Here is a 60,948-nt window from a genome sequence, read left to right as displayed (position 1 = left end):
AATACCCAAGCGCTAATGGCCCGTCCTCGCGCCAGGCATCTTGGGCTCGCGTCTGCGCACTCCGCCCCTCGGCCGGCGTGAGAAAGGGCTCGCGCCGCTCCTGAGTACCTAGGACCCAGGACGGAGAAACGCGAAAAAGCTCCCCGAGCAGCAGTGCGCAGGCGCGCCCGAGATCCTCGCTGTCCGCGGCCTGGTCCCTGGTGGTGCTGGTGACCTGCTGGGCGATTCGCTGTCCAGTGGGGGGCGCTGCTGGAGGGCGCAGGAGGCGGGTTGGGGGGGTGGGCTTCTCCAAGAGGGGTGTGGGGTCTGGGTCGCCGCCCAAGGGGTGGGTCGCGGGCTGGCCCGGGAGTGCCGCGAAGTGCGATGGGGATGGGGCGGGAGCGGCTCGGGGCGCCACCCGGGGGCGCGGACCCGATAAGGCGGGTGACAGCGGGCGGGGAGGGGCGGGCAGCGCCGCGTCCACGCCTCACGCTCCGGGCCGGGCCAGAGAGGGTCCCGGGCTTGGTGTGCGCCGGGCCGGCCGGCTGAGGTGCACGGGTCGCTAGCGGCGCCATGCGCGGCCCCGCGGCCTGGCCGCTTCTGCTGCTCGTGCGGCGGAGCCCGGCGGGGCCGGGGCGGCTCCTGCCGGCTGCCGGCATGTGGACCGCGGCCACCCGTGCCCCAGGGTCTCTGCCGCGGCCCTGGGGCGCAGGGCCGGGGCTTGTCGCCGGGGCCGCGCGCCGCTGCAGGAGCGGCTGCCCGGGTTGGGGTCCCAGGGGTCCGGGCGGCGGCGCGGCAGCCGTGCGGCTCCTGGGGCTGTGGGCTCGGCCCCTCGGCGCCTGCAGGTGCGGAGCGCTTATCCGGCCGGGTGCTCCCCGGCTCCTGCGCACTGGGCTCCCCGGCGGCCCCGCGGCCGCTGCCCGGGCGGGAGGCGAGGCCTGGCGGCGCGGGTCGGCGGCGACGGCAGAAGAGGACTCGCGGCTGCGCCCCGCGGCGGCGGCCGGGCGCTCGGAGGCCCGGAAGCTCCTGGGGCTGGCGTATCCCGAGCGCCGGAGACTGGCAGGTAGGGTCCCCCGCCCGCCGCGCTGCTGGGACGGCTCCACCTGCAGGTCCCCAGGCAGCAGAGAGCGCGGTCCCCGGCCTGTACTGGGCCTCCCGCAGCCCGGGAGGAGACTGGATGGGTGCTGGAACCTTGAGGTCTGTTCCGCCACAGCTTAGTAGGAAAATCCGTTCTGGCTTTGACAAGCATTCTCGGGATGAGCTGGGACCGTGTTTTCCTCTTTTTACAAACAGGAATTCTGGCCCGAGGTATGCCTTTATGCTGGGTTTTCAAAATTATTTTCATTATGCAAGTGTATCAAGCAGTCCACGTTCCTGTAGGGTGTGAACGAAAACGGTCTAAACGCTCAAGAGTTTTGTGCTGTTGTCTCCCTGAGTGACCAGGAGAACGTTACTGCGCTCTGTTCAGGGCAATCCACATTGGCCACGGGATTGTAGATCATATCCCAGCTAAATCGCAATTCATTCTTTACATTTTTTAAACTAATTTATCTTTCAAAGATTTATTTGTTAAAAAGGCAGAGTTTTTTTTGGGGGGGGGGGGAGGATCTTCCAGGTTCACTCCCCAGAAGGCTGCAATGCCCACAGGAGCCAGGAGTTTCATTCAAGTCTCCCACGTGAGTACAAGGGTGCAAGCATTGGGCCATCTTGCACTGCTTTTCCCAGGCCAGCAGCAGGGAGTTGGATCCCAAGTGGAGCACTGGGATCTGAACTGCAGCCCGTTATGGGATGCTGGCATTGCAGCCTGCAACTTAACCTGCTATGCCAAATACTAGCCCAAATTAATTTTTTAAACTTTTTTTTTTTTTTTTTTTTTTACTAATCTGATAGAGTTACACAGAGAGGAAGAGACAGAGACAAAGAGATCTCCCGTCTTCTGGTTCATTCCCCAAAGAGCCACAATGACTGGGGCTGGGCCAGGCCAAAGCCAGGAGCCCAGAACTACTTCTGGGTCTCCTGTGAAGGTGGCAGGGACCCAAGTACTTGAGCCATCTTCTGCTGCTTTCCCAGGCATGTTAGCAGGGAGCTGGATCAGAGCGGGAGTAGCCAGGACTTGAACCTGTGCTCTTTGGGGACACTGGTGCCGCAGGCCACAGCTCATGCTCAAGTCGCTGTGCCATAACACCGGCCCCTGAAATTCATTGTTTTAAGAAATCAAAATAAGGGAGGGGCTGGTGCTATGGCATAGCGGGTAAAGCTGCCGCCTGCAGTGCCAGCATCCCATTTGGGCCTTGGTTCGAGTCCCAGCTGCTCCACTGCCACTCCCAGTTCTCTGTTATAAGGTGGGAAAGCAGCAGCAGATGGCTCAAGTGCTTGGGCCACTGCATCCATGTGGGAGACCCTGAAGAAGGTCCTGGCTCCTGGCTTCAGATCGGCACAGCCATGTGGAAAGTGAACCAGCGGACGGAAGACCTGCACCCATCCACCCCACCCCACCCCACCCCACCCCACTGCTGCCTCTGTCTCTCTGCAACTCTGTCTTTCAAATAAATAATTGTTTTTTTGTTTGGTTTGGTTTTTTGTTTTTGTTTTTTAAGAGGGGCCCAAATTGTGGTGCAGTGAGCTAAGCTGCCATCTGGAGTCTCAGCTTCTCCACTTCCTATCCAGCTCTCTGATAATTTGCCTGGAAAAGCAGTGGAAGATGGCCCAGTGCCTGGGTCCCCGCCAGCCTCATGGGAGACTTGAATGCAGTTCCTGACTCCTGGCTTCAGCCTGGCCCAGCCCCAGCCTTTGTGGCCATTTGGGGAGTGAACCAGTGAACCAGTGATGGAAGATCTCATTCTCTCTGTGTAACTCTGCCTTTCAAACAAATCTTTTTTTAAAAAATTGAATGCTTTCAAGTGAAACTAACCAGTAATTCTTTTAGCCATGATTGAAAGAATATTTAAATGCAAGAGCCTCCTAGTATTAAAACTTTTTAAAAAATCTTCACTTCTGTAGAAATGTGTTGAGCCTTTATTACAAGCTTGCTGCTGGGTTTACACTTAGAACTGAAAAGAAACGTGGTCCCTGATCTGCCTGGGGCTTCCAGCATAACAGAAAGAAACACTAAGAAAATATTTGTATGACCAGATAGAGATAGATAGATAGATATCTATAGATTGTCTGGATAGATAAAGTCTGTCTGGATGTTGGCATTTGTAGCAATAAGAGGAAGTGGGAGGTCTTTGTTAATTTGTAACTTGTCCTCAGAGCATCCTCAGAAGCTGATACATATCTTTGAAATGCCCATGATAAAAAGTGGTATTGTGTGCACATTTAAAGTCAAAAGACCAAAAAATAAAATTAAAGCAATGCTGAGTTGAAGAGAAGTCATCCCAATGTTAATCTTTAGGAAAACAAATAAAAATCAGTTTCTAAAAATGTGCTTTATATTCAAATACTGATACTTTCATCCGTCTTCAGCAGTGTGCTGACTTTGCCCCCTGATCTGTAAGAGGGTAAGAGACCCTTAATGTGAAGTGGTTTGTATCAGAACTTTGAAGGCAGGGTGTTCCCATGGAAAGTTTCCCTGTGCCTCATAAGCATGACTTCCATTCCGCTTCCAAACAAGCTGCTGTTCTCTAATCTGCCCCTTAACCCCTGCTGCCCCATTCTCACTTCGTGTAGGAACCTGCAGCTGTTTTCCCAGCCTTGCGTCCACAGAACAGCCCCGGAGTCCTTTTGGACCTAGTAATTCTTCATCTTAGCACTTTGGAGTCCTGAAAGCTGCAGGAGGAGCAGAGCGTGGGCCGGTGAGATAAGAGGCATTTCATCAGAGCCTTCTTACTGTGCCTGGCAGATAGAGGCCCTGCAGTGTGCTGGGGGCAGGGTCTTAGGAGTGAGCAGCAGGAGGGCCCCCAGAGAGGGTTCCCATAGGAGAACGCCGCCAGCATGGAGGCCTCGGTCAGCAGGGTCAGCTTCCCAGATGGACTGGGGACAGCAGACTTCGACCCTGCCTGCCCAAATTACTGACAAGGGGTTGTGTGGCTGGAGATTGGGTCCCTTCCTGGAACCTGTCGCCTGCTTGTAGCTTTGTGAGTTTGTAGTTATCGTTTGTGAAGTGCCCACAGTGAACAGTACAGGGGGCACAGTGAGCAAGGTGGAGGTGAGGAATGCTCAGAGGTGCTGCCTCCTGAAGCCAGTCAGGACAGTGGCCTGCCAAGAACAGGGCACTGTGGATCAGGAGGACGAGCCTGTGAAACTGGGGCCATTCCAAAGAGCCAGGGGTGCTGGGGTGCCCCTGAAATATCTTACTTCAGGGATTGCGTTAGCATGCTCCACCTAGGCTGTGACAAGTGGCTGATCAGAATTGACTGAGGCATAAAATAGATGTGGGGTTCTAAAAGGACTGTAGGAAAAAATGTAAAGTGTCTTTTTTTTTTTTTTTTTTTTTTGACAGGCAGAGTGGATAGTGAGAGAGAGAAACAGAGAGAAAGGTCTTCCTTTTTGCCGTTGGTTCACCCTCCAATGGCCGCTGCGGCCGGCGCACCACGCTGATCCAAAGCCAGGAGCCAGGTGCTTCTCCTGGTCTCCCATGCGGGTGCAGGGCCCAAGCACTTGGGCCATCCTCCACTGCCTTCCCGGGCCATAGCAGAGAGCTGGCCTGGAAGAGGGGCAACCGGGATAGAATCTGGGGCCCCAACCGGGACTAGAACCCGGTGTGCCGGAGCCGCAAGGCGGAGGATTAGCCTGTTAAGCCACGGCGCCAGCCAAGTGTCTTTTTTTATGTTATATGCAAATAATATTTTGGACATATTGGATCAGATAAAATGTTAGCCAAATTAATTTTGCCCATTCCTTTTTTTAATGTGGCAACTAGAAACATTGAAGCTACCTAGGTGGCTCCCGCCATGTTTCTGTTGAGGGTACCAGGCCAAGATGAGCCCCCTGTGTTAGTGGGCAGGTGCCCCCAGCTCTAGAGGGTGCACTGACAGTGCAGATGGAGGCATTAGAGATGCTGGGGCTCAGATCTTGGTGTGAGGCTTCACCCCATGAAATGATCTGAGAGTCTCCCAAACCCCATTTCCTCCCTATCTGTCAGCCCTCATGGCTTTGCTTCCTTCCCTTTACTTCAGCCAGGTCCCTTTATTCAGCCTGCACCTGCCACAGATCCACCCCTGGGGTTCCTATAGAACAACAGAACAAGTTAATAAGATACTTTACATTTTTTTTCACTGTCCTCTTAGAACCTGACATGTTTTGTACAGTGCAGTCTCCCATCAGCCACATGTCACAGCACAGCTTGGGCGAGTGGATGTTTTCGCTATAGTATCCATGGAATGTGTCTCTAGACTCCCCAAACCCAGCATGTCTAAAAACCAGAGTTGCCTTCTCCCTCCAAAGCTGCCTTTCCCCCTCCACCCCTTGTCTATGGCGGAGGACTCCTCTGTGAACCCCTTGGCCCCAGCCAGAGACTTGGGGTTTTGTAATGACAGTAGTAGTAATAGGCAATAGCTTTTATTTACTTCCTAGTCCCTGGCCCTGTGCCAGATGATTTACATATGTGTCTGATTTATCTCTCCCAACAACTCCATGGAGAGGGTGATACTCTTATTGCCATTTTACAGATAAAGAGACTGAGGCATAGAGAAGCTGAGTGACTCACACAAAGGCAGTTGCGTGGCAGAGCTACGGTTCTGAACCTGTCTGTCCCGTCTTCAGAACTGACCCTTTAAACAACAACAAAAGATTTAAATAATTATTCATTGGAAAGACAGAAGTTAGAAAGAGGGAGAGACAAAGAGGGAGATCTTCCATTCATTTCCCCAAATGGCTGCAATGGCCAGCCCTGAGACAGGTTGAAGCCAAGAGCCAGGAGCTTCATCCAGGTCTCTGACATGTGTGGCAGGGGCCCAAGCACTTGGACCATCTTCTGCCTTCCCAAGTGCATTAGCAGAGAGAGCTGGATCGGAAACAAAGCAGCCAGAGCTTGAACCAGGACCCATATGGGATGCTGGCATCGCAGGCTGCTGTGCCACAACACCAGCCCCCCAGAACTGGCTTTTCTGACCTGCTGCCCAAATCCCTCCGGTCATTACATTGTGTAGCATCCAGTTCTGACCCATCTTTGCCCAACATAAAGCCCCTTTCAGCCTACATTGCTACAGTAGATAAATGGTAATAAAACATGCTGATAATCTTTTTAAGTAAAAAGCAAAACTAAGAAGGCATATCCTGAAGTGAGCTTGAATTCAGCTAAGTTCTTTGATCTTTGTAATCAGCATTATTGCTATGAAAGAACCAAGCTCAGAGTCAGAACCTCAGGGTATTATTGCATTCATAAAATAATCGTAACTATAGTTCAGAAAACTTGAAGAGGAAGGGAAAGATGGACCTTTTGTTTTTTTGTTTGTTTGTTTTTTGTGTTTTTTTTTTTTCTTTTTCTTTTTCTAAGATGGACCTTTACTTCATTCACCTACATTGTACTTTGGGGAGTATTTGCAAACCAGAAAGATAAACTGCTTCTGTAAGATGAAACAAGGAGTTTTGTGCTGAACCCTCCACTCACCAGGACGGCTGCTTCCCGAGCTGCCAGTTCTTCTAGGCTGAGCTGTGTGGAACCCGAGTTAGAGGCTCTCCCTGCCCTATGCACTTTCAGTCTCACTTGGGCACTGTACCCAGGAGTGTGGTGCTTTGAAACAAGACCCTGGGAAAGGGTCTGGCGCTGTGGCAGAGTAGGTTAAGCATCCGCCTGTGGTGCCTGCATCCCATGTGGCCACCGGATCCAGCTCTGGCTGCTCCACTTCTGATCCAGCTCCCTGCTGATACACCTGGGAAAGCAGCAGAGGATGGCCCAGGTCCTTGGGCCCCTTTACCCACATGGGAAACCTGGAAGAAGCTCCTGGTTCCTGGTTTCTGATCGGCTTAGCTCTGGCCTTTGCAGCCATTTGGGGAGTGAACAAGTGGATGCAAGACCTCTCTCTCTTTCTCTGTAACTCTGCCTCTCAGGTAGATAAATAAATCTTAAAAAAAAAAAGACTCTGAACCAACAAAATGAAGGGCCTTTGCCCAGGTTCATATTACACAGGTGGATTGTGATTATGGGTTTTTAAGGCAGCCGCATGGACATTGTGAACTACGAGATTTTACAATCCTACTTAGGCTATTAAAGACTTTGGTCTGACAGTCTGTTACCCTCATTGCCAAAGTTTCATTCATTCATTCAACAAATATTGAGCTTTTCCTGTGTGCCTGTCACCATAGGCAGAGGGGATATAGCAATGAACAAAACATCAAATCTTTTTTTAAAGATCTGTTTTATGGGACTGGCACTGTGGTGTAGCAAGTAAAGCCACTGCCTGTGGCCCCGGCATCCCATATGGGCATCAGTTTAATTCCCAGCTGCTCCACTTCCGATCCAGCTCTCTGCTATGGCCTGGGAAACAGCAGAAGATGGCCCAAGTGCTTAGGCCCCTGCACCTGCATGGGAGACCCAGAAGAAGCTCCTGGCTCCTGGCTCCTGGCTTCAGATTGGCTCAGCTCTGGCCTTTGGGGCTATCTGAGGATAAAAAATAAAAGCGGATAAAAGAACTCTCTCTCTCTCTTTCTCTCTCTCACTCTGTCTCTCTCTGCCTCTACCTCTCTGTAATTCTGCCTTTCAAATAAATAAATCTCTTTTTTAAGATCTATTTTACTTATTGAAAGAGTTACAGAGGGAGAAGGAGAGGGAGAGGTCTTTATCCGCTGTTCACTCCCCAGCTGACCGCTACAGCTGGCGCTGAACCAAGCAGAAGCTAGGAGCCAGAAATTTTTCTGGATTTCCCATGTAGGTGCAGGGTCCCAAGGACTTGGACCACCCTCTACTGCTTTCCCAGGTGCATTAGGAGGGAGCTGGATCGCAAGTGGAGCAGCTGGGACTCAAGCCAACACTCATATGGGACACCAGCACAGCAGGCCAGGGCTTTAACCCAGTGCACCACAGAATCAGCCCCTGAGCAAAATCTTTTATGTCCTAGTGAAGAGATAGATTACAACAAATGAAGCGTTTAGAATGCCAGAAGGTGGGAAGTGCGAGGAGAAAAGTGAACAGGGAGAGAGGCAAGCTGTGTCCTGCATCTTTAAGTGAGGCTGTCCGAGCAGCCGTCTTGGAGAGAGGATGTTGGAACAGTGACCTCAGGGAAGGGTGAGAACCTCATACAGAATGTTCACTACTTAAGAGGCTCACGTTTCTCCTAGAGTTGTGTTTGCCAACTACATAACCAGTTGGCACTGAGTATGTGCTACAGTCTTCATTAAGGTTATATAAAAGTAATACTAGCAACTGAAGCAGTAGCAGTAGCCATAGCACAGAGAGTGAAGTGATTGCTGGTTTGTAGAGTGTTGAGAGAGTGTTTCCCAGGGCTCAGTCCACGTCATGTCCCTCTCAGAGCCTCACCATGGACTGTGCTGTGGGAACAGGTTTCCTCTGGGTAAGGTGTCCACATAGTACCAGACTCAAATGTGACCCAGGGAAGAGGAAGCCTCCCTCCCATCCTGCCCTGACTCACCCAATGGCATTCTTAGAAGGATCTGTTTCACCTGCTTGAGATTTCTCTTTTAGAATGTGTGTAAATAAACTTGAAAAACCCACAAGCAGATAAGGCCCACAATAGCAGGGTATATTTATTTTTTTTTAAAGGTTTATTTATTTATTTGAAAGTCAGAGTTACACAGAGAAGGAGAGGCAGAGAGAGAGAGTCTTCCATCCACTGCTTCGCTCTCCAGTTGGCCACAACCGCTGGAGCTGCGCCAGTCCGAAGCCAGGAGCTAGGAACTTCTTTCAGGTCTGCCTCACGGGTCCAGGGCCCCAAGGATGTGGGCCATCTGCTACTGCTTTCCCAGGCCATAGCAGAGAGCTGGATCAGAAGTGGAGCAACCAGGACTTGAACTGGCACCCATATGGGATGCTAGCACTGCAGGCGGCAGCTTTATCCACTATGCCACAGCATACCACCACCACCCCCTCCTTTTTGAGCTCTTTACCAACACAGTGGCCAAATTGTTTGATCTCTGTTCATCCAATACATAAAAAATAGTATGTGTTTGTAATTTAAATGTGCATTCCTCTTATTGTGAATGTGGTCATTTGTGATATGTGTAGTTTTTAATTGAATTTCTGGATATTTTCTGATGAGGCTCTATCCCCTTTGTTTCTTCAGGTAATGTATAATTTTGTTTTTCTTTATTTTCCTATCATACTTATATCCTAGTGCTTTATTCCCCAAAGCTGTAATTTTAAGAAGGAATATATCGCGTGTGTAATGGATCCCTGTAAAGGATATTTTGCCCCTTCCCACCCCCTTCCCCCACCCCATTTCTCCCTTTAGCTGAGACCCTTGGTGCTAAATCAGACCCTTCCAGACTCCTTGCAAAGCACCTGGCAAACAGATAAGCTGCACAGGGCAGCTTGTGAAACAGATAAGAGGAAAGTTCCCAGAGGCTTCAAAGAGCGCCCAACTCTCCTGCCATCTGCTTTCTACCTCCCCCTCCTGCAACCCCATAATAGCAAACCCCCTCCTTAACTGGATAAAAACCCAGTTCTAAATGTGCCCTGGGCACAGTGTTGGTAAGAACGGATTGCTGCCCCTCTTTGCTCTTAATAAAGTAACCTGTCTCTGTTGAGATTGGTTCCATCTCCCTTCTGTCTCATCCCTACGATACAAAAGACCAAAACTGAGCCATTCCAACCTAACACCCTGAAGCTAGCTTGTGAAGATTATTTAGTGAGAGGCAGAGACTGTGTGTGTGTGTTTAGTTTTCATTTGAGAGAGTGTTCATGCACAGTTCACTCCCCCAAATACCCACAGCAGTGGGACAGGGCTGGGGCTCAAACCAGGAGCCAGGACTTCAATCAGGGTCTCCCACATGGGTAGTGGGGACTCAAGACCCTGCCAGGGTCTGCATTAGCAGGAAACTGGAGTCCAGAGCCAGAGATGAGACTGGAAACCAAGCCCTCAGATACGGAATGTGGTATCTTCGCCAGCATCTTAACCACCAGGACAAGGCCTGCCCTGTGGGATGTGTTTTTGAAATAGCAGACATAGTCAAGAGTTTTACATGAATAGTTGGGTCTTCAAGCTAAGGTAAGGTTAGACCAAGGAATAACAGTAAATATAGGAAAACCATGATCTGAGATGAACTCGAAGATCAGGAGGCAGGGAAGGAGGCCAGAATGGGTTGACTCTCAGCTCTTCCTGCTGCGGAAGCGATGACGGAGTCAGCAAGATGTGTTTGTCCTGGCTTAGGGATGATCCCGCACTTCCTCACAGTCGCACTGCTCCTTCTCTGGAACCCTCTGGCTCTTCCCGTTAACCAGGGCTCCAGGGAAGAAACTCCAAGGACCGATGTTAACACAACACCTGCTCTGGACACAGTTTATCTGGGAGGAGAGCCTCTTGGACTCAGCACCGCAGCCCTTGCTGAAGCATACAAACTCATGTTTTCCAGCTGCCGTGGGGTTTCTGGCCGTGTCCAGTGTCATCACCATGTCCGCCCCTTTCTTCCTGGGGAAGATCATTGACATCATCTATACCAATCCCACGGTGGACTACGGTGACAAGCTGACTCGCCTCTGCCTTGGCCTCACCTGTGTGTTTCTGTGTGGTGCTGCTGCCAATGCTGTCCGTGTCTACCTCATGCAAACCTCAGGTAGGAGTCGCTCTTCTGCACGCCATCCTAAGGAAGACGCATTGCGTTCTGTGGTCCACTTGAGCCTCGAGTTGTGTGTGTGCAGGCCACGGTCTCCCTCTGGTTTCACGTTCAGTGAGGACAGACCCCAATGTCAGGGCAGGTGTAGAAGTGTGGATGACTTGAGACAGAGTACCCTCTTCTGAACTCTTCTGCTTGTTGGAGTTGAGCAGTGTGGGAAATCGCCTCCCTCGTCTCATGGGAGCTTTGAGAACGAGGCCCTCAGCTGTGAAGTGGGAATTCTGGGCCGCCTTTGTGGAGCTATGAAACCTGTGTATCTGTCCCATGCCTGCATTTCCTGTCGAGTAGCTCACTGGATGATAACATTTTTGGTATTTCTGCCTGGAGAACTCATTGTTAACAGGCAGGTAACAGCCACAATACCAATAGAGCCCAGGACAGGGAGTCAAAGTCTATAGCTCCCCATTTAGCTAATAAGATGCTCTGTAGATAATTAACCTGTTCTTGCCATTTGAAGGCTCAGTGCAGAAGAGGGTTTCCAGGAAGGAATACAATTAGCTTTTGGGTGTCGATATAGTCAAACTCCTTTGTAAATAATACTTTAAAAAAACCATGTGTGTCATGTAATATGTATCTTATCTCTGTATCCTCTCATGAGTGCCCTAGCTGTTGTGCACAGAGAAAATTAGTGTTCACTGCTAATCACGGCTGTTGCTACTCCAGGGCCTGGGTGAGTTTGCTCTCACCAACGCGACGTAATGCAGCAGCTCAGCGGCTCAGCGCTCACAGGGCTTGCACCAGGCCCAGCTGCTGGCTGTTGGGAGGCTGCACCTGCAAGGGAACGGGTGGCTGTGCCTAATGCTTGCTTTTGCAGGTCAGCGCATTGTGAATAGGCTGAGAACTTCGTTGTTCTCCTCCATTCTGAGGCAGGAGGTCGCTTTCTTCGACAAGACTCGCACAGGAGAACTGATTAACCGCCTGTCCTCAGACACCGCACTCCTGGGACACTCTGTGACTGAAAACCTTTCCGACGGGCTCAGGGCTGGAGCCCAGGCTTCTGTCGGCATCGGCATGATGGTACGTTGGCCCGGTTCCTCTTGGCACCTTCTAGTCAGGGCTGGGTCTATGGCAGGCCTATGAAGTGTGAGATGAGCTTAAGGTGAGCTTGCCAATAACTCATTGGAGTGTGGGTTGTTTTTTAATTTAAATTTAAATTCCAATTAATTAAAACTAAATAAACTTCCCAGTAGCCATGCGAGGCTGTTGTTGTGGATAGCGCAGTTCCAGACCAGTGGACTGAGGACTGTAACCATTCTTTTCTCCCAAATAGAAAAGCTTGGGTTTTGTCCTTCCAGTGCCCCAGGTAGCATTAAGTCCAGAATGAAAAGGGTGTTCCCAGAGTCCCCCAGTTAGCTGTGACTGTGGAATGGAAAACAGCTTTGACATCTCACGTCTTCCCAGCTAAGAGAGAAGCAGATCCCTGGAAGAAGACCCTACCTGTCAGCATTCACATGCCATTTCCAAATATAAATAGTTCTGCAGTTCAGGAAGAGTTCAAGCCAGGAAAAAATGCACACACACTTGGGGAACCTTTTCTTCTACCAGTGAAAGAGAATCCAGTGCAGGCCAAATGGCCAATTCAGAGAGAGCCACTTTAGTCTGTTTGGGCTGCCGTGTGTCACCAAATACCACAGACTGGGGGACGTAAGCAGTAGAAACGCATTTGTCACAGTTCTGGAGGCCGGAAGTCTAAGGTCTCAGTGGCAGGAAGTACGTTCATTCTGCAGCCTCTTCTGTTGACTTGTAGGCAGTGACTCTCCTATGTGTGCACATGGAGAGAGGATGAGCTCTCTGGTGTCTCTTCTTATAAGGACATTTATCCTGTCAGATCAGGCCCCCACCCTTACGACCTCATTTCATCCTGGTTACGTCCCTAGAGGCACCATATATACCTCCAAATACAGTCATTCTAGGGGTTAGGGCTTCAACACATGAATTCGAGGGAGACACAAACATTCAGTCCATCACAGGCCTTCCACTACCCAGGCTCTGGTCTTTAGCTCTACAGGAATAGAAATGTGACTGTGTTTCTCCTGCACAAACTCCTTGGACCTGACAAGGTGAGCCAAATAGGGAAAACCTAACATTGTCTATATCATGCTGCCGACTTGTTAGTTAGTTTACGCTGTGGATCTTCCGTCCTAAGCTGCATGGTTCCGCTATTCAAAGCCTCCTTTCCCTAAGTTTGTATATATAAAATATTTGAAATTTGTGTATCCTGAATAAAATCTAAAAAAAAAAAAAACAAACCACAAAGTCTCCTCTCAGGTTCCAGATTGCCCATTAAGCATGGAACCACAGCAAAGCGAGGGGAAAGGGAATGGGACAGGTACCCTTAGTCATGGAGCAGCCTGACAGATTGTGCCTGTCCCACCACAGAGGGTTGATAAGCATTTGGACATTCACTCAAGATCAGTTGTGTTCAGACCCCAGAATTGTGGTCATGTCCACCCGGGTAGCCTCACAAGTCCTGACATCAGAGACATGGCCATGTTCCCTGAGGCTTAGTCCAAGTATCCTAATGGACTTCCCTGTTCTGAGTGTCTCATTCCTGTTAGCCCTTGAACTTATGTTCTGTCTGCCTCTCTTACTTGATTATTATCTAGCTCCCACCTTGCTCTGTCCCCTTGCCTGAAGACCCTGTGAGGGACAGTCATCTACCAGGTGCCTGGAATAGTGAGTGCTTGTCACATGGAGAAAGCAGTGATATGTTGAATGAGTAGGTGAATGGTTGGTGGATCTGACCATTGCTTTATGTTTCAGTCTGCGTCATTTCCTTGGCATTTTAAGAGATGTTTGTACTGATTATCCGTGCAAATGAGATGAAATAGATTTCAGTGATTTGTTAAAGAGATGCTAGTGCCATTTAAAAGAATCACCGTATTACGAGGCCGACAGGAAAGCTGACTACCTGTAGAAGTTGGTTGTTCTTTAGGTTCCTCCAGTTGTTGGAAGCTCTTCCGTCTGTTGAGTCCTCATCTGTCCTGTTGACATCAAGTCACTGAACTGCAAAAACAGCTCTAACCCTTCTTCCACTTTTTAGTTGTGTCTGCCAAGTCATCATCTTTTGATTCTTTGTCCTATGACATAAAGTCTTTTTTTTTTTTTTATGTGTTTGCCATCTTGGTCATTTCAGTGGCACATGTTATTGTAATTGTTTAGTGCCTGGAGGTGATCCAGACTTGAGTGCCAAATTCCTGTATGGTCTGGCCAGTGTGAAGCTGAATGAGTCTCCCCGCTGGACTCCCATTCACTCCTTTCTCCCCGTCGTTGCAAGACTTGGTCTGATGTAGTTATCAGCCTGAGGACAAAATATTCCCATCCTTCCCTGAGTAGCTTTCTGTCACATTACTTCTGTGTGCTATGCGGAATACTCATGGGTTTTATGAAGATTAAAAAGAGCTGGTAAACTCCACTAAAGCAAGATACACAATTTGGAGACAGCACCTTCAATCCCACCTGTTCATTAAACACACTCACGCCTTCAGTAGGAAATGTGAATGTCTTGCCATCTTGTGTAACAAGCACCTCTTGACTTTTGTTTTTGACAGTTTTTTGTCTCGCCTAGCCTGGCCACCTTTGTTTTGAGTGTGGTGCCTCCAATCTCTATTCTTGCAGTGATTTATGGACGATATCTACGGAGACTGACCAAAGCCAGGCAGGACTCGCTGGCACAAGCCACTCAGGTACAGGCCCCTTCCGATGCTCACCATTTCCTGTAGAATGGGCGCAGAGTCACGGTTCTTGAGGGCAGACCCTGTGGGATGTGCTTAGGTTTCTGAACAATGTACCTTCCTTTCATTAGTTTTGAGCCCAAGACCCTGGAAATCCAAAGTACTCTGGCTTCTGGAGTAGATCTCTACCCATGTCTCACACTGTATCTAATGTGACTGAACCTTGTATGAGCATCTAATTTCTTAACATCAATATTTCTTGTGAACAAGCAAAAAAAAAAAAAAAGCTAATCATGTTATAAAATTTGTTTCTGAGGGCTACTGTTGTGGCACAGTAACTTAAGTCACCGTTGTGACACTGGCAATCCATATTGAAGTGCCACTTCGATTCCTGGCTGCTCCAGCTCCCTAGTAATTCACCTGGCCAGGCAGCTCCCTGCTAACGTGCCTGGGAAGGCAACAGAAGAGGGCTCAAGTACTTGGTCCCCTACCAGAGGGAGAGCTGGCTCATGGTTTTAGTCTGCTGCAGACCTGGCTGTTGTAACCATTTAGAGAATGAAAGAGTATGGGGTCGCTACTGTGGTGCACGGGTTAAAGCCCTGGCCTGCAGCACCGATATCTCATAGAGGTGCCAGTTTGAGTCCTGACTGCTCCACTTCCAGTCCAGCTCTCTGCTATGGCCTGGGAAAGCAGTAGAAGAGGACCAAGTCCCTGGGCCCCTGCACCCACGTGGGAGACCCAGAGGAGGCTCCTGGCTCCTGGCCTTGGATCAGTTCAGCTCTGGCCGTTGTGGTCATCTGGGGAGTGAACAGTGGATGGAAGGTCTCTTTCTCTCTGGCTCAATCTCTCTCTCTAACTGTGTCTTTCAAATAAATAAAATAAATCTTAAAAAAGAGAGAGGATGAAAGAGTAGATGGAAGAATTCTCATTCTTACTCTCCCTCTCCCTCATACATCACTGTCATTCTGCTTTACAAACAAATTAATAAATCTTAATAAGAAAATAGTTTCTGGGTGATACTGTATCCTTTGTTAATTTAATAAAACTAGCTTTTCAGGCTGGCGCCGCGGCTCACTAGGCTATTCCTCTGCCTTGCCGTGCCGGCACACCGGGTTCTAGTCCCGGTCGGGGCGCCGGATTCTGTCCCGGTTGCCCCTCTTCCAGGCCAGCTCTCTGCTGTGGCCAGGGAGTGCAGTGGAGGATGGCCCAAGTGCTTGGGCCCTGCACCCCATGGGAGACCAGGAGAAGCACCTGGCTCCTGGCTTTGGATCAGCGCGGTGCGCCGGCCGCAGCGCGCCAGCCGCGGCGGCCATTAGAGGGTGAACCAACGGCAAAAAGGAAGACCTTTCTCTCTGTTTCTCTCTCTCACTATCCACTCTGCCTGTCAAAAAAAATAAAAATAAAAAATAAAACTAGCTTTTCAGTGCTGTGCAATGTTACTTTCTTTTTAAAGATTTTTTATTTATTTGAGAGTCAGCGATACACAGAGAGAGAAGAGGCAGAGAGAGAGAGAGAAAGATTGAGAGAGAGAGAGAGAGGTCTTCCTTCCGATGGTTCACTCCCCAATTGGCCACAACAACCAGAGCTGTGACGATCCGAAGCCAGGAACCAGGAGCTTCTGGGTCTCCCACGTGGGTGCAGGGACCCAAGGACCTGGGCCATCCTCCACTGCTTTCCCAGGCCATAGCAGAGAGCCACATAGGAAATGAAGCAGCCAGGTCTCAAACTGGCGCCCACATGGGATGCCAGTGCTTCAGGCCAGGGCATTAACCCGCCACACCACAGCCCAACATTACTTGTTTTTTTTTTTTTTTTGACAGGCAGAGTGGACTGTGAGAGAGAGACAGAGAGAAAGGTCTTCCTTTGCTGTTGGTTCGCCCTCCAATGGCCGCCTTGGCCGGCGCGCTGCAGCCGGCGCACTGCGCCAATCCGAAGGCAGGAGCCAGGTGCTTCTCCTGGTCTCCCATGCGGGTGCAGGGCCCAAGCACTTGGGCCATCCTCCACTGCACTCCCTGGCCACAGCAGAGAGCTGGACTGGAAGAGGGGCAACCGGGACAGATCCGGCTCCCCAACCAGGACTAGAACCCAGTGTGCCAGCGCTGCAAGGTGGAGGATTAGCCTATTGAGCCGCAGCGCCGGCCCCAACATTACTTTTTAAAAGCAATAAAAACAATTTATATTTTCATGTTACAGAAAACATGCATGTTTATCATTGAAAAATTTGAAAACATAAACAAAAGTTAAAAGCTGATTTCAGAATTAATGTCATGAGCATTTTGGAGTCTAGCCTTTCTAGTCATCTTTTTGTCTGCAAACATATATTTCTGTATCTTCTACCTTGCTGTTTTCCTTCCTATCTACCTATCTGTCTAATGTGTATAGATACAGATTTGTTTTTCCAAAAATAGGATTGTTCTGTGTCCTAATTCGTTTCCCACTGATAGGGGCTTAAATGAGAATTGCATTTTAATTTTTATTCTAGAAATTCTTAAAAGTATGACCCACCTCCCCCTAAAATGTGCTTATTATTTTCCCAGCTAGCTGAGGAACGCATTGGAAATATAAGAACTGTCCGAGCTTTTGGGAAAGAGATGACTGAAATGGAGAAATACACCAGCAAAGTCGACCACGTGATGCAGTTGTCAAGGAAAGAGGCTTTTGCTCGGGCTGGCTTCTTCGGCGCAGTAAGCAGATCATTTCACAGGGGTGAAAAGGGCAGATGTTACGATTGGGAGAGATTTTTGTTCTGTGGCTCTTGACAGAAGCAGAAAATTATTTTATGTCAAGACTGAGTTCATCCTTGAGATACATTTGTGAGAAAAGAGGAAACAAGTGAATGTAGGTATAGAAAAGCATGGTCCAGGTGAGCTTTACCTAGGAGCTGCCTGGCACTGCAATTCTGAACCCCACCCCGGACCTACCAAATCCGACTCTCTGGGGACGGGGCCGTCAGTCTTAACAGGGTCATCCAGGTCATTCTGAGCAAGTGAAGGTGAGACTTCCCAAGGATTGATCAAAATGAGCTCAATGGATTGCAAAAAGGAAGGATCAAAAATTGATCCCCATGGTGTCACGATGTGAAATACACATTGGACCTGGAAGCAAATTCATGCTCTGTTCAAACTGGCAGGAACTCCTGAGGTCACTCAGTCACTGCCATGATTAACAGCAAGAGAAAAGAAACAGCAAGAAGGCTGCCCTGCCCAAGACCACATTCCTTGCAGACCTCCAAGCAGGTCACAGATACGGAGTGCCAGCCTCTAAGTGCTGTGTCCCAGCCCAGAAACCTCATTAGAATATTCAGACACACACAGTGGCTATCTAGTCCTTTCCTAAGAAATTTAATGTCATTGTTTCCTTTGCAAAACAAGTAAATTGAGTAAAATAGGAATGTAATGGGTGACTTAATATCTAGGTTTGCATGGTGAGGGAATTATTTCTTTCAATACTGAAAATATCCAAAAAGTGTGTTTTATTTGATACTTTACATTTTGGAGAACTCTCTTGTGGTGATAGTTCAGTGCCACAGGAAACCTAGGCCTTGCGAATGTTTGTTGGATTGTGGGTCTTTTGTTCCCACCTGACTCTGTCTCCTTCATCCTACAGACCGGGCTCTCTGGGAACCTGATTGTGCTTTCCGTCCTGTACAAAGGGGGGCTGCTGATGGGCAGTGCCCACATGACAGTCGGTGAACTCTCTTCCTTCCTAATGTATGCTTTCTGGGTTGGACTAAGCATTGGAGGTATATAATTTAAAAAGGCTTGGGAGGTTTCAAATTACAAATCAGAGTCTACTTTTTTTTTTTTTTGAGATAATTTTTTTAGGTTTTATTTATTTATTTGAAAGGCAGAATGACAGAGGCAGATAAAGCGATTTCCATTCTCTGATTCATTCCCCAAAGGCCACCATGGCCCAGGCTGTCCCAGGAGCCCGAAAGTCCATCTGGGTCTCCCATGTTGGTTGCAGGGGCCCATCTTCCACTACTTTCCCAGGCATGCTAGCAGAGAGCTGGATCAGAAGTGGAGCAGCTGGGACTCAAACCAGTGCCCTGATGTGGGATGCCAGCACTGTAAGCGGCAGCTTAGCCTTGTGTGCCGTAATGCTAGCCTCTAGATTCTAGTTTCTGTAACAAAAACTGAACTTCTACATTATTCTACCTCTTGCTAATTAACTTCCTCTGAAAAAAATTTCCTAGAATATCATTCCAACTAGACTTTTATTTTTAAACTTTATTTGAGAGAGAGAGAGAGATCTATCACCCACTGGTTCACTCTCCAAATGCCTGCCAACAACTAGGCTGGGCCAGGCCAAAGCCAGGAGCTGGGAAATCCATCCAGGTCTCCCACATGGGTGGCAGGAATCAAGCTACTCAGGCATCATCTGCTGCCTCCCAGGGTCTGTTTTGTATGTGGCCTATTCTGGTTGGCTTACTTAATCTAGTAATATACACTTAAGGTCCTCCATATATTTTCATGGCTGGGTAGGTCATTTCTTCTTAGTACCTAATAATTTTCCATTATCTGTTATTCAGTTTTCCATTCACCTACTAAGGACATCTGGAGTGCTTCCAAATTTTGGCAAGTGTGAATAAAGCTGCTATAAATAATTTTGTGCTGGTTTTTGCCTGGATGTACATGTGCAGTTCATTTCGGTAAATATGAACAAGCACAACTGCTGGGTCAGATAACAAGAGTAAGTTTAATTTTGTAAGAAACTGCTACACTGTCTTCCAAGTGACTGCACCGTCATGCGTTCCACCAGCAGCAAATGACAGTTTTTGTTGTTCCACAGCCTTGCCAGCTGTGGTGCTGTCAGTGTTCTGAATCTTAGCCTGATTGTTGTATGTGTGGTAGCATCTCATTGTTGTATTAATTTGCATTTCTCTGATGACATGATGTTGAGCATCTTTTCAGAGTTATTTGCCATCTTTTTATCTTCTTTTTGTGTGTGTGTGTGTTTTTTTTTTTAAATAAAAGATGTATTTATTTGAAATCTAGAGTTAGAGAGAAGAGACGAGAGAGAGATTGATCGATCTTCCGTCTGATGATACGCTCCCCTGGCCCATGACTGGACCAGGCCCATGCCAGGAGCTTCTTCCGAGTCTCCCGTGTGGGTGACAGAGGTCCAACACTTGGGTCATCCTTCCACTACTTTCCCAGGCCATTAGCAGGGAGCTGGATTGGAAGTGGAGCAGCAAGGCCACAAACCAGCACTCACATGGGACACCAGCATCACAGATGGCAGCTTCACCTGCTATGCCACAACACTGGCCCCCATCTTTCTATCTTCTTTGGTGAGGTTTCTATTGTGTTTTGTTGTTAAGTTTTTTTTTTTTTTTTTTTTTTTTTTTTTTGACAGGCAGAGTGGACAATGAGAGAGAGACAGAGAGAAAGGTCTTCCTTTTGCCGTTGGTTCACCCTCCAATGGCCACCGTGGCCTGCGCGCTATGGCCGGTGCACCACACTGATCCGAAGCCAGGAGCCAGGTGCTTCTCCTGGTCTCCCATGTGGGTGCAGAGCCCAAGCACTTGGGCCATCCTCCACTGCACTCCCGGGCCACAGCAGAGAGCTGGCCTGGAAGAGGGGCAACCAGGACAGAATCCGGCGCCCGGACCAGGACTAGAACCCGGTGTGCTGGCGCCACAAGGCAGAGGATTAGCCTATTGAGCCGCAGCGCCAGCCCTGTTGTTAAGTTTTAAGAATTCTTTGTTCAAAGGTTCTCCTTGATGTGTGATGGTGTTATGTCCTGATGAATCATTAGTAAGTGGAAAATGTCATCAGGTGAAATGCATTTAATACACTTAACCTACCAAATGTCATAGCTCAGCAATGCAGCACATTGTAGATGTTGGTTATTTCTCCTGCTGATCATATGACTAACTGTGAATTGAGGCTCCTGCCGTTGCCCAGTGAGAGGGTAACATAGTGCAAATCACTAGTCCAGGAAGAGGCCAACACTCAAAATTCAATATATGGTTTCTAATGAAAGGATATTGTTTTCATACCATCACAAAGTAAAAAAAAAAAAAAAAAATCTAGCTCAAACCATGTGACAGAATGTGTATTTTGGATAATGGTTGTTTACCAGATGTGTCTTATGAATATTGTTTCTCAATGTGTATCTTGTCATTCTCTTGAAAATTTCTTTTGCAGAGCAGAAATGTTTAATTTTAATGAAGTCTAGCTTATCACTTCTCTCTTTCATTGACTATGCCTTTGGTGTTGCATCTAAGAAGTCATTGCCAAATTCCAGGTCAACTACATTTTCTCCTGTATTATCTTCTAGGAGTCCATAGTTATGCATTTTACATTTAGGTCTAACTCTTTGTAATTTAATTTTTGGAAAGTTGTAAAGTCTGTCTAGATTTACTTTTTTGCATGTGGATATTGATTGTTAACAGAAACATTTGTTGGAAAGACAACAAATGTATTGTCATTGTATCTGTATTGCCTTGTCTTTGCTTCTTTGTCAAAGATCGTTAACTGTATTTGTGTAGGTCTGATTTTCACTAATACATTTTTTAATTCAAAGCTGAGGTTTTAGTTGTATATCTTGCATAAATATCCATAGGCCATAGAAAGGACATTTGAATTGCAGTTTTTCAGCATCCTTAACTGAGGAAATGTTACGAATATTTATCCTCATATTTGACATAGATCATTGTACTTGGACTGTCAATCATTAATTAAGTCATAGTTCAAAAGTGACTCACAGGGCAGGCATTTGCCCTGGTGGTTAAGATGCTGGTTCAGATGTCTTCATCCCATATTGGAGTGCTGGGTTCAGAGCCTTTCTCTACTCCTGTCTCCAGCTTACTGATAATGCAGACCCTGAGAGGAAGAGATAAAGACTCAAGGAACTGAGTTCCTATCACCCATATAGGAGGCCTGGATTAAGTTCCTGGCTCCTGGCTTTGGCCTGTCCCAGCCTTAGTTGTTGTAGGCATTTGGTGAGTGAACTACCAGATGGGAGTTTCTCTCTCTCTCTCTCTCTCTCTCTCTCTCTCAAATAAATATTTTTGATTTTTCTCAGAAAAGAGATTGGTAGAGTAATTACCAATGCAAATTCCTTTTTGGTTTTTAGCCTATGTGAAAGTTATATTCAGGGGATGGCACTATGGCGCAGCGGGTAAAGCCGCAGCATGCAGTGCTGGTATCCCATATGGGCGCTGGTTAGAGTCCAGCTGCTCCACTTCTGATCCAGCTCTCTACTATGGCCTGGGAAAGCAGTAGAAGATGGCGCAAGTTCTTGAGCCCTTGCATCCATGTGAGGGACCTGGAAGAAGCTCCTGGCTTCAGATAGGTGCAGTCTGGCCGTTGTGGCCATCTAGAGTGAACCAGCAGATAAAAGACCTCGCTCCCTCCCTCCCTCCCTCTCTCTCTCCCTCTCTCTCTCTCTCTGCCTCTGCCTCTGCCTCTACCTCTCTTTAACTCTGCCTTTCAAATAAATAAATCTGAAGAGAAAAAGTTATTTTCATTAAGTACCTAAAAATATTTGATTTTGTGGATTTACCTTTAAAGTAAATACTGAAGTATTTTATGTTCCCTTTAATTATGGGATAAGTATTATATTTCATTAATATTGCCTTTTTTTAACTAGGAAGACTTCCTCTATAGCATTATAATTTTCATTCAGTGATTAAGTAGTGTGACTCTATGTATTTCCAAATTCCCTGATCAAGCATTCAATCCTTATTAGAAACCAATAAACTTGAAAGAGGAGATGTGAAAAGGAAACTAGAGAATGAGACAGAAGACATTGTGAAAATGAATTCCCAGGCAACTTCCTAAACTACTTTTTTGAAAATAGCAGATTTTCTATTGAGTTCACATTTTTGTCACTATTCCCAGGGAACTGAGAGGGGCCAACAGCTGCTCCTTGGAGCAGGTGATGGGCCTGTGTGTAGATGCTGCTTCTCTTCCTCAGGCCTGAGCTCTTTCTACTCGGAGCTGATGAAAGGACTGGGCGCAGGGGGGCGCCTCTGGGAGCTCATGGAGAGAGAGCCCAAGCTGCCTTTCAATGGTAAGTCTGAGATGCGATGATTCTTCTCTGTGCGGACTAAATAAATCTGGCTTTGCACAATGAGACCAGTTCCTTGCCCTGCCTTAAAGGATGAGCCACAGGTACATGGTCCCTGTGCAGGGCAAGGAAGGGTCTGCTTTCCTATGGGAAAGTGGTGAGGGGGTAGGACAGCTTCCAGGGTGCTAGCACAGGCCTGAGATGTCCCTGGAAACATGGTGGCTGACCACATTGTATCTGCCTGCTGTTCACTTCCCTGCCCGTTGACTGTCACCAATAGTAGGATAAAAGCAAGGGTACAAATAAGAAGGGCTTTGGCCAGTCCACCAGACTAACATTCCATAGAGATTCTGATAGTCCTATGGAGTACCAGGTGAGAGGAAGGAGGGATCATACGTATAAAAGTAAAGTCCCTAATTTTCTTGGCATTTGGGGATAAGGTGGAGGATGCTGATACTAAATGTCTAGAACCTTCTCCTTTCTTATCAGTGACTCCCCTGGCATGGTGGGCCCAGGGCCAGCCAGCTGAGGTTCATGAGAAGTGGCTGTGAGGAGTAAACCGCTCCCAATTACTCACTGACTCCCAGGACATTGCTGGTTAGCTCCAGGTCAGTAAGTGAAAGCCTGATAGACCGTAGGAAATAAGCCCAGCTGAGAGAGGCCCAGCAGCATCCCCCGCGTCCGCAGCAGGTTAACACCAGGCCAGAGCAGACCTCTGACGCCCATCTGCTCCCATGGCTAGTGAGCAACACTCCGCTACTCATCACATTCTTTCTTTCGTTTTTCCTTTTTTTTTTTTTTGCCAAGAGGCTTTCTCCATTTTATTTCTTTGGGAAAGGAACACGAAGTCTTTCTGTCACATATGGTAGAGATATATATTTATACATATATTTACATAATGTCTTTTGTGGACTTCTCAAAGCTGAGACTGTCATATTTTCTGTTTTGTTGTTCTACTAATGCCTTCTCTACTCCCAGGCCCTGTGGCCCAGGCCCAGGTTCTGGGGCAAATGCAGTGAAGGGTGAAGGGAACAGGCAGTAGTCGCCAGGGCGGCCTCCTCCCCAGCCCAGAGACGTGGTGAGGACCACCCAGCAGGGGCTGTGCATGACTAAGAAGCCACACTCGAGGCGGGATGGGGTCCAGGCTTTCTTCTCATCACCTTGTTGCGGGGTGGGAGAGCTGGCACCCACTGTGGCCTTGCGCTCGTGCAGCGGCCGCTCCAGCTATTGGTTGCACTGCTACGTCCCCACGTAGGTCAGCTGCAGCTGCTTCTGGTGCTCACTGACCTCTTCCTTCTCCTCCAGCCACACATGGTGCTCCTTGGCGAAGCTGGCACCTGGTGCTCCCGGGCACAACAGGCTTCAAGGCGGATGGCCGTACTGGTGGCTCTGAGCACTGGTCTAGCTTGCCAGAGGTGGCCAGGAGCTTGGGTGGGTGGCTGGGCTCATGGTACTGTGACGGGGCCTTGTCGCTGCCACCGCTGCTGCCCACCACATTGCCCCAGACATCAGTGTGGTCACTGCCCTTCAGTCGCCATTGAGGTAGAGGGAGGTGGCAAGAGCCTTGTCTTCTGAGGGGAAGCGGCCTGGCCTGTCCCTGCCGGCCCCGCTAATGCAGGGAAACCACCCTGGCTGCTGCCACCCCCGTGCGGGTGCCCATGCTCTGCAGGGCGAACTCCTGGGCATGGGCCACCCCACTGCCCACACTACTCATGCCAGGTAGGGGTCTGGGGGCCCAAGCTCAGAGGTCCGTGGGGCAAAGACCAGGAGGGGATCCTGGCCATGGTCGGCACGCACAGGCAGTGTCTCGAGCTTCACCATGGCTAAGCCAGGGTGCGCTTTCCAGGGGGGTAGAGGGCCGACGGGTCCTCAAGCCTGGGTCCCTCTGAGGCTTGGTCTGCAGGGGCCATGTGCGTCCCTCTCGCAGTCGGGACTCAGCCCAAACCAACTGCGCGACTTTGCAGGAGCCAACTGAGCCATCCCGGCCTGTGGTGTTCTTTGCAAAATGGGAGGAACGAAGGACCTACCTCATGGAGCTGCCACGTGCCAGGCGCCCCAAGACGGCGGGCCACATTCTTTCAAAACATTTGTTTAGTGTAGAAAACTTAAACTCTGGACGAAGAGAACTATGTGGAAACAGTAGAATGGGGAGGAGACCTTTGGGTTTGAAACTGGACCAGTGTGCTTCAAGGGAGGATCTTAACTAAGTGTGAGCTGGGGGCAAGTTGTCTGTGGTCTTTATTATAAAATGGGAGTCTTACTGTCTGCTTCTCAGGGCTGTAAGGCTCAAGCGCCCCAGGTGTGTGTGGTACCTTGTACATGGCAGGCAGAGTAGGCACACTGCGAGTATTCAGGCCTGTGCTCGCTTCCTGGCATGCCACTTAGAGCTCCCACCCCCGGACTCTGCTGGATTCCTCCATCCATGGACGGAGGAGTAGGAGAACCGAGTTCAGCTGTGAGTTTGATAGTTTGCTTTAAGTAATTCGTATTCCATCTTGTGTTTCAGAGGGCGTCGTTTTAAAAGAGAAAAGCTTCCAGGGTGCTTTGGAGTTTAAGAATGTGCATTTTGCCTACCCGGCTCGCCCAGAGGTGCCCGTATTTCAGGATTTCAGCCTGTCCATCCCAGCAGGATCTGTCACAGCCCTGGTTGGCTCAAGTGGCTCTGGCAAATCAACAGTGGTTTCCCTCCTACTGAGGCTGTACGACCCCATTTCTGGTAAGTGGTTCACCCAGGGGTGGGGCAGAGGCACTTTCCTCCACCTGTGCAAATCCAGACGCATGGAGTCATCACCTGTCTTAAAATGGAATTTATTGGAGTGTTTCCCTCTGGAATCACTGTCTCGATTCACTGTTTATTTGTCAGGAAATCTGAGGTAAAAGAAAATTTAGTCAGGTGGATGCGAATGAAATCAAAATATTGAGTCTGGAATTCCTTCGTCACATTGCCTACATCAAGAATGGAGCTTATACTTGTATTTCTGCTGTGTGTACTGTGTGGAGCACTTGTGCTTTTAATAAAGAGCTCAAGTTTTTGCTGGTTTACGGAAGTGCCCAGCTGGCTTGTATGATTCCACAGCACCAGGAAGGCAAGACATTTCTTATGCTGTCACTGTTGTCCTCACTAAGCACTGTTGAACACCTTCATTGTATGGAACCAAACCTGCTAGTGACGTCAGAGAGTTAGCATATGATTCTTTAAAAGCAGGTGGGACCAATCTTTAAAAGCCAAGTCTGGAGTTTTCCCACTGGATTCTTTCTGTGTTTACCCTGATCACCGGCCCTGTGACACACCGTGCCTCTTTCCTTTCCTCTCTACAAGGAGCTATCAGTCTCGATGGCCATGACATCCGTCAGCTAAATCCAGGCTGGCTGAGGTCCAAGATTGGGACAGTGAGTCAGGTAAGAAAAGAAGTCTTTATTTTTCTTTCACTTTTTTAAAAAAATTAGCTTTTGTCATTTGCTATTTCCTTGGCTTTGAATCTCTTGAGAGAGAAGAAATGGAAGCTTTCCAGATATATTTAACTAATTTCACATGGCAGGTTGTTTAGGTTTGTAATGGGCTGTGAGTTCCTGAAGACTTTAAGCACTTAACCAGTTGAAGCACTGACTTTGTATCCAAACCCTGGGGCTGACATTACCTTGTAATGCAGAGAAAATGCTAGAAGCTTCTGTTGACTCATCCTCAGTTCCCATCTTCATTACCAACCCCAGTCTACTGTTTCAGGGGTAAACAAGCAGACTATGGCACGAACCAGAGTCCCCTTGCGAAGAAACTGCAGATTTCAAAGTGGAATACGAATATAATGTGGTCTCATTAATGAGCTGTTTTCATAAGGCCATTTGGAGCAGGAACATGTGCCATGCCTGTTTTTACTGCTATTCCCAAGCTATGTGCACAGCAGACAAACCTGAACCCCACCTCCCTGTGAGCCTCTCCCTGTAATGAGCTCCTCCCCCCATACCCTCCTCCTGACCTCACTCCCTTGGGTCAGGCTCAGACGGGGCTGTGGTGGGAGTACTCAGCCATGTAAGATCAGGTCATATGATTATGGATGGGGAAAAGAAGTGGGAAGTTTGCCTCCTTTTGAGGGCTACTCTACAGAGCTCTGTAAAAATGTGCTCCCATCTGGTTTGTGTGTGTTTCAAAAAGTAATGGATGAAGATGCATTCCTCCTTTGTCCTTACTGGAAGGCAGCTCTCACATTTACTGTGATGGTCCTCCCTGAAGGGTGCCACGTGGGCATTTGCCATTTGCCACAAGGTATCATTTCTCCTGTTTATGATAAAATTTGAGCCTTACTACTATTATTATTTGAAAGGCAGAGTTACAGAAGGAGAAAGGGAGAGACAGAGAGAAAGAGGTCTTTCATCTGCTGGTTCACTCACCACATGGCAGCAACATCCAGGGTTGGGCCAGGCCAAAGCCAGGAGCTTCTTCCAGATCTCCCACGTGGGTGCAGGGGCCCAAGCACTTGGGCTGTCCTTCACTGCTTTCCCAGGTGCATTAGCAGGAAGTTGGATCAGAAGTGGAGCAACCAGGACAGGAACCAGCACCCATATGGGATGCCAGCATCGCAGGCAGTGACTTTACTTGCTTTGCCACAGCACTGGCCCCGCCTTTTTTTTTTTTTTTTTTTTTTAAGATTATTTATTTGAAAGGCAGAGTTAGAGAAAGAGAGATCTTCCATCCAGTGGTTCAGTCCCCAGATGGTCACATGGCCAGTGCTGGGCTAGGCTGAAGCCAGCAGCTCAGTTGTCCCACTTGGGTGGCAGGAACTCAAGCACTTAGGCCATCTGCTGCTTTCCCAGGTGCATTAGCAGTGAGCTGGATCAGAAGTGGAGCAGCTAGACCAATGCCCATAGGGGATGCCTGTATCACAGGTGTTGCCTTAACCTGCAGCACCACAATACTGGCCTCAAAATTGGAGCTTTTAAAAAGTATACTGGGTTGGGGCAGGCGCTGTGGGGCAGCGCGTTAATGCCCTGGCCTGAAGCATCAGCATCCCACATGGGTGCCGGTTTGAGTCCTGGCTGCTCCTCTTCCAATCCAGCTCTCTGTTATGGCCTGGGAAAGCAGTAGAAGATGGCCCGGGTGCTTAGGCCCCTGTACCCATGTGGGAGACCCGGAAGAAGCTCCTCGCTCCTGGTTTTGGATTGGCGCAGCTCCGGCCATTGCGGCTATCTCAGGAGTGAACCATCAGATGGAAGACCTCTCTCTTTCTCTCTGCCTCTCCTCTCTCTGTATAACTCTGACGTTCAATCTCTCTCTTTTTTTTTTTTTTTTTTGACAGGCAGAGTGGACAGTGAGAGACAAAGAGAAAGGTCTTCCTTTGCCGTGGGTTCACCCTCCAACGGCCACTGCTGCTGGCGCGCTGCTGCCGGCGCACCATGCTGATCCGAAGCCAGGAGCCAGGTGCTTCTCCTGGTCTCCCATGGGGTGCAGGGCCCAAGCACTTGGGCCATCCTCCACTGCACTCCCTGGCCACAGCAGAGAGCTGGCCTGGAAGAGGGGCAACCGGGACAGAATCTGGCACCCCGACTGGGACTAGAACCCGGTATACTTTTTTTTTTTTTAAGATTTATTTATGGCCGATGCCGCGGCTCGCTAGGCTAATTGTCCGCCTGCGGCGCCAGCCCACCGGGTTCTAGTCCCGGTTGGGGTGCCGGATTCTGTCCCGGTTGCTCCTCTTCCAGTCCAGCTCTCTGCTGTGGCCCAGGAGTGCAGTGGAGGATGGCCCAAGTGCTTGGGCCCTGCACCCACATGGGAGACCAGGATAAGCACCTGGCTCCTGGCTTCGGATCAGTGCAGTGCGCCGGCCGCAGCGCTCCAGCCGCGGTGGCCATTGGAGGGTGAACCCACGGCAAAAGGAAGACCTTCTCTCTCTCTCACTGTCCACTCTGCCTGTCCAAAAAAAAAAGTATACTGGATGAATTTATAGAGAGTGAGGAAATAGAACCAAGAAAATCTCTTTTCTTTGGGAGCTCCTGAGTAATTTTGTAGATGTAAGTATTATGCTAAGCCCCATTGCACTTATTAGGTGTGTTTGGTTTTTTAATTTGAAAGGCAGAGCAACAGAGTGACAGGGAGAGACAGAGATCTTCTATCCACTGGTTTACTTCCCAAATGCCCACAGCAGCCAGGTTTACACTAGGCAAAGCTAGCAGCCAGAATCTCCATCTGGGTCTCCACGTGGATTAGAAGGACCCAAGCACTTGGGCAGTCATCCTCTGCCTTCCCAGGCACATTAGCAGGAGCTGGTCTGAAAGTGGAGCAGCCGGGACTCAAACCAGCACTCGCACGTGGGGTGTTGCAGGTGACATGTTGGTGTTGTATGTGGCAGCTCAGTCTGCTGTTCCCCAACGCTGGACCCGATGAGGCCTGTCTGAAGTCTGTTTCTTTTTCCTTCAATTTTCATTCTTATTTATTTGAAAGACAGAAAGATATCATCTGCTATTTCACTCTCCAAATGCCCACAACAGCTAGGACTGGGCCAGGCCAAAGCCAGGACCTGGGAACGCAATCTGTGTGTGTGCTGGGATCCAGGTACTTGGGTGATCACCTGTTGCTTTCCATGGTATGCATCAGCAGGAAGCTTGAATTGGGAGCAGAGCCAGAACTCGAACCCAGGGCACTCTGATATGGAATGTAGGTCTAATGTGGGTATTCACGTACCTGGGAAAGTGGTGATACCGCTGGGCCGAACACTCACCCCTGAAATCTCTTTTGAATTTCATGGTAATTGATTTTCTCCAATTTGTAGGAGCCAATTTTGTTTTCTTGCTCCATCGCTGAGAACATTGCTTATGGTGCCGACAACCCATCCTCAGTGACTGCTGCACAGGTGGAGAGAGTGGCTGCACTGGCCAACGCAGCCTCGTTCATTCAGAATTTCCCCCAGGGGTTCGACACTGTGGTCGGAGAAAAGGGTGTTCTCCTTTCAGGTGGGTTCTCCTACTGTTCTGTAGCAAATTTCTGGGCTCCAGGAAACTCTCCAAGGATTTCCAGACTGCATTAATATTTTCTAAGTAGGATTTGCCATTACAGTTTATGAAAAGAGCCTCACCACTTTCTGAAATGTCTGACATGTAGATAATTTCAGTTTTATTTCCTTCTTCTAAGATGTTCCCAGAAATTCCACTAAGTAGTACTTAAGCTTGTTTTCCTTTTTAAAAATGATTTATTTATTTGTTTGTTTGAAAGGCAGAGTGAGAGAAAAAACATTTAGGTTGCTTCTGTTAACCAAGATGAAGAGAGCAGAGGTTCTTGTCTTCGTGCAAGAAAGAATTCAGGCATGAGACAGAGGAGTAGCTGTAAGCAAGGAAGCAGCTGTAGTGGGGAAGGGCATCCGTCAGAATGGATGGGCACTCTGCAGAAGGAATCAGAGAGGGTGACTAGCCATGCACACTGGGGTAAGCAAGGTTACATCTTTTATCTTTTTTTTTTTTTAAGATTTATTTATTTGAAAGGCAGAGTTGTAGAGAGGCAGAGGCAGAGGCAGAGAGAGAGATCTTCCATCCACTGGTTCACTCCCTAGATGGCCACAATGGCTGGAGCTGCAACAGTCTGAAGCCAGGTGCCAGAAGCTTCCTCTAGGTCTCCCACGTCGGTGCAGGGGCCCAAGCACCCGGGCCATCTTCCACTGCTTTTCCAGGCCATAGCAGAGCTGGATTGGAAGTGCAGCAGCCAAGACTCAAATCGGTGCCCACATGGGATGCCGGCACTGCAGGCGGTGGCTTTACCCACTACGCCTCAGCGCTGGCCCGTGAAGGTTACATATTTTAATGGAGAGAATACACCTGCCAGGCCAGGCAGGCAGGCGGGCATCTGAGGAGATACTGAGAGTCAGTCTGTGTTCAGTCTGGGGCTTATAAGGAAATGAGGTCCAGGTCCAGTTCTTCCTGCCTTTCTCCTTCTCCCTCTCCTTCTCCTGGACAGAGTTTGCTGGGTGTGAAATAGGTAAAATTCCTCTCAAGGCTTTATTGCCCATTGTTCCCAGCCTGGTTAGCCCACCTGTCCCCAGGCAGAGGAGGTTCCCCTGGGGTGCCTTCTTTAGGGGAAGACTGTGACCACCTGTAAAGTTATGGGGTATGGACAGGACTTTGTAGTATAAAGTACTAGGTGAGGCTGGCACTGTGGCACAGCAGATAAAGCTACCGTCTGCAGTGCTGACATCCCATATGGGTGCCAGTTCGAGTCCCAGCTGCTCCACTTCCAATCTGGCTCTCTGCTATGGCCTGGGAAAGCAGTAGAAAATGGCCCAAGTCCTTGGGACCCTGCACCCTGCATGGGAGACCTAGTGGAAGCTCCTGGCTCCTGGCTTCAGATTGGCACAGCTCCAGCCATTGAAGCCAATTGGGAAGTGAACCAGCAGATGGAAGACCTCTCTCTCTCTCTCTCTCTCTCTCTCTCTCTCTCTGCCTCTCCTCCTCTCTCTCTGTAACTCTGCCTTTCAAATAAATAAAAATATCTTCAAAAAAAAAATACTGCTCAGCTTCCAAGGTGTGTTTCCAAGCCTGCTACATTCCTATCCACAGGTGCTTTGTTTTCCTTAGGCCCCTCTTACACACAGAGGCTAATTTCCAACTTCCTAAGCTAACATTCTTCCCTCAAGAGAAGTTACCCATAATCTTATGGGGGTAGAGTAGGTGAAGGTCTCAATTTGTGTATCTTCTAAAAGATGACATATGGAGGTACTGCTTCTTATGGATGTTCTTCTGTTGCTCTCTGTCCTATGCTGTTTGAGGTTGGCTCTGGTAAAGACTGTCCTGCATGGCCCAGAGGACTTGTCGTATCATCCAGTGGGGTAGGCTGGAAGCCCTATCCCATGACCATCTGGAGCCGAATGGCTTGCATTCTGTTGGAGGCAAAACCAACAAGAGCATTGAAGACACGTGACCCAAAGAGCAGCAGTAAGGGCATGGAAGCTTTAGTGCCAAGGAAGGGCAACAACCAGTATTCCCATGACCGGATGTCAGGTGAAAAATCCCAGCTTTGATCAGCCTGGTCCTGGAATTACGTGGCCTTACCCAAGAAAGGATGGCCATGTTCCTGTGCAGTCTGATTCACCTGAAGGCAACATTCTTCCTGGAGCATGGCACAGACACCCCCTTGGGCAGCAGTTAGCATGTCTAGGGTCTGCCTGTTTTGCAGGGCTGAGTTTAGCCACCCTAGCACAGGGGCCCTCATTGTGACAGCTTTTAACTGGGCAAAGGCTGTGTTTGGTTTTCTCCCAAAGGAGGGGGGCCTGCTCTGGCTTGCTCTTGAGAGCCTGATGCAGAACCTGATCCAGGAGCTTCGCTCTCTCTCTCTCTAATATCTAGGGATCTACAACCCAATAATCTGAGAAATGCTGGAACTATCTTAAGGGCTGTAGGAGTAGGAATTTGCTCTGTGGCCTGTATCCTCTTTAGAGCTAGTCTTCTCTCCCCAGGGGTGAGGACAGACCCTAAATAATTAACTTCCTGGAGGACTAGCTGTGCTTTCTCCTTGGATACCCAGTAGCCACATCCTGCTAGGAAGTTAAGGGTGTTAGTTAAATGCCCAAATCTCTGTTTTTGGGCATCACACATACTTGGCCAGGCCTTAAAGCCCACCTGATTACTATTAAGCCTAAAACCACCTCCTGTTAGTTCCTCTTTGCCTTTAAATGCATTAGCAAACGGGGAATAAAGTAGCAGCTAACTTGGACAGTTCTGCACAGGGTTTCAGAGTCATTCTACACCCATTTTGGGCTCGTGGAGGACTTGCTTATCTGTTCCCCAACCTGAAGACTCTTGTCTTGGGCATTTAACTAATACCCTTTACTTCATAGCAGGATGTGGCTACTGGGTAGCCAAGGAGAAAGCACACCTGGGCCTCCAGGAAGTTAATTATTTCAGGACTGTCCTCACACACATAGACTAATTTCTAACTTCCTGCCTAACACTTCCATCCATTGGTTCACTTCCCAGATGCTCATAACTGCTAACACTGGGCCAGGCTCAACCGGGAACCTGGAACTCAATCCAGGTCTCCCACCTGGGTGGCAGGAATCCTGTTCCTTAAAGCCAAGTTCTGCTTTAGCAGGAGCTAGAATGAGGAGCCAGAGCCAGGTATTCAACTCAGGTACTCAAATGTGGGACACAGGTGTCCTAAACACTGGGCCAAACAGCCTCCAAGTTTTTCCTCTCTGAGAGAAGGTATGTGTTGCAACCCACGATCTAGAAAATAAGACAGCTACATGTTGTCCAAGGAGGCAGAGATTGTGTATCTGAAACAAAACTGAAACTGAAAGAATTCTTTATTCCTCCATTGGTATATAATGTGTTAAGTCAGAGGTTGACAAACTTTTTCTGTACTAGGCCAGAGAGTAAGTATTTTACGTTTTATAGGTCATATAATGTCTGTCACATATTCTTGTGTGTGTGTGTGTGTGTGTGTAACAACTCTAGCCTGAGGGCTGTGCACAAACAGGCTGTGCTTGGGATCTGGCCTGCAGGCATAGTCCTTGGATTGGACTTACAGCTCTGAGAGGAGTCAGCATCCCTGTGATAGCGGACAGAATCTGGCAGACAGTATCACATACGGGTGCCACTTGTTTTTCATCAGAAAGGCAGAGTGACAGAGAGATCTTCCATCACTGTTTTGCTCCCAAATTGATCCCAGTGAAGCCAGGAACTTGAGACACTTATCTGAATCTCCCATTTGGATCTCAGGGGCCCAGTTACTTGGGCCATCTGTGCTGCTTTCCAAGGCATATTAGCAGGGAGCTGGATCAGAAGCAGAGCACCTGAGACTCCAACAGGTGCTCCTATGGGATGCTAGCATTGCAAGCGGCAGCTAAACCCACTGCAGCACACGCAGGCCCCCAGGGACCTTGTTTCAGGAGGAAAAGAGAAGACTGAGTTTGTATTGCTGTAGAGAACAAATGTGAGACCAATGAGTAGAACTTAAAGGAAGAGAAACTTTTGGTTGAAGACATATTTTTTTTCATTACAAGTATTAAAATGTGTTTACTTCTGTGGGAAATAAGCCTACCTGAGACCACCTACCCACCACAGGATAGACTCAGAAACATGAAAGAAGCAAAAAGCGAGTGGTGACTGGCCACTCCTTTATATCTGTCATGCAAAATTTCCCCTCCCCTAGTTTGAACAACTCCAAGAGGCACAACCTGAACACAAACAACAATGCAAGGGGAGGGTTAATGAGGTTAATGAGGCTTGAGTATAGCTGGGCAGGTAAAAAGGGGAGGGGGAGGTTACACTGTGGTTACTTAGTTGAAACTGTTAGGAAGTTAGAAATCAGCCTATGTTTGAGTGAGGGCCTGAAACCAAAAGTTTCTTCCAAAAGGAAATTAACAGCCTTGGAAGCAAGCTCTCAGAAGCCGTCCAGTACCTTATACTACAAAGCCCTGCCCATTCCCCGGTACTCCTGGGTGTGGGATTCCCCAAGAAAATCCCAGCTTCTGCTGCACAACACTGGGCAATCAGATTTTCTCATCCTTCTTCCAAGGAGGGGGTAGCATCTGCCCAGGTGCCAGATGGGGCTGCCCAGTCTGATAACACTAGGCAGTAAAACCCTGGAAGGAATTTTCCCTAATTCACACTCAGCAAATCCTCTCTCCAGGAAGAGGGAAGATAGGGAAGGAGAAATGCTGAGGAACCGATCCATTGCCTTAGAAACCCAGTCTAAGTGTACCTAGGTCCCTCTCAGATCCGTTCAGACGGGCACGTTCCCCCCCCCCCCCCCCCCATTAAACCTAGCTGCCTTGCTTACCACTCCTCTCTGTCTCACGTCGGAATTCTTTCTTGCATGAAGACAAGAACCTATTTTTCTCATCTCTGCTAAGTGAGCTCACCAGTTATTTTGTTTTGTGGGTTTTTTTTTTTTTGAAAGATTTATTGATTTATTTGAAAGTAAGAGTTACACAGAGAGGGAGGGAGAGGCAGAAAGAGAGAGAGGTCTTCCATCTGATGGTTCAGATCCCAAATGGCCACAATGGCTGGAGCTGCCGATCCAAAACCAGGAGCCAGGAGCTTCTTCCAGGTCTCCCACACGGGTGCAGGAGTCCAAGGACTTGGGTCATCTTCTACTGCTTTCCCAGGCCATAGCAGAGAGCTGGATTAGAAGTGGAGCAGCCAGGACTCGAACCAGCACCCATATGGGATACCGGCACTGCAGGCAGTAGCTTTCCCTGCTACATGACAGCTCTGGCCCCAGTGTTTTATGTTTTTAACTTAGCCCCCTTTGCTGTTGGAGACTAGACCATGGCGTCATGGCTGGCTGTACTTAGGCTAAGCTAAGTTCTTATAAAAACACACCATTGGTTTACTTTTAACACTTGTGAGCTGTCAAGCCCCATGTGTCTGGAAGTGTTTGAGCAGAGTGAAGGTTGCCAGGGTGGACTAGGGTAAGAATACTTTCCAACTCCAAACTTTTTGCTTGAAGTTAGACCACAGGAAAACGTAAACCAAAAAGGTTTTGAGTTTATTGTGTACATTTTTTTTTTTAACTACAGGCAGTAGATGAATAGATGGTTTTGGTTTTGGTCATTTTGGGACATTCTGTGAGTAGAACTATATACATTGCTAGGTAAAAACGAACAGCTACTGTGTTAGGTTTTAGGATTTTAGGGTTCAAAGAAGGAGACGCGGCGGCTAGTTAGGGAACACTTTATTTTGGGGGCACAGAATTGGAGGGTAGAGAGAGCCTGCCTGGACAGAGGACAGGGGTTTGAAGCCAGGCTTCATTCCATCTGAGCAGCAGGCAGAGTCCCTCCTTACACTGCTTGGTGTGGAGGTGCAGAGTGCCACCGGGACCCTGATAAGGTGGGTGCGGGGGCGTGCAGAAAGGCTCTTACAGTGCACTGGCTTAGCAGTTTGGAATGTCCCCAGGTGAGGGGATTCCCTGAGCCATCAACATTCCAGTAGCCCTTACATTATCTCCCTGCACCCAGTTTCATCAGGTCCGGGGGTTCAGGCCCAGTGTTCTCACCTACTGTGTCTCTGAAACAGGGCAGAAAGCCAGCTGAAGCTGCTTGTGGCAAAACTGCTGGGTCCTGCCTGAGCGGGGGGGTGGGGGAGTGTCTCCCAAGCGAGAGATCACATTGTGTGTGCCCTGCCCTGTAGGGGACTCTCCAGCTGCATTTCAGAACCAGAGAATCAAAGCTCCCACCTGTCCTCGCTTTCTGAGAGGAAGAGAGGACACAGAACAGCAGAGGCCCTGTGTGCTGCTTGGTCTGGGCACGCGCACAGCACAGCACAGCACAGCCATCTGCTGACCTGCCAGAGGGCCAGAAGGAAAGGGCTGCCTCCCCGAGAGCCGCACAGCGCTTGTGAAATGGGAACTTCAGCCAAGAAGCAGGGTCAGCCAATAAGGTCACCCAAAAAGGAAGGCTTTTCATCACCCAAAGTGGCTCTTGGGTTTTATAAAACAGCCTAAGTCGGGAGGAGCGGGCCCTCGGAGACTTTCTAAGGGTGACTCATGTCCTGTGGAGGAAAGGGAAAGGGGCAGTGTGACAGAGCTGGTAGGAGCAGCAGCACAGCCTTTGCTGTCCCCTGTCCTGCCAGCTCCCCTGCCACCTCCAGTTCCCTTGCTTCTCGTAGAATTTGAGGGGGGATTAGAGGGCCTCCCTGCGACCTCATGTCATACACATACACGCTGTTTGTGCCTCTAGGGGAGGGAAGTAGAGCAGTGCAGTGACAATTCCTGGCATTACTGGTGCGCCTTGCTCCCAGGCACTCAAGCACCAGTGTGTGAACTTCCAGGTCCTTGAGCTTCTGATTTCCTTGCGACGCTGGGTATTCCATTAGCGAGGAAGTGTGTGTGTGGTTGAAAGTGTAGCCCTCATGTTGTGTAGGTGCAGATCTCGGCTTCTGCTTCCTTGCCGTGAGACCCTGAACATATTATTTTGTGCTTCAGTTGTTCATCCTCAAAGGGGGAATGATCGTAGGGTCTACCTCATAGGATTTCTGTCAAGATCAAATGAATAATGCATGTGATGCATTTAGAAAATTTCAATAAATGAGAGCTATGATAATTATTACCAGTTTTGAGATTGATGAGGAGACAATATATTTGAAAAGTAGGTTACTGTTTCACCATCCAGCTCATCTAAGACTAACTAGGAGAATTTCCCCTTAAGTAGCCACATGGCTTATCAGAAAAGCCTCTTACCAGTCAGTTTTGTTAAGGCCTTCTTTTGTTTTGTTTTTCTCAGGTGGGCAGAAACAGCGGATTGCAATTGCCCGTGCTCTGCTTAAGGTAAGCCTAAGCCAGTTGGCTGGGTTGGGGTTGTTTTTGTTTTGTTTGTATTGTTTTAAATTAGGAACCTTGTAATTTGTAATTTACTATTTTTCTTCTTTCTTTGGATGGGGATGGTAAAGATATGGTTGACAGTTATGGTGAAAGAGAAGTTGGCACTTCCCTTGGGTACATGTTCTCCAAATTTAACAAATATTTCTTTCTTCTTTTCTTCTTTTTCTTTCCTTTCTCTCTCTTTCCTTTTTTGAGACTTATTTATTTGAAAGGCAGAGTTGCAGAGAGTGAGAGATCTTCCATCCACAGGTTCATTCCCCAAATGGCCAGGCAAGGCCAAAGCCAGGAGCCTGGAACTCCATCCAGGTCTCCCTCGTGGGTGGCAGGGGCCTAAGCGCTTGGCCATCTTCTGCTGTTTTCCCAGGTGCACTAGCAGGGAGCTGAGTCAGAAGCAGAGTACAAGGACTCCAACTGGCAGGCATATGGGATGCTAACTTCGCAGGTTGCAGCATAGCCTGCTGCACCACAGTGCTGGCCCCAGCGAGTGTTTGTTAGGAATCATGAGCCCAGGAATGTGCTAGAGCTGCAGAGGGAAGAAAGTGTAACACAGGGGCCTCCCATCAGGAAGCATACAACCTACTGAAACAGTGACTATCGATTCAAAATAGCAAACCAGAACGCATGTCTGTATCACCTGCAATCAGCTGCTCAGTTGAATGACTAGGACAGACTTAACATCTAAGCCGGACTCCCAAGGAAGGGAAGAGCCATTTTAGCTGAAAGTTATCTATTTTTAAAGAAATGAAAGGCTTCCCCCTTGTCTCTTCAGGGTTGTAGGTTATTTAAAAATAAGCAACACTGTTGGGGCCGGAGCCATGGCGTAGCAACTAAAGCTGCCACCTGCTGTGCCAGCATCCCATATGGGCACCAGTTCCAGTCCTGGCTGCTCCACTTCCAATCCAGCTCTCTGCTATAGCCTGGGAAAGCAGTGGAAGATGGTCCAAGTCCTTGGGCCCCTGAGCCCACGTGGAAGACTCGGAAAAAGCTTCTTGCTCCTGGCTTCAAACTGGCCCAGCTCCAGCCATTTTGGCCATCTGGGGAGCGAACCAGTGGATGGAAGATCAATTCTCTCCCTCCCTCCTTCCTTCTCTCTCTCTCTCTCTCTGCCTGTCACCCTGCCTTTCAAATAAAAATAAATAAATAAATAAGTATATAAGCAACACTGTTGAAGCATAGTTTATACACCATAATATTCACTCATTTTTAAATATATTTTTCGGTGACTTTAGCAAATTTACAGAGCTGGCTTATACACAGTTTCAGAGTATTTCTGTCATCTCAAAAATATCCCTCATGCTCCCTTGCCGTCCTTCCTGGCTCACATCCCCGGTCCCAGGAGGCCATGAAACTGCTTTCTGTTTATCTAGACTTGCTGTTCTGAGCGTTTCAGATAAATGGTATCAGATAATATATGGTCTTTGGCATCTGGCTTCTGTTACATATTATTGTGTTTTTACATACCTCTGCTTCCTAGCCTGCAGCAGCTCTTCTTTCTTTATATGGCTGAGATGTGTTGGTGTACTCCTGTTTATCCAGTCACTGGTGATGCACATTTGGGTTGTTTCCAGGTTTGGGCTCTTGTGAATGATATAGGAAAGAAATGTCTTCACCTTTTTGTGGGGATGTGTGTTTTCATTTCCTATAGACATATTCTGTGCAAAGCAAGAATTTAAGGTGTTATATATACCAGCTCACTCTTAACTCTTCCATCCTGTGGTTCACTCCCCAAATGACCACACAGCCAGGGCTGGGCCAGGCTGAACTCCATCCTGATCTCCCACATGGGTTGCAGGAACTCACATACTTGAGCCATCATCTGCTGACTCCCTGGCACATTAGCAGGGGGCCGGATTGGAAGCAGAGTAGCTGGGACTTGAACTGGCAGTCTGGATATGGGACGATGGCATCCCAAGTAGTTTAACCTATTGTGCCACAGTGCCTCTTCTTTTTTTGTAGTAGTAGTTTTTCTGAGATATAATTCACACACTACATCACTTACTTATTTAAAGTAAAAATAACATGGGGCTGGCAATCTTGTGTATCGGGTAAAGTCACCGTCTGCAGTGCCAGCATCCCATACTCAGCACCAGTTCTAGTCCCAGCTGCTCCTCTGCTATGGCCTGGGAAAGCAGCAGAGGATCACCTAAGTCCTTGGGCCCCTGCACCTGCATGGGAGACCTGGAAGAAACTCCTGGCTCCTGGCTTCAGATCAGCTTGGCTCCAGCTGTTGCAGCCATTTAGGGGCTGAATGAGTGGATGGAAGATGTCTTTCTCTCTGTCTCTCCCTTTCCCCCCTCTCTCTGTAACTTTCACATTAATAAATAAATCCCTTTTAAAAAAAAAAGATTTTTATTTATTTATTTGAAAGTCAGAGTTACACACAGAGAGGAGAGGCAGAGAGAGAGAATGGTCTTCCATCAGATGGTTCACTCCCAGTTGACTGCAATGGCTGGATCTGCACTGATCCAAAGCTAGGAGCCAGGAGCTTCCTCCGGGTCTCCCATGCTTCTTCCTGGTCTCCCACATGGGTGCAGGGGCCCAAGGACCTGGGCCATCTTCCACTGCTTTCCCAGGCCACAGCAGAGAGCTGAATCGGAAGTGGAGCAGCAGGTCTCGAACTGGCACCCATATGGGATGCTGGCGCTTCAAGCCAGAGCATTAACCCGCTGGGTCACAGCACCAGCCCCCAATAAATAAATCTTTAAGAAAAATACAACTCAGCATGTTTTAGCATATTCAGAGTTGTATGTCCATCACCATCATTAATAATTTTATTACATCTCAATCACCCCCAGAGTCCCTCTGCCCTTCAGCAGCCACACATACCCTCTTGCCTATTAAAACATTTCGCATAAGTGAAACGTAATATGTGGCTCCTTGTGTTGGCCTTCTTCCTCTTAGCTTGTTTCCAAGGTTCGTGTACATTGCAGCATATGCAGAATTTATTTCTTTGTGTCGCTGAAAGTTTTTCTTTTTTTTCCTCCTACAGAACCCCAAAATCCTTCTCCTAGATGAAGCAACCAGGTGAGAATATCTTAATCAAATATGTGATTAATTGTATTCAGCCAAATCCTGGGTCTATCAAACCTTCCCATTCTGTACTGCAAAATACAGAGTAAACAATTGAAAATGCGCTTCCCCCTTGTCCTTTAAAGCAATAGAGACTGAATGGAAATCGACAGTGAGAGGCCAAGGGCAGACTGAGTCGTACGGCTGGGGTTCTAGTACCGTCACACATGGGACGCATTCCCAGTCCCTGGCTAGCAGCAGCTGTGCAAAATGCTCTTCTGCTTTCATCACAGTCTAGTTTTATGGGGAATCAAGTCCCAGGCTTCTTTCTTACCGTATCTTTTAGCCCAAGAGTGGAAATTTCTCTTTAAAAATTTATTTACTGGGGCCAGCATTGTGGCAGCAGGTAAAGCCACTGTCTGCAGTGCAGACATCCCATATGGACACTGGTTCAAGTCCTGGCTGCTCCACGTCTATTCCAGCTCTCTGCTATGGCCTGAGAAAGCAGTAGAGGATGACCCAAGTCTTTGGGCCCCTGCACCCATGTGGGAGACCTGGAAGAAGCTCCTGGCTACTGGCTTCGGATCAGCACAGCTCTGGCTGTTTCAGCCAATTCAGGAGTGAACCAGCGGATGGAAGGCCTCTCCTCCTCTCTCTCTGTAACTCTGACTTTCAAATAAATAAATCTTTTTTTTTTTAAAAAGGATTTATTTATTTATTTGAAAGGTAGAGTTATAGAGAGAGGGAGAGACAGAGAGAAAGAGATCTTCCATCTGCTGGTTCTCTCCCCCAGATGGCTGCAGTGGCTGAGGCTGGGCCAGGCAGAAACCAGAAGCCTGGAACTCCATCTGGGTTTCCCGTATGGGTGCAGGAGCCCAAGCTCGTGGGTCATCCTTCACTGCTTTCTCAGTTGCATTAGCAGGGAGCTGAGTCAGAAGCAGCGCAGCAGGACTAATTGTGGCTCCCATATGGGAATCTGGCATTGCAGGTGGCTTAGTTCACTGCACCACACGACAGCCCTAGTAGTGGGTATTCTGATCACAGTAACAGCTCACTAATACTGAAGGGCCGCCATGCGCGCTCCAGGAAGCACATGAATAGATATAATCTGCACAGCACTGACCTCTTTGCCTCCTCCCATGTGTGTCTCTGTACCAGTGCCCTGGATGCTGAAAATGAGCACCTTGTCCAAGAAGCTCTAGATCGGCTGATGGAAGGAAGAACAGTGTTAATCATTGCCCACCGACTGTCCACCATTAAGAATGCTAACATGGTTGCTGTTCTTGACCAAGGGAAAATTACCGAATACGGGAAACATGAAGAACTACTTTCAAAGCCAGATGGGATATTCAGAAAACTAATGGACAAGCAAAGTTTTATTTCTGCATAAAGAAGCAATCACTGGTCAACTGAATGCGAGAGACTTAACACAAAAGAGTGTTGCAGAAAGAAAATACTTACAGACTACATGAAATCTGTGAATTATACTTCAAGTTATTTGAGATATGTCTATTTTTTCCACAGTGTGTAAAATATGTTTCCAGATGTACCTGTTCTCGAGGCCTTTTTTATTCAGAGTTTTAATAATTATACCTTTCAAAATGTCTATAGCACTGAAGTTATTTTTGGGTTTTATACTTTGTTTCATCTTGGAAAGTTATAATTAATGTGGCATGGCACCCCATTTTCTTCTGCCTGCTGTCATATACTATAGCTATTTTCAAATGACAACTTTTAAAGGGAATTATAAATAAAAGGCCTACTTATTTTAGGCCAGTTTACTATTCATTGTGACCCATCCACTTTGGGTCGGTAGGTAGGTGGTGAAAATGAAGAGCTAATGCTTTATTTTACCCTGATAATCTCGTTAAATGGACCTGCCTTACACACAGCCACAGTGACAGGGAGAAAAGAGAACACGGCTATTACCTGCATGCTGAGTCCTCAGAGGTGTGAGGGTCGAGGAATATGTGTTCCATGGGATGTGCCAGTGTTGGAAAGAGGGCGTTTTCAACATTTTGAGACATGAAATCCTGATGAGTTTTATAAAAGGAAGAATGTTTACTACCCTGAACAGGAAAATTTCTATTTTCTAATCTTGGAATTGTTATTCTGCAGAATAACAAGAAAGCTTCAGCATGCATCACTGTCCTGAAAAGAAGACATTAGTAATCCCTTTTCTTTTACTTATGCTCAGAGTTTTAGTCACTTAAATGTCTAGAGGCTCCTAAAGCCATGTGACCAACCCCTGCATTTGCCATACTTTGTATGACTCCTGTTAATCTGCTGCTGCCGCCTCAAGAAAAAAAGCACCCAAACCTTAAAGTGACTATGCTGGGATAATTAAAGTGGGGGTTTCTCCATATGTGAAGTGCTCACTAGTCCTGATTAAACTGGAATCATGCAACACATGAAGTTGTTGTATTTCATTCTCCTTAGGGAATTTATTAATGAATGAAATGGACTCAATAAATCAATAAAAGTAGTGACGTTTGACTTACAACACATCTGCATCTGTAATGATCATTTTATCATTTTACCAGACTTTTCATATACTTTTTGTAGAATTTGCTAGTACAGTGTGGTTCTCAAAAGCCAAACAAAACGCATTACAAGGTTGAATCTGAAGGAAAGCTCTGTGCCATAGAAATATTTACAAAATTGAATTTGATCACTGTGTTTTCTTTTCTAATACAAGATATTCAACTGTGTCTTTAGGTAGCATTTTGGTCATCCAGTTTCTTTCCTGCCTGGTCCAGCAGCCCCCACTCCTGAGCACCACTGTCACCCTGTGGCTGTCCTGTTTGTGCTACTCTCTTCTCAACATCTCTCTCCTGGGGAAAACGCCCCTCCGGCCATGGCTCCGTTAGGTCTATGGCCACGCGGAAAACCTTCACCCCGTTCCTAAGGAAGCCCAGCACCACCTCCTACTCGGTCTTGCTGCGGTTCAGCCTCACCACCACCTCCTTTCTCATCTGCTTCGGCTTCACACCGCAGAGCTGTGACAGCTCCCAGGTCCGCAACCTCACCAACTGCTCCTCCACCCCGTGAGCGGCAGCGATGCCAGGGCTGCAGCCTGCTTTGAGGACTTCGCCCACAGCCTGCTGTGAGCTCAGAGGCTCCTGCATGGTCAAACCTCTGGTGGGCCGTGATGCTGCCTGTGGGCCTGTCGGGCAGGTGATCCAGACGGTGGTGGGCCTGCGGCTGTGGGCACACAGGGACGTTCGGATGAAATGGCTTCTGGACTGCCTGCCCTGTAGCTGGTCCTCCGCCTCTACAGACTTGGCGAAACGCCGGCTCGGCTCTACTGTGACGTCAGTACTGCGCGCTAGCCCCGCTCCGTCCCCGCCGCGCGTCTGACGTCATCACTAGGCGCCCGCCCCCGCCTCTCGGCTGTTCCCTTTTAACCCGCCAGTCTTGCTTGTGTTCCACGACTGGAACTGCCTCGGGTCCTGTTGCCGGCCGGTGCTTTTCCGCGGACCCGGGTTCTGGGTCCCGAAGGGGCCCGCTGGCTGGGGTCGGGGCGGATTACACACCTCTTGCGGCGTATTTCAGCTTCACTTGATTAACTTCCTACGTTCGGGGAAAACTGGGGTTTGTTGGCTTCCATAAAGTTTCAGTTTGACTATATGACATTTAGCATAAATGGCTCCATTCTGGTTTGTCTGTGTGTTGAGGGCCAGCTCAGACGGTAAGTCCAAAACCATGGTTCCCATAGTTTTCATGTAACAATGTCTACCTAATGCTAAGAGCATTGGCGCTACTCCCTGTTACTGTAATTCTGGGTTTCCACTCTTAACATATCATGCATACATTACAATGTCCTCATGATTACACTTTTTTTTTTTTAAGCTTTTTACTTATTTGAGAGTTACAGAGAGGGAGAGACAGAGAAAGGTCTTCCATGGCCACGACGGCCAGAGCTGGGCCAATCTAAAGCCAGGAGCTTCTTCCGGGGAGATTTTGGGTCATGTACTGCTTTCCCAGGCCGTAGCAGAGAGCTGGATCAGAAGAGGAGCAGCCAGGACTCGAACCTTTGCCCTATAGGATGCCGGCACTGCAGGCCGAGGCTTAGCCTACTGTGCCTCCGTGCTGGCCCCATTCTGTGTGATCTTGACATAGCAGTTCAGGAAGCCATTAGTTTGTTCATTAAAGTTATAGAATTTCTTACCCAGCGCAGAGGTATGATAGTAGTTCCAGAAACTGGCATTAGAATCCTTTTGTAAATCTCTTTAAAGAAAAAGTAACCCTGGACTGTGGCTCTTTGTAGATGCTTCAAAACCACTGTCTGTCTAGGACAAATACTTAGAACAGCCATGACTGGAAATAGGACAGTTCATTATAACCAGCCATTGACATTGACAAAATGTAGTTCTTCCTGTGACATTCATAAAAACCAGAGTTCAGACTGATAACATTAGATTTATAGGAATCTCATATGATTTTTGGAATACTCACGTCAATAGGGTATCATAAATATAGCTTAAAGTTTAGCAGCACTTACAGTTTGGTAATGCTTTTAATGTAATTTAACATACAAGTACATCCCTTGTGACTTTGCAAAGATCCAACTGGAAAATCCCAAATTCAAGGTCAAAATAAAAAAGACTCCAGTTGGAGTTTTATTTGGGCATGCTCGTCCAAAATGTTAGAAAATTTAAAACATTTAATTAGATATGATCTTAGTGGTCTGTTTTAGCAAGATGATGAAAGATTTTAAAGGCAAATATATTTTGCCTTTCACAACTGTGAACAGAAACTTTACTCATATGAAGAAGACACACTTTTTTTAAATGTAGAAGCTGAGAGAAGCTTAAGGATCTGATGCCCAGTTTCCTAAGTCCTGAAAATCTTTTTTTTTTTTTATGGAAAATACATTTAAATACACAGTATCCATGAGCCAGTGGTGTTTGTTTTTAAATATTGATTTATTTGAAAAGCAGAGTTAGGGAGGGAGGGAGAGAAAGAGATCTTCCATTCACCAATTCACTCCCCCAAAATGGCAACAACAGCCAGAGCTGGGCTGCTCCTAAGCCAGGAGCCAGAGTTTCTTCCAGGTCTCCCACATGGGTGCAGGGGCTCATATGGGCCATCCTCTGCTGCTTTACCAGATACATTAACAGGGAGCTGGATTGGAAGTAGAACAGCCGGGACTTGAACCAACACCCGTATGGGATGGCAGGGTCACAGACGGAAACTTTACCACCACAACACCGGCCCCAATCCAATGTTTTTTTTTTTTTTTTTTTTTTTTTTTACAGTTACACTTCATGTTGTGTATCAAGATACCTCTATTGTGTAAATATAGATAAAAATTAGGATAATGATCCATTGTATGTGATAAATGAAATAGTATGGTTTCTTTCCTTAGAGGGACACCTACACATATATTCCCACAGCACTCCATATCTGAGACTGTGAACTACGATGGCAAGACATTTGGATCTTCTCTCCCTGCCAAAGTCATGGAAGCCCTAACATTGGCTGAAGGTAGGCATCGTCTTTCCACTCGCCTCTGTTAGCAGTTCTGATTGGAGCCCGGATCTGCCATGGAGATGGGCATCTGTGCTTCCTCTGGAATACCTACACTTAAGGGAATAGAAATGGCTAGCTGTCTAGTGTTTCAACTGTAATTGAGATACATAATGAATTCGAGAAGCAGTATGAGTTCATTGCAGCACAGTCACATTCAGTCTTAAGTGGCTTTAGGTGCCGTATATGAATAGTTAGTTCAATTTGAAAAGTTGATTGGGTATATGAAGTTTAGTTTAAAAAAAAAAAAAAGGAGTCCCATGCGTCACTTGGCAGTACAGTCAAGTCGTACCTCCATTTCTGGATCCTGTGTAGTACCCAAGAGGCTGTGTACACAAATTCATGAGGTTACCACTGTGATGTGCCTTTAGAAGGTTCTGTTGGCAGAGAATTAATGTGGCAGTTGGAAGATGCAAAGAATACAAGCTTAGAAAATTAACATTAAGGGGCCAATAGTAGCAAAATGGGTTAAGCCAACACTTGTGGCACTGGCATCCAGTATCAGATTGTGAGTCCTGGCTACTCCACGTCCTGTCTGCTCCCTGCTAAGTGATGGGGAAGGCAGTGAAAGAGGACCCAAGTGCTTGCATTCCCGCTCCCCATGTCAAAAGACCCAGATGGGGCTCCTGGCTCCTGGCTCCTGGCTTCGGCCTGGTCCACACTTGACTGTTCTGGACCATTTAGGGAGTGAACCTGCTGATGGAGCATTTTGCTCTCTTTCCATCTCTGTCACTCTGCCTTGCAGGTAAAGAAAAACAACTTGAAGGATCAGGAGCTGGGCAACAGAGTAACAACAAAATTCAGTGTCCTCAGCATCTATTTCTATTAAGGAATCAATTCCAGATTTTTGTGATTTTCTGGAACAGTGTTTTTCACTGTGGTAACTAAAAAGTAGTTTAGTGGTTCAGGCCAGCATTTAAAAAAAATAATAAATGGAATAAAATGCAAAATATCAGAGTGAATCTCCAGTAATACTATTTATACCATGAAGAACAGTTTTGAAAAAGTTTAAAATACTTTGTTCTAGAGGAAGGAATATTTCTCACCAACTTGAACTTTTACATCTTTACCCATAAGTCCTTGGGGCTTTTGTTTTCAGACAACTTAACTGCTAACCTCTGTCATGCATTGTTTTAAATAAATAAATAAAGATTATATATATGTGTGTGTGTGTGTGTGTGTGTGTCAGTTTAAAATGTGATTAAGGGGCTGGCACTGCAGCATAGCAGGTTAAGCCGTGGCCTGCAGTGCAAGCATCCCATATGGGCACTGATGCGAGTCCCGGCTGCTCCACTTCCAATCCAGCTCCCTGCTAATGCGCCTGGGAAAGCAGTGGAAGATGGCCCAAATCTGGAACCCTGCACCCACGTAGGAGACCAGAAGAAGCTCTTGGCTCCTGGCTTTGGTCATAGCGACCATTTGGGGAGTGAACCAGCAGATGGAAGATTTTTCTGTATTTCCCCTCTCTTTCTTTTACTCTACCTTTTGAATAAATAAATAAATTTTTTTAACATGATTAAACCTTTTAACCTACTCCTGGTCCATGCCATCAGACTCTGTTAGTAACAAATAATACATACATAGACTCAAACCTAGAAATTCAGAGGAGCAAGTCTCTTTAAAAATAAGGATGTGTAAACTGAACAGGTGTGTGAACCTAAGACTTCTTCCCCGCATGGGAAAACTACCAAGCTCTGTGTAAGTCAAGCCCTTAAAGACTCTCCCTTCAGGGATCTAGAGCTACTGCAGTGCTTTCAGGAAAATGAAATTACTGTGTGGATGTTCCAGTTCCACTAAAAGCCTTGACATGTTGACACGGTTTGATATTTCAGCTTGTACATTACTGATTTCTTCTGTTTTGTACTCCCTCTTCCCTGCCATTCTGCCTTTAAGCAGAGAGCAATCTTAAATTAACTGAATCTCTAGGGCTGTTAACATGTTTATGAAAGTTTACTACCAGACATGGCAATGGGTTAATTTAGTTTTAATAGTCTTAATAGAGAATGTATTTTGTATATCTACATAGTGAAGTAATTTATTGTACCTTTAAGCAACTCCTTTTTGAAAATGAAGTTATTTTTAGGAACACGATTTTTCTTTGAAATGTTTAATGAAAGTGAGAAGTTATTTGTGTTCCTTGGTTAAAAAATTATGCACATTGCTAAGTTTCTTATAGAGGGCAAGATAACCTGTTTATAATAAAAATGAAAGAATTTTTTTCAGATGTGTTAGTCATTTATTATCTAAACTGCTGATATTGCTATAACAAACTTAGAATGCCACGGTGTAGCGGCCTAAAATACTGGGAAAAGTAATTTCTTTTTGTGATATTTATGATGTTATTAGAGATAAACATCAAGAATCAGTAATCTAGAAGGAAAACCTGAGAATTAACAAATCATTGTCTAAAGAGATACAGAACGTTATCTGATTATACAAAATTAAAATACTAATTTCCCCATGTGTAGAGAAAAAAAATGAACCAATTTCCCAGAGGAAGAACAAATATAACTTAGTTTGCCATGATACTCATGCTTGCTTCCCCACAAAGGGAACTGAAGTTGAACAGAAAGTGTGGCGGCGCTCTTGGTGACCCTGTAAGGAGGTGGGCTTGAGACTCCCAGGCACGGCCACAGGCCTCCTGCCCAGAGGGAGGATGGCAGAGGCTGTGATTTATGAGTCAGAACTGAAAGAATTCTAAACCTAAGCCCAAGATACATTTTTTGCCTTTGGATGTATTTCTAAAGTGGCTATCAAAGTTAAGTAGAGAACTTTGTTATCTGTTTTGGTATTTTGTTAAGTTTTGAATATTCAAAAGTAGCTTTTGCTGTGAATACTATTTGCTGTGTATGACAGTTACCTTTTTTGGTGAAGCACATAATAAAGATGTTGGCGTATGGGGCCAGTGCTATGGTGTAGTGGGTGAAGTTGTGGCCCTTAGCACCAGCGTCCCATATGCTCCACTTTTATTCCAGCTCCCTGCCAATGTACTTGGAAAGGCAGTGGAAGGTGGCTCCTACCTGGGCTCCTACCACCCACATGGGAGACTTGGAAGAAACACTTGGTTCCAGGCTTCAGCCCAGTGCAGCCCTGGGCTTTGTGGCCATTTCTGGAGTGAACCAGTGGATGAAGATCTCTCTGTCTCTCCTTCTCTCTCTCTGTAATTCTGCCTTTCAAATTATTAAATAAATTTTTTAAAAAAAGATTTTGATATAAAGAAATTTTAACAGCTTGGCCTATTCACACTTTAAACCCCTCTTATTTTTCTTTTTTTTTTTTTTGTTTTGCATTTTATTTTTTTTTCACTTATTAAACTTTTATTTAATGAATATAAATTTCCAAAGTACAGCTTATGGGTTACAATGGCTTCCCCCCTCCCATAACTTCCCTCCCGCCCGCAACCCTCACCTTTCCCACTCCCTCTCCCCTTACATTCACATCAAGATTCATTTTCAATTCTCTTTATATATAGAAGATCAGTTTAGTATATATTAGGTAAAGTTTTCAACAGTTTGCGCCATATAGCAACACAAAGTGAAAAAACTACCGTTGGAGTACTAGTTATAGCATTAAATAACAATGTACAGCACATTAAAGACAGAGATCCTACATAATATTTTTTTAAACTTAATTAATTTTCTATGCCATTTCCAATTTAACACCAGGTTGTTTTTTTTCATTTCCAATTCTCTTTATATACAGAAGATCAATTCAGTATATAATTAGTAAAGACCTCATCAGTTTGTACCCACACAGAAACACAAAGTATAAAAATACTGTTTCAGTACTAATTATAGCATCACTTCACATTAGACAACACATTAAGGACAGATCCCACATGGGGTGTAAGTACACAGTGACTCCTGTTGCTGACTTAACAATTTGACACTCCTGTTCATGGTGTCAGTAATCTCCCTAGGCTCTAGTCATGAGTTGCCGAGGCTATGGAAGTCTTTAGAGTTCGCTGACTTTGATCTTATTCCGATAGGGTCATAGTCAAAGTGGAAGTTCTCTCCTCCCTTCGGAGAAAGGTACCTCCTTCTTTGATGGCCCCGTTCTTTCCACTGGGATCTCACTAACAGAGATCTTTCATTTAGGTCTTTTTTTTTTTTCATGGTATCTTGGCTTTCCATGCCTACAATACTCTCATGGGCTCTTCAGCCAGATCCGAATGCCTTAAGGGCTGATTCTGAGGTCAGAGTGTTGTTTAGGACATCTGCCATTCTATGAGTCTGCTGTGTATCCCGCTTCCCATGTTGGATCCTTCTCTCCCTTTTTGATTCTATCAGTTAGTATTAGCAGACACTTGTCTTGTTTGTGTGATCCCTTTGACTCTTAGACCTATCAGAGCCATCAATTGTGAGCTGAAATTGATCACTTGGACTAGTGAGATGGCATTGGTACATGCCACCCCTCTTGTTTTTCTTTAGTTGATGATCAACTGAGTGTTCATGTTGATGAAGGTGGATGGGCTTGTCTGGCCTGCAAAGAGAAACTGATTATTTGGAAGATTTCTCTGTCACCTATTACTAAGGTAACGATTCTTGAGAGAGCTTGAAGGAGATAGAAGAGAGGGCTGTCAATTGGTTCTTACCTTTGACCTTCATTTTCTAGTCAGTAGAGGGTAGTGATGTGCTTCAGGCTTTATGGGTTAGCATTGCCATAGTAGCATGAAATGCCAAGCATGTATACACATTTGTGTATTAAAGAAAAGGCTTTCCTTCTGTTAGTAATTTTCAAATATCATTTACATTTAATAAAATCAGAGCTATTTTTAATGAACATAATGCCAATCAGTTCGCTGACTGAAATCTAAGACTAAATGCCATCCATATAAGCTAATGAACTGTGGGTTTGCTTACTTCTGGGAAGAGAGAACTATGTTTTGTTGATTCTACTAAATAATCCTTAATAAACCAGGAAAAATGATATGGATTGCTGGCTCAGTTTAGAGTTGTCAACTTCCCACAGGTTCTCATTTGTGTGTCTTCCGTGGCCTCTTTCGGTTTTGTCACATCTTAGGCACATTCTCTTGCACCACATGTTGCTCACTGTGGTGGTGGTGTTCCTTTGGGACTTGGGATTCCTGCTCACCCATACTCATCTGCTGGCCTCAGTGCTACTGTCGCCTAGGAAGGGAGAATTGTAGTTGGCAGTGGGTGAAGGAGCTGTTCTGAGGACATGCTGTGTCAGCAGAGGGATCCTGATGTGGGACTGGGACTCTTAAGATAATTTTCTGGTCAACTTGGTACAATTACTCTCTGGTAAGACAGACACCAGACAAATCTAGACTAGGCCAGGAAAGTTCCAGAAGAAGCCTAAACATGTCTCTTAACATTGGCTATCTTAGCTCAGGAGTGGATTGGATTGACATCGATCTGTTCTGCGTTCTAGCCCTTGCATTTTCCTCATTCTCTATCAACAGATACTTTGTTGTAAAATTAATGAAAGCCTGATGAAAAAGAGATGTGAGGAGAAAGAATATTTATAAAATGGTGCTTCCAGCAATGAATGACAATATATATGTATATAGAGGCTGAGAAAGGATGCCTGTTCAAATATTATATTTGTGGGTGTGTATTTTGCCTGGTGGTTGGGATGTTCCCATCCCGTGTTGGAGTACCTAGGCTTGAGTTCCATCTCTGGCATGCAATTCCAGTTTCCTGCTGATGCACACCCTGGTAGGCAGCAGGGAATAGACCAGTGGTTGGGGCTCCTGCTGCCGATGTCGGAGATCTGGATTGAGTTTCTGGCTCCTAGCTTTGGCCTGTCCTCACCTAGCCGAGCCCCTGCCACTGGGAGTATTTGGGGGGTGAACTGGCAGATGGGAGCTGTCTGTCTGCCTCTGTTTCTCAAATAAAATCAATAATAAATATTTGAGAAGTTGGATTTGATATGAAAGATTTTCTGTTTGGGTTTTTCCTGCAGTTATCTATTTGCAAAGAACTTGCTGCCACCTAGTGATTTCAACTGGAGCGCAGTCTTGGTGGCTCTGTCTTATTCTGCCACCCCCAGGGAAGCACATTCTACTTTTGAAATAAAAAAATTCTTAAAATAAGGATATTCTAAAGTTGGAAGAATCACCCCACCTGATTTGGAAACATAAAGCTGCAGAAATCAAGACACTAAGCAAAGAGATAGACAGTGGAACAGAACAGAGGGTACAATTACAGACCCACACAACAGTGCCTATTTGATCTTTGACAAGATGTGAAAACAATTCAGTAGAGAAAGGATAGTCTTTTCAGTAAGTGGTGTTGAAACAGTTGATCATCCATAGTTTTATTTTTTTTAAAGATTTGTTTATTTATTTGAAAGGCAGAGTTACACAGAGAGAAAAGGAGAGGCAGAGAGAGAGAGCAGCCTTTCATCCGCTGTTTCACCCCCTAGTTGACTGCAGCTGGCCAGAGCTGCGCCAATCTGAAGCCAGGAGCCAGGAGCTTCCTCCAGGTCTTCCCATGTGGGCTCCAGGGCCCAAGAACTCAGGCTATTTTCCACTGCTTTCCCAGGCCATAGCAGAGAGCTGGATCAGAGGTGGAGCAGCTGGCACCCATATGGGATCTTGACACTGCAGATGGCAGCTTCACCTGCTACGCCACCATGCCGGCCCCCACCCATAGTTTTAAAAAATGAGTTTTCTCCTAAACCTCATGCTCTATACAAAGATTAAATTAAAATGGATCATAGATCTGATTGTAAAATGTAAAACTGTAAAACTTTTAGAAACAAATATAGAGAGGCAGTGCTGTGCTTAGTGGATAAAGCCGCTGCTTGCATTGCTGGCATCCCATATGGGTGCCAGTTCCAGTCCCAGCTGCTCCGTTTCCGATCCAGCTTTCTGCTGTGGCCTGAGAAAGCAGTGGAAGATGGCCCAAGTCCATGGGCCCCTGCACTCATGTGGGAGATTCAGAGGAATCTCCTGGCTCCTGGCTTTGGATTAGCTTAGCTCTGGCTGTTGCTGCCATCTGGGGAGTGGACCACTATACGGAAGACTCTCTCTCTCCCTCTGCCTCTCTGTAACTCAGTAGCACATAGAAACAATGCTAGAATCATTTTATTATTGTTATTATTTGACAGAGTTAGACAGTGAGGGAGAGAGACAGAAAGGTCTTCCTTCTGTTGGTTCACCCACCAAATGGCTGCTACGGCCGGCGCTGCACTGATCCGAAGCCAGGAGCCAGGTGCTTCTTCCTGGTCTCCCATGTGGGTGCAGGGTCCAAGCACTTGGGCCATCCTCCACTGCCTTCCCGGGCCATAGCAGAGAGCTGGACTGCAAGAGGAGCAACCAGGACTAGAACCTGGTGCCTATGTGGGATGCCGGTGCCGCAGGCGGAGGATTAACCTAGTGAGTCATGGCGCCGGCTGAGAATCATATTTTTTTTTTTTTTTTAAGATTTAATTATTTGAAAGAGATAGAGCTCTTTCATCCACCAGCTCACCTCCCAGATGGCCGCAATAGCTGGATCTGGGCCAGGCCAAAGCCAAGAGACAGGAGTTTCTTCTGGGTTTTCCACATGGGTAGCAGTGGCCCAAGCACTTGGGCCATTCTCCACTGCTTTTCCTAGGCCATCAGAAGGGAGCTGGATTGGAAGTGGAGCAGCCAGAACATGAACCAGCACCCTCATGGAATTTCCCCACTGTGTTACAATGCTGGCCCCGTCTTAGAATCTTTAACTTCAGGGGCTGGCGCCATGGCTCATGCTTCATGTGTGGGTATCAGGGACCCTGGTACTTGGCCATCAGTGGGAATAATGGGGAGACTGATACTGCCTCCTGGGGTGTGCATTAGCAGGAACTGGATAGGAAACAGAGCCAGCATGGGAACTTGGGCACCGGATATGGCATGCAGGTGCTAACCCAAACACCCACACTCCGGTGGTGCTTTTCAGTCTGAGGACAAGTTTGGATATGGTAAGATAGTAACCTATGTTTATAAAAATCGTGAATTTCAATGCAGTGAGCCTCACCTCAACACATTTGATTCCTTAAAGCTAAACATACTTTGAAGCTTGAAGTAGCTGCCTGGCCAGTGAGTGGTTGCTTCCCCTTCATAGTGAGCAGGACATGGTACACCTTTCCCTAAGCTGTATTGTAAATTGGAAATGAAAGATCACCAAACTCAGGTGAAACAGTGGGTGTCTAACCAGCCAATGTGGATGTCATAGAAGTTATCAAATACATTGTAGTTAGACTACACATCATCAAGAATAAAGACTCAAAGCTAAAGCTATCCCAAAGCAAGTACAGAATGATTACAAATGCTTGAGAAATTGATTGCAGACTTAAAATCCTAAGTAAAGGGTGAAAGGCAATAATACATCTTTGAAAAGTAGAGATAATGATAACTGCCCACATAAGATTTCATACCTTACTCAACTACCGTCAAGAGTGAGGAAACAATAGACCAAACAGTTTGTACCATCAATACACTCTAAGCAAATTATTGAGGTAATGATATGTTAATGTATATATACTAAAACCTACACGTTCGGAAGCATATACATATAGACTTCAAGTCAGCAGAAGAAGAAACCAAGGAAATCAGAAAAGAAATACATTGGAAAAGCAAAATATCAAAATACAAAGATGAGAAAATAATTTCAAATGTGTCAATAATCAATTTTTAACTTTTATTTAATAAATACAAATTTCATAGCTACAGCTTTAGGAATATAGCAGTTCTTCCACTCGTACTCGCCCTCCCACCCCTACGCCCATCCCACCTCCTACTCCCTCTCTCATCCCATTCTTCATTAAGATTTCAATAGTTTGCACCTACATAGACACACAAAGTATAAAGTACTATTTGAACTAGTTTACTATTCTTTAATATTAATGTTATTAATAATTAATATTAGTATTGATTTAATATTAATAATAATAGAAGTGGGAGGGAAGGGGAAAAAGGAGGAAGGGAATATCATTATATTAATTTAATATTAATAATAGAGGTGGAGGAAGGGGAAAAGGGAGGAAGGGAATATTATGTTTTTGGAATTGTATCTAAAAATCACACTGAATTGGTTTAAAAATAATTAAAATTTTAAAATGTAAAAGTGTAAAAAATTAAATAAATAAAATTCTGGGGCCAGTGTCGTGATGTAGCACGTTAAGCCACCACCTGCATTGCTGGCCTCTCATATGGCTGCCAATTCATATCCTGACTGCTCCACTTCCCATCCAGCTCTTTGCTGATGGCCTGGAAAAGCAGTGGAAGATGGCTTAAGTGCTTGGGACCCTGCAGCCGTGTGGAAGACTCAGAAGAAGCTCCTGGCTCCTGGCTATAGATTGGCTCAGCCTTTGCAATCATTTGGGAAGTGAACCAGTGGATGGAAGACATCTCTCTCTCTAACCATGCCTCCCAAATAAATAAAAACCTCTAAAAAGAAAAAAAAAAAAAAAGAAACCTGTGCAAATAGAAGAAAATAGTAGAGAAAGCATCTAAATTAAATCAGATAACAAAAAAGAGTGAATCAGTAAGTCCAAAATTAGTATTTTAGAAAAAACTAAAAATTGTATAATATTTTCATCATTATCAACAAACACACGGTAAATATATAAAACACATTAGGGATAGGAAATACCTGCAGAAATTGCAGAAGTCAAGATAGAACATGATGAACAAGATTATCTCAATGTATTTACAAACCTAGATGAAATGAATTTTCTAGAAGAAAACATGGCTGCATTTGACACAATAAAAAAATAGAAATTGCAGGCCGGCGCCGTAGCTCAACAGGCTAATCCTCCGCCTTGCGGCGCCGGCACACCGGGTTCTAGTCCCGGTTGGGGCGCCGGACTCTATCCCGGTTGCCCCTCTTCCAGGCCAGCTCTCTGCTATGGCCCAGGAGTGCAGTGGAGGATGGCCCAAGTGCTTGGGCCCTGCACCCGCAAGGGAGACCAGGAGAAGCACCTGGCTCCTGGCTTCGGATCAGCGAGATGCGCCGTCCGCAGCAGCCATTGGAGGGTGAACCAACGGCAAAGGAAGACCTTCCTCTCTGTCTCTCTCTCACTATCCACTCTGCCTGTCAAATAAATAAAAATAAAAATAAAAAAAAAATAGAAATTGCTAGAGAAAATTAAGTTGTTATTCAAAAATCTCTCCCACATCACAAAGGATCCCAGGCACAGTTGGACAGACCAGTGTCTGCAAAGAAAAGATAATGTTTATTTTGTACCAATATTACTATTCTAAAACGAGAGAGAACAGGTCAGTTATTTTTATGAGTTGAATATATTTATACCCAGAGCAGATAAAAATAGCTCAGGGAGAAAAAAAAAACTATAAACAAAACTCAGAAGAAAAAATGTAAATAAAGTACTTGAAAGTAGTCCCTTTACTCAGAAAAAAATTAGAAAATGTAAGTACAACCCAACATTAACAGATTAAAGGCGATCATAATTACCAGCTCAATAAGGAAAAAACATCACCAGGTAAAAATTAGCCATTAAATTGTTACAAAAACTCTCAATACCTGTGTATTTATACTTTATTGATTTGACAAATGTTCAATGAATGTCACAATTTATGAAATTTCTTTAGAAATTCTCCTACTAGGCTCCCCTATTACAACACTGGAAATCTGCACCAGCGCAGTCAGAAGAGGGAGACAAGGGACTGTTAAGCCACCACCTGTGATGCCAGCATCCCATATGGGCGCCAGTTCAAGTCCTGGCTGCTCTGCTTCCAGTCCAGCTCTCTGCTAATGCTCCTGGGAAAGCAGAGGGAGATAGCCTGGTACTTGGGCCCCTGCCACCCACATAGAAGACCTGAATGGAGTTTCAGGCTACTAGCCCAGTCGCAGCCTTTGTGGCCATTTGGGAAGTGAATCCGTGGATGAAAGATCTCTGTCTCTCCCTTTCTCTATACCTCTTGCCTTTCAAATTTATAAATCTATGTTAGAAAGTAAGAAAGAATGACCAGTTAAGTGCTGAGGTATGTTACTGTTTAAGTGTAAATTATTACCATTACTGTATCAGGTTAGCCTGGGAGGTCCTGTCTGCTAGTGTATATGCAAGACCCCTCCCAAATGTTATTTGATTATAAAGAAATCCCTTTCATCTCATGAATGGAACTGCCTTTGGATCTGCCTCTCTGACACAGAGGGAAGCCTGCACCTGCTCTTCTATGTCATTGTGCATTTGTAGCAAGGAATCAGCTCGTGGCATTTTCCTTCAGTTTAGACCTATTTGCACTTGATGTAGGAGGTGGTTTACAAAATGCTCATCCTGACTTATTTCTGTGATTGTTCCAACAATTTGGGAGAAGGTGTTTGGCACCTCACTGATGCCAGCACAGCGCTTTCTAGAAATCACCCTACACTTTGACAGACTCTTGAAAGTCAGGTCACATCAAAACTAAGGTTCTGAGCCATCTGTCAAAGACATTTGCTGATGACTATGTTAATGCCTACAAGAGGATTTTGAGCTGTCTCTCATGGATGCCTCCTGGAAGCCATTTTTTCAGAAAAATAGCTTTCATCCATTGTTCACTCCCCAGATGGCTGCAATGACCAGAGCTGGGCCAATCTTAAGCCAGGAGCCAGGAGCTTCTCCTGGGTCTCCCATGCAGGTGCAGGGTCCAAAATGCTTGGGCCATCGTCTGTGCTTTCCCAGGCCATAGCAGAGAGCTGGATCGGAAATAAAGCAGCCAAGACTCAAACAGATGCCAATATGGGATGCTGGCATCACAGGTGAAAGATTAACCTACGTGTCACAGCACCAGCCCCTGAATAAAGAACTTTAAAAAGGTGTTATACTGAAGGAAATATTTCCTTGCTTTAGGCAATGATTCTTTAACATATGAAAAAAAAATAACCTATTCTCATTATTTTACATCTTCATAACCACAAGATGGCACCAGTTTCCTGTTTTAAAAGTTTGTACATAATCATTTTTCCTTTCTTTTTTTTTTTTATTAAACTTTTATTTAATGAATATAAATTTCCAAAGTATAGCTTATGGGTTACAATGGCTTCCCCCCTCCCATAACTTCCCTCCCGCCCGCAACCCTCCCCCCTCCCGCTCCCTCTCCCCTTCCATTCATGTAAAGATTCATTTTCAATTCTCTTTGTATACAGAAGATCAGTTTAGTATATACTAGGTAAAGATTTCAACATTTTGCCCATATAGCAACATCAAGTGAAAAAACTGCCATTGGATTACTAATTATAGCATTAATTAGCAATGTACAGCACATTAAAGACAGAGATCCTACATAATTTTTTTTTCAAAATAATTAATTTTCTATGCCATTTCCATTTTAACACCAGGTTGTTTTGTTTTTTTTTTTTTTCATTTCCAATTCTCTTTATATACAGAAGATCACTTCAGTATATAATTAGCAAAGACCTCATCAGTCTGCGCCCACACAGAAACGCAAAGTATAAAAATACTCTTTCAGTACCAGTCCTAGCATCACTTGGCTTTAGACGACACATTAGGGACAGATCCCGCATGGGGTGTAAGTACACAGTGACTCCTGTTGCTGACTTAACAATTTGACACTCCTGTTCATGGCGTCAGTAATCTCCCTGGGCTCTAGTCATGAGTTGCCAGGGCTATGGAAGCCTTTAGATTTCGCTGACTTTGATATTGTTCCGATAGGGTCATAGTCAAAGTGGAGGTTCTCTCCTCCCTTCGGAGAAGGGTACCTCCTTCTTTGATGGCCCCGTTCTTTCCACTGGGATCTCATTCACAGAGATCATTCATTTAGGTCTTTTTTTTTTTTTTCCTTTCAACATTTTTTTTCAAGATTATAAACCAGTGGGTAAGATTTGATTACAACCATTCCTCAAATAGGGACTCGTAGACAGTAAAGTTGGAATGAATGCATCAAATCAGAATCTTTAAGTGGAATCAGATTTGTATTTTGCATTGTTTCTATTACGGGTAGAAGTGGCTCCATATAAAGTGGAACTTCTCATAATCTGGTTCATAAGTAAGTTACAGAGGACATTTCAAACTCAAAACCACATCTTAGCAATATAATGAGTCTTCTATGCTGCCAGGGAAATCTCTACTTAGCACAAGGCATTCTCAGCAGACCAAAATATGAAGTCTTCAAAGGGGTACAAACAAAGGCTAATGGCCATTGTTGACTCATGAAAATGTTCAGAGACCACCCTTTCCTCCTAGCCAGGGAGGATCAGGACAGAACACAACAGGTGGGAAGCAGAAAAACATCCTGATCTCAGAATGCTGCTCCAAGAAAGAATTAACTACGGGTGGAATTCACAGGAAGGAAATAATGGAAACTCTTCTTATGTCAGGAACAAAGTGTGCTTGTTTCACTCCTGAAATTTACATGAAACCATATGCATCTCAGAATCTTCCAGCAAGTAAACAGGAGAAGGTGGTTGGACTGTGACTTGATTTCAAAATATTTGTGTGAAGATGAAGTAGGCCATCAGTTGGGTGGAAAATCTGCAAATATTGTTGAAAAGAGTATTGAAATTATAGATTATGCTCATCCAGTACTTACTGGGAAAGAAATTATGTAATGCACTAGCTTCTTATTCATAGCATTACTAACAAATTTTTGGCAAAAGACCACAGTAATGTTTTTCTTCTTAGCATATCCCCCGCTGTACAATGTGAGATAAAGGAAACTTTTTTTTTTTGGTAAGTTACTGCATTTCTGCTTCCAAAACATCAGGATTCATCTTTAAATAACTTTGCTAATCGGGGAGATGAGTGATATTTCTAGGTCAGCAATCTGAAAAATTTGTAAGACTTTGTCCGCTCATTGACTCTTGACCCGAGCAGCAAGTCTACTCACACATCATTTCCGTGAAAGTTGATGAAAGACACAGGTGCACTCTCAGAGAGACTATCTAGTGGCTGTTACTTGAATAACACTGTAACAGGCCACTTTAGAGACATCAGCAGCAGGGCTCAAAGACAAGCTGAGAAGGCAAAGCCTGATGCTCGCTATGTGGGCATGTATTTGTAAGATTTCATTACTTGTGGAAGTTCAGAGAAATAAAGTATTTAGAGAAGATTATTTTTTGGGAAAATCACCCAGGAAAAAGAGAAAAATGAGAAGTAAAAATCTTGAAGTTGTGGGAGATTTAGGAATCCAATTCAGTTTTGCAGTGCTGTGTGTGTGCATGTGCGTGTGTGTCTTGTGTGAATCTGCTACCTTTATTGGTAACAACTACCAAAAAATTAGGCAAACCTACTAAAATTGTCTTGGGCTCAACTAGTTTTATTACAGATATCTGTTTCTTTAATAAATGATTTTTGCGAAACCCTCAACAGCTTCACCATAGCCTGAAATTGATTCTTGGCTCAAGATGTAGTTGGCTTTAGGTTTTTATTGAGTAGCTGTATGTTTTTCCTATTAACATTTCTTTTATGATTTCCATAGCTGTTTAACACCTGGAATGTAGTTCTCATTTTGGAGGAAGGAGACTTTCTTCTTTCTTTCAAGTTCTTTTAAAATCATGACCTTGATGATTTCCGTCGTCATGTTATTGATGGCAGTTATTGTTCCAATAATTTGGAAGTCTCCTGGGCTTATTCGTCCTGAAGTTTTGGTGCACTTCCTTTTGTTGGACCAACATTACAGCAGAGGAAGAAACACACTCTGCTGTTCTGAATCCATTAAGGAAGTCTCTGCATATCTGGTGTACCTGCACAAAACACAATCACCAAGTTTCCTTCAAAACATTATCCCCTACTTGTACCAAATCTCTCTCTTGGTAGATTCTGGATCTTTTTTATATTTCAAAAAATTAATCTGCTTCCATGTGCTTTGTCTACTCACTGATCCTTCACAAATACTTGGGGGACAGACATCACATCAAGGGTGAGAAAAATATCCCATTGGTTGGATTTTGATGTCACCTTATGGAATGCTTTTATTTTTCTCCCCTGTATCCTTTGAAAAAGATAGTTCTACATAAAACAAATTTAATGACTCCTGCAAGCACAAAGCTTTTTAACACACCAGAGTGGGCCTAAGATCTGGAGGGCTTGGTTAGAATGCCTGGTCAGTGAAGACTTTTGTTATGGCAAAATAATGAGATTTAGGTTTTTTTTTTTTATTACAAAATCTCCCTTGGAATATCAGTTCCTTTATTGGTTTTTGTACTTGCTGAACACTAAAATCCTTACAGAACACTTAAATAGAATTAATTCTGTTAAAATAATTAAGTATATAATTTATCATTCAAAGTCAATTTCTTTGGTAATATCCAGAATGTTAATGCTGACTCTGAGCCATTTTAGAAAAGAGAGTGAAGTACTAATCATGACTGCTAATTTGAAGGAGGACTGTGCTTCCTTCACCCTAACATGCTTTGCAGGTTAATACAGGTAAATGTTTATAAGAATGCATTTTCACTTTCCCCCAGTTGGGCCACATACTGTAGGGGTCAGGCCCTGCCTTTGTACCCACACATTTGTGTGTGTCTACATGGACACATTTAGCTAGAACTCGCCTTACCTTGATTTTCAGGGTGATTGCTGTTATGTGGAAAGTGAACATTTGGTTCATAACAACTTGCTGATGTGTGGAAAGTTACAAGTAGCTAGCTCGCATAACAGCTAGGCTACATGCACCTGGAAAGTTGTTAGGCAGGCAGCCTGTGAGCAGTAGCCAAACCAGGTAAAGCAAATGCAGGGAAGATTGTTAACCCTGTAGTACTCAGCTAGTGAGGGACTGGGGGAGGGACCTAAATACTTGGAAATAAGTTGCCTGAT

The 60,948-nt window shown here is 46.1% G+C and overlaps 1 protein-coding gene and 1 long non-coding RNA gene across 2 annotated transcripts; both read left to right on the top strand.

The window, feature by feature from the left end:
• Positions 1-537: 537 nt before the first annotated feature.
• On the top strand, positions 538-42,211 carry ABCB10 (ATP binding cassette subfamily B member 10). The gene is made up of 13 exons (XM_062211106.1): positions 538-1,042; positions 10,447-10,647; positions 11,522-11,724; positions 14,259-14,393; positions 16,919-17,065; positions 17,988-18,123; positions 22,308-22,403; positions 24,907-25,116; positions 25,720-25,799; positions 29,162-29,342; positions 36,602-36,645; positions 39,689-39,723; positions 40,867-42,211. The coding sequence occupies exons 1-13, from the start codon at positions 553-555 to the stop codon at positions 41,096-41,098; spliced, it is 2,190 nt and encodes a 729-aa protein (XP_062067090.1). The 5' UTR covers positions 538-552; the 3' UTR covers positions 41,099-42,211.
• A 932-nt stretch (positions 42,212-43,143) lies between these two features.
• LOC133773922 (uncharacterized) lies at positions 43,144-46,683 on the top strand. The gene is made up of 3 exons (XR_009867979.1): positions 43,144-43,399; positions 45,080-45,198; positions 46,546-46,683. It is a non-coding gene; the product is annotated as an uncharacterized LOC133773922 (long non-coding RNA).
• Positions 46,684-60,948: the final 14,265 nt, after the last annotated feature.

This window comes from Lepus europaeus, chromosome 14 (assembly GCF_033115175.1).
Source record: "Lepus europaeus isolate LE1 chromosome 14, mLepTim1.pri, whole genome shotgun sequence".
Taxonomy (NCBI): Eukaryota; Metazoa; Chordata; class Mammalia; order Lagomorpha; family Leporidae; genus Lepus; species Lepus europaeus.
This window is presented reverse-complemented; position numbering and strand designations above follow the sequence as displayed.

What these genes read in the sequence shown, in the direction of transcription:
- ABCB10 (XM_062211106.1), top strand. Translation starts at nt 553, where the DNA reads ATGCGCGGCCCCGCGGCCTGGCCGCTTCTGCTGCTCGTGCGGCGGAGC. An exon ending in GGTTGGACTAAGCATTGGAG is followed by an intron (nt 18,124 to 22,307) that starts GTATATAATTTA and finishes TCTCTTCCTCAG; the next exon opens with GCCTGAGCTCTTTCTACTCG. An exon ending in TTGCCCGTGCTCTGCTTAAG is followed by an intron (nt 36,646 to 39,688) that starts GTAAGCCTAAGC and finishes TTCCTCCTACAG; the next exon opens with AACCCCAAAATCCTTCTCCT.